Below are 72089 nucleotides of genomic sequence, written 5' to 3'. Positions count from 1 at the left end.
TCATCCCATTCTAGAGCTGGTTGAAGCACAGTCTGCTCTCTAGTGGCTTCTATTCTGCCTTGCTTACCGTGGAGTGCACTAACACCTATCACTGTGCATAGTGTATATAGTGTACATACTGCTGTTCTAAATTGGTGAAGGATAATACAAGTCAAAAGCTTTCTGCTGTGTTTATTTTGCTCCCTTTTCATCCAGGATAACAGGCCATTTGGACTCCTGGGTTGTAATAACCTTCCTTTCTTCTAACAATACCTTATTTCTCCCACTAACTTCAATTCTGTCTTACTCACGTCATTTTCCTTGTACTCAATCTGCCTGACCTGAAATATTACTCATCTCATCACTAACACTTCAGTCTTTCACTCACAGGTACTTAGTCTAGTAAACTCATGTCACTTTACACTTCATCATATATCGTATACTTATACTTTTTTCTCTGACTTGTTTATAATACCAGTTCCCAAATTTCTCTGTATAGTCGCACAATTATTATATATTCCGTCATTCTAGAGAATTTAGGTTACCTACGGCAATTATTCTGTCTGTCTGTTTGTCTGTCTGTCTGTCTGTATCTCTCTCTCTTTCTCTCTCTGCTCTATTTTTCTACCTCTGGTGCATCAACCTCCGCCATAACTCACCTCTCACATCCCACTTTAATTCTATTCCACATAATTTTTAAATTACAAAAAGTATATATGTCCTCCTTTCTGACCATAAATTATCATTTAATATTATGGCGTCTCCTTCTTTAGCTTTAGTTCTTTTAGGTATACTCGATTTAGCAATATTTGTTCCTCTTACTAAAGTCCTCCCACCCCATTTAACATTGTTTTGCTTAGTCTTGGCCTACGTACTCACACGCATGGTTCACACAGGACCTAAGTACTCTCGAGGACGGTGATGGACTCTGTCCAAGGAACTGGGGTTATTTTTCCTTCCTTGGGTCAAATCTGATTACCTCTCATTCCTGATTCCCAAAGTGCTATATAACCAGTACTGGTTTAGCGCTCCTTATGAATAGAAAAAAAAGAGGAAACAAAGTGGATATAAATATTACTGTGATGTCTGGGGAGAATTTCCATACTTCTGTGTATGCAAAAATCACAACAAGAATCCTGTGCACATGACTCAGAAACATACTATCGATTGCATGTCGTTACAACAACGAGTCTAGTCAATTATTCAGTACCTGAAGTCAATTTAACCCAGCTATAAAAAAGCATTATTATATTTTTTATTATTATTATTAGCAAATCACCTGCAGGAGGTTTACAACACATCGCTTGAATTATTACCTGCAAGTATTTTGGTGAGGTAAGTGGGACTTAAGTCACAGTAGGTCACTGAACTGCAACTCCCTCGATTGCCCACTTCCTCATTACTTTCACAAAAAGCTAGACCTAACATTAAATTAATAATTACAATATTAAAACCAGTTACTCTGGTTCATTGTTTTGGACTGTATAGGAATAGGCTTGTTGGGAACAGCAAATATAATTGTTATACATTAATTATTAGTGCCATTAAAAGGGAACTTTTTATTATCACTTACCATATATTACTGGAAGACACTTAATGCTGATGGAACACACCCTAACCTAACCCTTGGCAGCTAGAATTTACGATGGCCAATGCAAAAACTACTGTACATTATGGGCAGGCACTTAGCTAAGGTGTGTGCTTGTGAAGGATTCATTGACGTCTTCTAGTTTCGTCCTCCACACGCAGATCTTGCAGTCCTGCAAATTTCTTGTTCCAATTCTTCAGCAGGAACGTGTCAGCAATTTTCTAAATTACAAGTTGAGGCTGATATACACCAATTTGGCCACGGAAGATACCAAATTATTAGCACCATGCAGACCAGTTTTCACTCACTAAATTCAATATGGCATCTCCCTGGCGTCCTTACTGACTGCTCTTCTACCTCTCTCACTCGAAATTTCTCGAAAGGTCTAAACAGCATCATAGTTTATTACACAATTATTGCATTATTCATTCATTTGTTCTGCATTTAGGAAATTATATAAAAAAATTCCACACTAGTATCTGGTTTCTTATAGAAAATTCTCAGTAGAGAGTGAACCTGGCAGGGCAGACTAAGCAGTCTGCTACTGAGAATGTATTAGGAAACATCACAACGGTTTTACATTATAATTAATATCAAGCAAATGTGGCATGTGAAGAGCATGTTACAATTTATTCAGCATATGTCACACTCCCATATAGGCTGCCTCCCAAGTAGCGAACCGGGTACCCGTCATTAAACCAGTACCTTGATTCATTGACCAATCACAGGTAAGCCCGCCAATGCTGAAACAACGTGGTTCACTTGCGGTAAGTATTGGCAGACTTGCCTACCTGCTGGTTGAGTACGGTACACTCTGGCTTCTGCTTTGCCATCTGTCACCGTCGTGTACACTTACTATTTTATTTAACATATTGTACATAGTGTACATACTTGTATATACCATCTGGTAAAGGAAAATCTACTTAATAGTCTACCGCTGAGTTATATTTGCTCCACATTCCCATTACGACCAGGTCTGACAGGCCACTCTTACCTGCCTTCGTAATAACAAACTATCCAGACGAGTTTCTATCCTTACAGAGTTTAGCGCTTCATTTTATTATTATAATAATAATCTATCCTTACGGAAGAAAGTAAAGAATATGTCACGAAATCAGAGGTTAGGTTAGTGTTTCCTGACGAGGTCATCTATCCGAGGCCTTCCGCTGGCTTACTGGTCCACCCATTTAAAAATTAAGGTTATAACTATAACCACCATAAACCATACCACGGGTGGGGACTGAACCCGTAATCAGAGAGTCATAAAACTCAGACCGACGCGTCTGCAATCGTATCATTACGATTTTGTGAATCATGACTACCACAGGTACGAAATCAGAGAAAATGGAGAATGGGACTATGTTGAAGGAGGACTATACTGTTCCACATTGACTGTCTACGCATTCAAATTCAAAACTCTTCTATAACATACAAGAACACAAGACTGGAGGAGCAGTGCAGTAGGCATGTTGGCCCATACTGGGCAGATCTTTCACAAATCCAACCCACTAACACAATATTTCCCCAACCAACTGTCAATGCTACCCTGTCAATAAGCTTTGATAAATCTATATCTATACCAATTATACCTGGTGTCACGACCATGAACGCTTCATGGGATACAAGTGAGTGGCACTGTAATTCATCAGTGGCACTAGTGGCTGCAGGCTTTGGGCAGAGGTCTGAGCTAAGCTCAGACCTCTGCAACACAGTTGTCCTCATAGATTTGTTAAGTTATACCATGAATTAAAGAAACATCCTGGACTTCACCTTGCGAAAAGACAAAGCCATTGGGATAGTAATTATGGAGAAGGTAAATTATAGTGGAAAAATGAACATGTTATTAGAAGTGTGTGGTGGCCTGCTTCCCAGCTGTCCTCAGTGTTTCAATAAGTTATTCGACAAACTAGATGCATTCGGTCGCTGTGCCATACAAGGAAGGTATTCCATAACCTTGTGTTTCAATGCACGTGATTGGAATAGTGCAGAGTGCGGCATACGTTGATAATATAGAGTTGAATATTTGAAGAGAATCAGAAGAGACACTGTCCAATTATTTCACATAAATCCAACTGTCACATAACTTACACAAGCTAACCTACTTATTGCTTGTTGAACAGTGACAGCAGGTGTAAGGTGACTAACACCCAGGTACCTACTTAATGCTAGGTGAACATGGACAGCAGGTGCAAGGAAATATGCCCAGCAATGCCGAGGATCGAACCCCGGACACTCGGTATGTGTGTTAAGTACATCAGCCTTAAACACTGATAGTTTTACTTGAAGAAAATCTAGTTTTGGTCTTGGCATGTGTAGTTCCCACTGTGACTTTTCTCTTGGTAGAAACTAGGAAAATTTAAATATAGTTATGCGCCGCTTAACGACGGGGAAACGTTATGAGAAATGCTTCGTTAGGCGATACCGTCGTTGTGCAAGTCATGGTGTAGTTACACAAACCTAGATGGTATAGCCTACTACACAAATATACTATATGGACTGTTTTTTTCATCGTAGATATTCTTGTAGGCACAAGGGATGTATGAGGTTGCTGCCGGCGTAACACCCCATACTGTTGTACAGTAAACTTTTGTTATGAGTAGAAAGAGTATAGTCTAGAAGTACTGTATAGTAAATATATAACCCAGTAACATAGTTGTTTATTATCATTATCAGGTATTATGTACATAATTGTTTGTGCTATAATTTTATAAACCTGGCAACGCAGTAGGTTTGTTTACACCACCGCCGTATATGCGGTCCATCGTTGACCGAAACGTCGTTATGCGGCGCAAGACTGTACTGGTTTTCATGCAATAATTTCTGAGTGCTTCTCTGAATGGCTAGACTCTATAAAACTTTAAACTTAATGTTGATGTATTTAAGAATATTGGTCTTGAGATCATAAGAGAATATTTGTTCAGCTTGGCTTCAACGCTGGTTGTCTCAGTGGAAGGTTTGAGTTAGTTTAGGGCTGTGTTTGTCCTAGTTCGCCATTTTATTGAAGAAATTGAGAATTTAATGGCATCTCAGCCTTATATGCCTTTTGCTGTCCTCTTATTTTGTACAATTCCTTGATAATGTGAGAAATCACGAAAGCAATTGGAAATTCACTATTTTTTTCACAACGGTTGTTTTTCATATATAAAAACTTGTGTCAAGATCATATTCACTTCAAATTTTTACCACAAATATTTGAATGCATTAGCAATTTATGCCACGTCAGTGACGTACAAGCAGCCGGGATTATGTAACACCTGGACGCCATCTTGGGAGCACCGTAACTCGTCTAAGTTCTCATAAATCATGTAGAAGAAGGAACACCATTAACGTAACTCTGTTTCTGCGGCACAAGATGGTAATTATAGAAATAAAAATGAAACGCGTGATGGCAAATACGAAAAATATACCACAGAGAAAAGAGTGAAATATATGGTGATTAAATGTATGATTACACACACACACACACACACACACACACACACACACACACACACACACACACACACACACACACACACACAACACAGGTCCTCATTAGAGAGTATTCACTAGTGTGTACCTATATATCGCTGAGTGTGTCAAAAATAGTCACCTGAATGACGCGGCGACACCTGCAGCAGCAGCAGCAGCAGCAGCAGCAGCAGCAGCAGCAGCAGCATGAGCAGCAGCAGCAGCAGCAGCAGCAGCAGCAGCAGCAGCAGCAGCAGCAGCAGCAGCATGAGCAGCAGCAGCAGCAGCAGCAGCAGCAGCAGCAGCAGCAGTTGTCGTCAACACACGTCCATCACTTGTTACCCCGATCACCCCTTCATGGTGGTGTCTTCATGGTGGTGTCTTCATGGTGGTGTCTTCATGGTGGTGTCTTCATGGTGGTGTCTTCATGGTGGTGTCTTCATGGTGGTGTCTTCATGGTGGTGTCTTCATGGTGGTGTCTTCATGGTGGTGTCTTCATGGTGGTGTCTTCATGGTGGTGTCTTCATGGTGGTGTCTTCAATGTGGTGTCTTCATGGTGGTGTCTTCATGGTGGAGTCTTCATGGTGGTGTCTTCATGGTGGTGTCTTCATGGTGGTGTCTTCATGGTGGTGTCTTCATGGTGGTGTCTTCATGGTGGTGTCTTCATGGTGGTGTCTTCATGGTGGTGTCTTCATGGTGGTGTCTTCAATGTGTTGTCTTCATGGTGGTGTCTTCATGGTGGTGTCTTCATGGTGGTGTCTTCATGGTGGTGTCTTCATGGTGGTGTCTTCATGGTGGTGTCTTCATGGTGGTGTCTTCATGGTGGTGTCTTCATGGTGGTGTCTTCATGGTGGTGTCTTCAATGTGTTGTCTTCATGGTGGTGTCTTCATGGTGGTGTCTTCATGGTGGTGTCTTCAATGTGTTGTCTTCATGGTGGTGTCTTCATGGTGGTGTCTTCATGGTGGTGTCTTCATGGTGGTGTCTTGTTACAATGGTACTATAACTATCCTATGCCTCTCTAGGGCCAGGATCATGTCATGTTATTCTACAGGCTCCTCACTGAAGGCTTCCTTGAGGCTCCTCATGAAGGCTTCCTTGAAGCTCCTCACTGAAAGTTTCCTTGAGGCTCCTCACTGAAGGCTTCCTTGAAGCTCGTCACTGAAGGCTTCCTTGAGTCTCCTCACTGAAGGGTTCCCTGAAGCTCCTAACTGAAGGCTTCCTTGAGGCTCCTCACTGAAGGCTTCCTTGAAGCTCCTCACTAAAGGATTACTTGAGGCTCCTCACTGAAGGCTTCCTTGAAGTTCCTCACTGAAGGCTTCCTTGAGGCTCCTCACTGAAGGCTTCCTTGAGGCTCCTCACTGAAGGCTTCTCTGAAGCTTCTAACTGAAGGCTTCCTTGAGGCTCCTCACTGAAGGCTTCCCTGAAGCTCCTAACTGAAGGCTTCCTTGAGGCACCTCACTGAAGGCTTCTCTGAGGCTCCTCACTGAAGGCTTCCCTGAGGCTCTTCACTGAAGGCTTCCCTGAGGCTCCTCACTGTAGGCTTCCCTGAAGCTCCTATCTGAAGGCTTCCTTGAGGCTCCTCACCGAAGGCTTCCCTGAAACTCCTAACTGAAGGCTTCCTTGACGCTCTTCACTGAAGGCTTTCTAAGGCCCCTCACTGAAGGCTTCCCTGAGGCTCCTCACTGAAGGCTTCCTTGAAGCATCAGCACCGAAACTAATGATCTACAGACGCTGATAATAACAATAATAATAATAATAATAATAATAATAATAATAATAATAATAATAATAATAATAATAATAATAATAATAATAATTATAATAATAATAACAATTATTATTATTATTATTAATATTATTATTATTTTTATTATTATTATTATTATTATTATTATTATTTTATTAACACATCGGCCGTCTCCCACCAAGGCAGGGTGGCCCGAAAAAGAAAAACTTTCATCATCATTCACTCCATCACTGTCTTGCCAGACGCATGCTTACACTACAGTTATAAAACTGCAACATTAACACCCCTCCTTCAGAGTGCAGACACTGTACTTCCATCTCCAGGACTCAAGTCCGGGCTGCTGGTTTCCCTGAATCCCTTCATAAATGTTACGTTGCTCACACTCCAACAGCACGTCAAGTCCTAAGAACCATTTGTCTCCATTCGCTCCTGTCTAACACGCTCATGCATGCTTGCTGGAAGTCCAAGCCCTCGCACACAAAGCCTCCTTTACAACTCGCACCTCCATCCAACCTTTCCTAGGTCAACCCCTACCCTGAGTTCCCTTCACTGCAGATTTATGCACTCTCAAAGTAATTTTATTTTGTCCCATCTCTCTACATGTCCGAACCACCTCAACAGCCCTTCCTCAGCCCTCTGGATAATAGTTTCAGCAATCCTGCACCTCCTAATCTCCAAACTATGGATTCTCTGCATTATATTCACACCACACATTGCCCTCAGACATGACATCTCCACTGCCTCCAGCCGTCTTGTAGTTGTAACATTCACCAACCATGTTTCACACCCATATAAGAGCATTGGGATAGCTATACTCTCGTGCATATCCCTCTTTGCTTCCATGGATAAAGTTCTTTGTCTCCACAGACTCCTAAGTGCACCACTCACCCTTTTCCCCTCATCAATTCTATGATTCACCTCATCTTTCATAGTCCCATCCGCTGACACGTCCACTACCAAATATCTGAATACATTCACCTCCTCCATACTCTCTCCCTCCAATCTGATATCCAATCTTTCATCACCTAATCTTTTTGTTATAAGAATATAAGAACGAAGGAACACTGCAGCAGGCCTACTGGCCCATGCGAGGCAGGTCCAAGTCTCCTACCGGCTTAAGCCAATGCACCCAACCTAGTCAGGTCAGGTCACCTTGACTTAAGGGAGGAACACGGCAACCGTCCTGGTAGCACAAGCTATCAGGTCTAACTCACACCCACCCACACCCACTCATGTATTTATCCAACCTATTTTTAAAGCTACACAACGTTCTGGCCTCTATAACTGTACTTGGGAGTTTGTTCCACTCATCCACAACTCTATTACCAAACCAGTACTTTCCTGTATCCTTCCTGAATCTGAATTTTTCTAACTTAAAACCATTGCTGCGAGTCCTGTCTAGGCTAGATATTTTCAGCACACTATTTACATCCCCTTTATTTATTCCTGTCTTCCATTTATACACCTCAGTCATATCCCCCCTAATTCTACGTCTTTCTAGAGAGTGCAGATTCAGGGCCCTTAGTCTATCCTCATAGGGAAGGTTTCTGATACGTGGGATCAACTTTGTCATCCTCCTTTGTACATTTTCCAGAGCATTTATATCCTCATAACCTTACTTTTTCCTATATTCACTTTTATTTTTCTTCTCTTACATACCCTACCAAATTCATCCACCAACCTCTGCAACTTCTCTTCAGAATCTCCAAAGAGCACAGTGTCATCAGCAAAGATCAACTGTGACAACTCCCACTTTGTGTAAGATTATTTTTTAACTCCACATCTCTTACCAAGACCCTCGCAGTCACTGCTCTTACAACTCCATCTATCAATATATTATTGAACAACCACTGTGACATCACACATCCTTGTCTAAGGTCTACTTACCACGGTGACATCACACATCCTTGTCTAAGGTCTACTTTTACTGGGAAATAATCTCTGGGAACAATGTAACTCCTCCTCCTGCACAAAAATACTAAAAAAGTAAAACTTGCGATTTTGGCTTAAATAGCAACGCTCTTCTTGCCGAATAAGGCAAGCGACAATTTGTATATGTAATAATTTTGCAAAAATCATTCTGCACCTAACGAGAAAATTATTCCATTGTGTTTATTTATTATTAAATTATTGTAAACTTATCTAAAATATATTTAGTTGTATTAAGCTAAATTAAATTGGGCTTGTTATAATAAGGTTAGGTAAGTTTTCTAAGGTTCTTTTGATACAACATTGTTAATTTTTGCATTAATATAAATGAAAAAATATATCTTTAAACGTATTAGAGAAAATTTTAGAAAGGACTTAATTTTAATTTGCTAAGTAACCAAAATTTTACCTATTCGACACGACAATTTCTAAATACGCCTGAACGATACCCAAATATTTCTCAAATAAAACATTAAACTGACATATATATACAACTCGGTAATAATAACTAGAACTTTCCGAATTATGGAAGAAAAACCAACATTGAAACTTGTTCAGGTATATGTGGCAGCCGCCGGATCCTATTTTTTAGCAAAAGTTTAGATATTTTAAGCCCGTTAGAAAAGGCATTCCCAAGTTGTCAAAATGGGGAACAAGGTCGTAATTTCATGGGATCCAAACCTTCAAGTAAGGCTCAAAAATGTTTGAAACCAATCCGATGAACAATTCTGAAGCTCTTTCTCGGTAACCAAAGCTAAAATTAATATTGTTTCTTATATATATAAATGTCAGATTTAGAGAATCTAACAGTATATGCATGAACAAGATGCAATCTCAAATATTTTTTACAGAGAATAATATACATAGTAAAAACCAATTAGAAAAAAATACCTGCACAACTCAGTACCAAATCGAGCTTTCATTTATACTAGATGCACCGGGGCCAGGAGCTATGAATCAACCCCTACAACCACATACAGGTAAGCACCAATAACAAGAGGTCGCCTTGGGTTATTTCACGTGTAGGCCTATACATTAACTTCATTAACTGCATTAGTACATTAACACCTACTGTAAACTACCCATAAATAATACCAACGTTAGTTTTAGTAACAAAAGTAATGAGAGTTTGAAGCGTTTATAACGTTATTATTAACTTGTTACTTGCTAAGTTCTTGGTCAGTGTATAATAACCTCTACCTGACTTTATTATTATTATTATTATTATTATTATTATTATTATTATTATTATTATTATTATTAGTAGTAGTAGTAGTAGTAGTAGTAGTAGTAGTGGTAGTAGTAGTAGTAGTAGTAGTGGTAGTAGCAGTAGTAGTAGTAGTAGTAGTAGTAGTAGTAGTAGTAGTAGTGGTAGTAGTAGTAGTAGTAGTAGTAGTAGTAGTAGTGGTAGTAGTAGTAGTAGTAGTAGTGGTAGTAGTAGTAGTAGTAGTAGTGGTGGTAGTAGTATTTAATAATAACAATAATAATAATAATATTTTTATTATTATTCTAGCAAGAATGGAGAAGAACTAGGCAGGAGAGAGCAGTGATAAATATATTGTTGGTACACACGAAGAGAGAGAGAGAGAGAGAGACAGAGAGATAAGAGAGATTAATCAGTGAGTAGTTTTCCTCACCGTGGATGACTCAGCTCCTCAGAAGTGAATTCGCTGGTTGACTCACTGGTCAGAATGATCACCACAGTTTTTGACTTCAATGATAGTTGTTACATTGCAAATATCTGAGCAGCATTGTGGGAAAAATATTTCTATGCCAAATAAACTTTACGGTGAGTGGAAATCTTTAGCTCAGGTACTTTCACACTTCTCAGTGCGTCATCAGGAGCTATGCAATGTTGCAAGACTGCAATTGATGGACTGAAGGGAAGTTTTTCTCAGAGTAGCGCAGCGCAGGTTGACACCAGCCACAGTCTTACGCTGCGCTACTCTGAGAAATTAATTCCCCTTAATGCTTCAGTTGCATCCTTGCAACATTGAATAGCTCCTGATGACGCACTGAGAAGTGTGAAAGTACCTGAGCTAAAGATCCACCCCCCTCGTGTCTTGTCTTGCAATGTTATGATCGCCTGTCAGCGGTTGTTTGCATTGGCTTCATATATACGTTTGATATTCATTTGATGAGTACCGAGAGTTTTTTCTATTTTCCGAGCCTGGCCAATGGGCCAGAGCTTGCCTGGTCAACTAGGCTGTTGCTGTTAGTGACCCTCAGCCCGGCATATCCACCATAGCCTGGTTGACATGGCATCTGGTGAAGATACTTGTCCTGTTTCCTCGTGAAGACTTCTACACTTGCCCAGCAGTGTTTCTGATATCTTCTGGTAAGATGTTGAATACTCTGGGGCTCCGGATGTTTTATATATTTTAGACCTAAGGTAAATTTTATACGTAAATTGTAAGTAATAAAAGTATGTATGCACCGTTATTAAGAAGTGAGATTAACTGAACAATAAAACTCAGGGTGACCCCGTGGCCTAGTTGGCAAATATCTCGTTTCACAAATGGAGTGCCCGGGTTCGATTCCCGGCGGGGTAGAAACATTTCGACGCGTTTCCTTACACGTGTTGTCCTGTTCACCTAGCAGCAAATAGGTACCTGGGTGTTAGTCGACTGGTGTGGGTCGCATCCTGGGGGACAAGATTGAGGACCACAATGGAAATAAGTTAGACAGTCCTCAATGACTCTCTGACTTTCTTGGGTTACCCTGGGTGGATAACCCTCCGGGGTTAAAAATCCGAGCGAAATCTTATCTTATGTCATTCTTGGGAGTGCGGTCATAGGCAACTATGACCGCGAGTACAACCAACTGGGACTACAGTCGTTCACTCGCTCAGGTTATCCGCTGGGGAGCAAGAAATCTGACTGAATCAACACCTTGACGTCGCATATGAACTGCCCAACATGGAGTGTGAAAAACAAGGCATCAAGGCATTTCTTTTTTATCTTATTTACGAAAGTGAAATCTCTACAGATATGAAAAAAATCTGCTTTCGCGGAATCTGTTTATATTTCAGTGACAATGTCTGTAATGCCCACAATCCATGTTATTCGGCTCAGCTTGAAAGAGAACTGCAGTCAGCAATTTTTGCGAATAAGAACGAAGGTAAATACCAGGAGCGTAACTCTGCCCTAATATATAAAGGCGGTCAGTAGTAGTTCTAAGCCACTAAATGGTTCATTTACCTTGCTTAGCCTTATGAGGATTTCGAAGCTGTCGAAATAATTCAGCTGTTCTGTGGCCGCGATCAGGCAAAATATTTTATGCACAACAACGGGGTGAGGCCCTCAGGGCAGCCCTCCCCCCCATCATGGTCTCTGGGCCCTATGTTGGGTCGTCGGATAAATATGCAAATAAAATCATGGAATCTGTTGTGTCCATCATGCACATGTTCACGAAGGTCTTCACACCAGTTTTGAATGTTTCTTTGTTGTCTTCTGAGTATCAGGTCTCATTTGATATCGGTGAAGCACATGATAGTCGACAATATTTGATTGAAGAATTGAGACACTTATGCAACATACAGGAATCTTTATTGAAGACCATTTATCACATCTGTCAGACACTGCATCATCATGGGATCTTGATACAAATAATTCTTCAAAACTTCTCAAACCTTTGGACGAAGACCTACTTAGACTAGTGGATGGTACCACTATGACCCCGCCTCCTCCTGCTTCACCTCACCTGGCTACAGTATATAAGCCACGTCTACGGCCCTATGCTGTACATTCTACAAGATTGATGGATTGAACACATCGACTCCAGGCTGAGGGACTGATTACCTCAAACTCTTCCTCTCCTTATACCTTCCTGCTTTGTATAAGACTGATGAAGCCACTGTGTGGCGAAACGTTTCTTCAGTAAAGATTCCCATATGTTGTATAAGTATCTCAATTCTTCAACTTGACGGTTTTCAAAATCTCACTGGTGACTGTTTTGATGCTAGGGTTGACGCATTGGCTATAGCCTGCACTTGTAGCTTGAGCCTGCTTACTGCTCGTTGTTGGGTGAGACTTTGAGTATGAGGTTTATAGAACAAAAGTTAGAGATAAGATAGATCCCCTTTAAAATAACTCTGAGCATCTCACTGACAAGGAGAATGAAATGTGCTCTATTCTTAATAATTATTTTCTCTCGGTTTTCACTCAGGAAGACACTAACAATATCCCAGTAATTAATTTTTATAGTGCGCCTGATGATGATAAATTATGCAATATCACAGTCACTATCGAATTGGTTATCAAACAGATAGACTGGTTAAAGCAAAATAAATCTCCGGGCCCTGGTGAACTTTTTTCAAGGGTTCTTAAAGAGTGTAAAATGGAACTTTGTGAACCATTGGCTAATATTTTTAATATTTCTCTTCAAACAGGTGTAGTGTCTGATATGTGGAAGATGGCTAATGTAATTCCTATTTTTAAATCAGGGGATAAGTCGTTACCGTCAAATTACCGCCCAATAAGCCTGACCTCAATTGTAGGCAAATTGCTGGAGTCAATTATAGCTGAGATTATAAGAAGCCATCTGGATAAGCATAATCTGATTAATGATACTCAGCATAGATTCACGAGAGGTCGTTCTTGTCTAATTAATTTATTAACTTTCTTCAGTAAAGCTTTTGAGGCTGTTGATCACGATAAAGAATTTGATATTATTTACTTAGATTTTAGTAATGCTTTTGATAGAGTTCCGCACCAAAGAAAGTGGCAGCTCATGGGATTCAGGGAAAAATGCTGTCATGAATCGAGTCATGGCTCACAGACAGGAAGCAGAGAGTGTCCATAAATGGGGTTAAATCCGAGCGGGGATCTGTAACATGTGGCGTTCCACAGGGATCAGTCTTGGGCCCGTTGTTGTTTATAATATATATCAATGATCTTGATGAGGGAATTACTAGTGAAATGAACAAATTCGCCGATGACACAAAGATATGTAGGATAATTGATTCAAACGTAGATATCAGGGAACTTCAGGTGGATTTAGACAAATTCAATACCAGGTCAGAAAAGTGGCAGATGCAGTTCAATGTAGATAAATGCAAGGTTCTGAAGCTCGGGAGAACTTAGCCATACAGATTGCGAAAAGGACTTGGGGGTTATGATAAGCAGCAACCTTAAACCAAGACAGCAGATTTGGAGACACTGATATCTTCAGGCCGTATTTTCTCTCCAGGTGAATTATAGCAGCATCCGGGGTGTCATGGTGTCCTTTGTTGATGACTGATTTTTTTTGCCTATGGATAGTTTAGCTTGACTGATCTGCAAGAAACACTATGCCTCCCCTTGGACGTTGAAGATCATACTTCCTACCAACCATCGCCACATGGTATTTCTGTGGTAGGGATGAGCATTTCTTCATCCATCGTTATCTCACTGGTCAGGCTGGTTTCACTTGCCTCACTGTCCCATGAGTCCAGTGAGGGGTCTCGCAGCTTCTTCGCCAGAACTGCGCCTCACATTTCTAAATAGGAGTCCTCGGTTGAGTCCTGGGAACATCGTGTCTTCTTTCTTTCGGAAGATACTATGTGCTTCTGTGTGTCTGTCTCGTGACTCTGGTTGAGCTAGAGGAGACTGCGCAATGGTGTGGATCTGGTCAAGTTCATGTAGGTTCACCAGGACGTAGATTCAGTTACTTTCATTAAACTTCTACCAACTTCTACACCTCTGGTGGCCTGGTGGTTAACGCTCTCGCCTCACACGGTGAGGGCCTGGGTTCGATTCCCAGCCAGAGTAGAAACATTGGACGTGTTTCTTTCCACCTGTCTATGTTCCCCATCAGTAAAATGGGTACCTGGGTGTTAGTCGACTGGTGTGGGTCGCATCCTGGGACACTGACCTAAGGAGGCCTGGTCACAGACCGGGCCGCGGGGGCGTTGACCCCCGGAATTCTCTCCAGATAAACTCTCTCCAGAATCATTAAGCGTATACATACCCTCTGTGTCCGTGTATTATTTGTCACAGCTTGATAAAGCTTGACAAAGCTCCTGGAGAGCGAAACGTTGCCACAATAAAATGTCACATTAGTTGCACTTGTGTCCTTTTACTTTACATATTGTCGGTAATTCTACCAAGTTTAATACAGATCTAGGAACAGCGTTCCGACACCTCAGTAAGGAACCGTTCAGGACTGTGTACACAGTATGCGTCAGGCCCATACTGGAGTATGTAGCAGTAGTTTGGAACTCACACCTGGTCATGTTCGTCGGGAAATTAGAGAAAGTGCAAAGGTATATAACGAGACTAGTCCTGGAGTTAAGGGGCATGTCCCAAGAGGAGAAGTTAAGGGAATTCGACCTGACGACACTGGAGGACAGGCAGGAGAGAGACGGGACAACTTGATAATGACATGAAGATTGGGGAAGACTAAAGAAGACCGGACACGAAGTACAGTCTAGGGGGCCAGAGACTACAAACCTCACTCAAGGAAAAAGATCTTGGGGTGAGTATAACACCAGGCACATCTCCTGAGGCGCACATCAACCAAATAACTGCTGCAGCATATGGGCGCCTAGCAAACCTCAGAACAGCATTCCGACATCTTAATAAGGAATCATTCAGGACCCTGTACACCGTGTACGTTAGGCCCACATTGGAGTATGCGGCACCAGTTTGGAACCCACACCTAGCCAAGCACGTAAAGAAACTAGAGAAAGTGCAAAGGTTTGCAACAAGACTAGTCCCAGAGCTAAATGGTATGTCCTACGAGGAGAGGTTAAGGGAAATCGACCTGACAGCACTGGAGGACAAGAGAGATAGGGGGGACATGATAACGACATATAAAATACTGAGTGGAATTGACAAGATGGACAGAGACAGAATGTTCCAGAGATGGGACACGGCAACAAGGAGACACAGTTGGAAGTTGAAGACACAGATGAATCACAAGGATGTTAGGAAGTATTTCTTCAGCCACAGAGTAGTCAGTAAGTGGAATAGTTTGGGAAGCGATGTATTGGAGGCAGGATCCATACATAGCTTTAAGCAGAGGTATGGTAAAGCTTATGGAGCGGGAAGAGTGACCCAGTAGCGGCCAATGAAGAGGCGGGGGCAGGAGCTTTGACTCGACCCCAGCAACCACAACTAGGTGAGTACAACTAGGTGAGTACATATCCGGCAAGATAAGAGTGAGTGTGAGTAGGAGGCCAGATCATATACTGCTACTCACTCGCACCAAGTCGGGCGCAAGAGATGCACGGGCATCCCCTGTGCAGTTGTGTGTCACAGTGTATACCAGACTCATCACACCACCACAAGTCAACACTCACCAGTCCCGTCACTTGTTGCTGGTGTGATGATCACTCAGATAAAGCACCATAACAAACTGAAGCAGCAACCACCATGTCGGTCAGGTGCCCGGGAATTATAAGTAAGTTCATTGTTGTTTTTTATTCATTGTTTTAGGAGGAAAAACATTCACAAGCGCATGTTTTAGATAACTCGTTCAGTTGGGCCATTAACACCGGGACGGTGTGATTGTTTATGTTGGTCACGAAGGTTTTACAAAGCTGCCCCACATAATGCTTCAGGTTTTTCCAGCTTCACCATAATAAGCTTGAATATATTTTTTACCATGAATCTTGATTTCGGGGAATTTTTAATCAGGTGGTGTATAATCCTTCGGGTTTAGCGCTTCCCCATAATTATAATAATAATCTCGGTTGAATATGATTCTCTGTATTTTTTTTTTTAACTTTAAGATATATTTCTAGGAATTTTAAAGATTTTTTTCAGTTAAGTATTTTAGGTATTTTAAATAATTTTTGTACTTTATAAATCTTCAAAATTTCTTCCTCTATAACTCCTGGCTACAAATATACAAAACTCTCAAAAACATCGATAAAAAATACAGAAAGTTCAACTCAATCATGACGTGAAGAATAACAGTACACAGAACAACACATACTTGCTGCTTTCCTGTATATTTTGAATTTAAAATCATGGTTCCCCATTAATAATTAAGACATCTAAAAAAGGCAATGCGTTATTTTGTTCTTTCCTTGTGATATATGGCAGTAGTGTGATATATGGTAGTAGTGTGATATATGGTAGTAGTGTGATATATGGCAGTAGTGTGATATATGGTTGTAGTGTGATATATGGCAGTAGTGTGATATATGGTAGTAGTGTGATATATGGTAGTAGTGTGATATATGGTAGTAGTGTGATATATGGTAGTAGTGTGATATATGGTAGTAGTGTGATATATGGTAGTAGTGTGATATATGGTAGTAGTGTGATATATGGTAGTAGTGTGATATATGGTAGTAGTGTGATATATGGCAGTAGTGTGATATACGGCAGTAGTGTGATATATGGTAGTAGTGTGATACATGGCAGTAGTGTGATATATGGTAGTAGTTTGATATATGGCAGTAGTGTGATATATGGCAGTAGTGTGATATATGGTAGTAGTTTGATATATGGCAGTAGTGTGATATATGGTAGTAGTGTGATATATGGTAGTAGTGTGATATATGGTAGTAGTGTGATATATGGTAGTAGTGTGATATATGGTAGTAGTGTGATATATGGTAGTAGTGTGATACATGGCAGTAGTGTGATATATGGTAGTAGTTTGATATATGGCAGTAGTGTGATATATGGTAGTAGTGTGATATATGGTAGTAGTGTGATATATGGTAGTAGTGTGATATATGGTAGTAGTGTGATATATGGTAGTAATGTGATATATGGTAGTAGTGTGATATATGGTAGTAGTGTGATACATTGCAGTAGTGTGATATATGGTAGTAGTTTGATATATGGCAGTAGTGTGATATATGGTAGTAGTGTGATATATGGTAGTAGTGTGATATATGGTAGTAGTGTGATATATGGTAGTAGTGTGATATATGGTAGTAGTTTGATATATGGCAGCAGTGTGATATATGGTAGTAGTGTGATATATGGTAGTAGTGTGATATATGGTAGTAGTTTGATATATGGCAGTAGTTTGATATATTGGAGTAGTGTGATATATGGCAGTAGTGTGATATATGGTAGTAGTTTGATATATGGCAGTAGTTTGATATATTGGAGTAGTGTGATATATGGCAGTAGTGAGATATATGGTAGTAGTGTGATATATTGTAGTAGTGTGATATATGGCAGTAGTGTGATGCATGGTAGTAGTGTGATATATGGTAGTAGTGTGATATATGGTAGTAGTGTGATATATGGTAGTAGTGTGATATATGGTTGTAGTGTGATATATGGCAGTAGTGTGATATATGGTAGTAGTGTGATATATGGTAGTAGTGTGATATATGGTAGTAGTGTGATATATGGCAGTAGTGTGATATATGGCAGTAGTGTGATATATGGTAGTAGTGTGATACATGGCAGTAGTGTGATATATGGTAGTAGTTTGATATATGGCAGTAGTGTGATATATGGTAGTAGTGTGATATATGGTAGTAGTTTGATATATGGCAGTAGTGTGATATATGGTAGTAGTGTGATATATGGTAGTAGTGTGATATATGGTAGTAGTGTGATATATGGTAGTAGTGTGATATATGGTAGTAGTGTGATATATGGTAGTAGTGTGATACATGGCAGTAGTGTGATATATGGTAGTAGTTTGATATATGGCAGTAGTGTGATATATGGTAGTAGTGTGATATATGGTAGTAGTGTGATATATGGTAGTAGTGTGATATATGGTAGTAGTGTGATATATGGTAGTAGTGTGATATATGGTAGTAGTGTGATACATGGCAGTAGTGTGATATATGGTAGTAGTTTGATATATGGCAGTAGTGTGATATATGGTAGTAGTGTGATATATGGTAGTAGTGTGATATATGGTAGTAGTGTGATATATGGTAGTAGTGTGATATATGGTAGTAGTTTGATATATGGCAGTAGTGTGATATATGGTAGTAGTGTGATATATGGTAGTAGTGTGATATATGGTAGTAGTTTGATATATGGCAGTAGTTTGATATATTGGAGTAGTGTGATATATGGCAGTAGTGTGATATATGGTAGTAGTTTGATATATGGCAGTAGTTTGATATATTGGAGTAGTGTGATATATGGCAGTAGTGTGATATATGGTAGTAGTGTGATATATGGTAGTAGTGTGATATATGGCAGTAGTGTGATACATGGTAGTAGTGTGATATATGGTAGTAGTGTGATATATGGTAGTAGTGTGATATATGGTAGTAGTGTGATATATGGTTGTAGTGTGATATATGGCAGTAGTGTGATATATGGTAGTAGTGTGATATATGGTAGTAGTGTGATATATGGTAGTAGTGTGATATATGGTAGTAGTGTGATATATGGTAGTAGTGTGATATATGGTTGTAGTGTGATATATGGTAGTAGTGTGATATATGGTAGTAGTGTGATATATGGTAGTAGTGTGATATATGGTAGTAGTGTGATATATGGTAGTAGTGTGATATATGGTAGTAGTGTGATATATGGTAGTAGTGTGATATATGGCAGTAGTGTGATATATGGTAGTAGTGTGATATATGGCAGTAGTGTGATATATGGTAGTAGTGTGATATATGTTCTCAGTAGTAGTACCAGTTCCTAGTAACCAGTTACCAGTAACCAGTGTACCAGTAGATGACTCACTACCAACCGTCTGTGTGAATCATGACTGTATTCATATTGTTGCTGACCTAGCAGTATTTCAAACACCCCTTCACATATGGGTACTGTGGGCGGTCAGTCTTACGAGAGTGAGCAAGGAGGCAGGTCACGGCTGTTTGGGCGCTCCACACACTATCTGTAATATACGTACTACCAGCCTACATGAGTATTTCTTTACCCTATCCACGTGTTCGAACCCCACATGATAAATGGTGGCAACGGTGTGGGAGCGTGGATTTAAGCTTTTTAAGGGTATTTCAAGACGTTAGAAGATTGTTTGTGAGTAGCCGGCGGGTCAAAAGGTGAACCGTCTCACCCATCTCCAGCTACTCGCTCCCCTCACCACCCTCCAGCTTGCAAGCCTGTTGCAGCCGTTTCAAGCTTCCTGGCTTAGTTCGTGTGCTAATTGCTTCAATCTCTAAGGGGTTGACCCGGATTTTGCAATTAAGCCAGCCAGTAAGCCAGACTGTGGAAGTGAACGCCAGTCAGCCTATCATCCAACCTGTCTCCTGTCATCCACCTGCTCCTTCATGCTGTGTGCATCGTTACCCGTCTTCCAGTCAGCCATTCTCGTGGGTTAAGCCAGTCAACCAACCCAGCTTCTAACCCAGCTGAGAGAAAGAAGTAAGCCACGCAAGTTCCTCTGAAGTATTGTTTCATATATCGCTTTGTGCTCCCAGTTGGATGCCAGTTGGATGCTAAGAGTGGTCTTCACCATCCCTGTGGCATAGTGGCTTATCAAGCCACCTTCGTGGGTAGTGAGTGGAGTGCGCGCCAGAGCGCCAGCGAGAGTCACCACCTCACCCACCGCCACACACTCTCCCTTCACCCACCCACCACCAGCCACCCACCTCATCTACCTGTGGTTGTTTGCACCCTTGTACCGGGTCCTAATACTGTTTTGGCTCACATAATTGGTCAAGAGATTGTAGCTGAGCGCCACCGATAAAGCCAATTATGTGAGTTCACCGAGAAAGCGCATTTCTTCACGACGACAGTGTGTGTGTAGGAAGTGTCGGAGGCGTCAGTCATCACCGCGCAGGACTTCCCCTGCACTCGCCACTCCGTCTACTGCTACAGACTTCTGTGATAATTTTCTGTTTCGAGACATTTTTCTTGCATTTAAAGACATTTGCGTGTGTGAGACATTTATAGTGAATTTCTTGTGTACTCTAAACCTTGTGTTTACAGTGTAGACTCAGTGTTTCTTTGACTCATTATTTTTGCAATATTTTTCAGTGTTATCGCTCATCTCATATTTTTTTTATCTGTGTTTTATGCTACTCTCTGTCTGTAGTAAGTATTATTGTGTAGTGTACCAGTCAGTCACTCCTTGTGAAGTGATTCATTTTTTTATTGTATTCTTTCAGCATTGTATTCTCCAGTATTTGTCACTGTAGTTCATGCAGTGATATTCACCCAGTATACCAAATTATCCATTTATTTCTATGTGTACCTTTTTTTCGTATGCCAGCAGTGTCTCATTCCCTGATTTTTTCGCAGACTGTGTCCCATTATTTTTGCCAGCAAATTTTTGTCGTATCAGTCACAGCAAGATTTCGTTGTAAGAATATACTAAACTAAAATAGTGAATACGTGATTAAGTGTTGTATGCCCTGCCACTTGTAAGTGTTAAACATCTGTTTTGTTCCTTGTTCCATTTTTATTCAAAATTTTTATATTTCTTTGAACAAATTCACTCTTGTTGTAATTTCAATTACTTTTAACGTAAAGTGTTTACTTTACTCTGAGTAAATTGTTTTGCCAATTTACAATTAAGAGTTAAAGTGTTCAATCAGTTTTTTCTTCATATTTTTATTTTATTATTTAACCTGAGTTTTCCCAGTGAGACTTTATTACTGCAGTGAATTATTTTTGTTGCACTTGTTCTGCAGTGAATTAATTTTGTTGCACTTGTTCTGCAGTGAATTATTTTCTTTTATTGATATTTTTATGCATTATTATTCTCAGTTCATTATTGCATCTTGTTTTTCATTTTATTAATTTTCCTGATGTTGTCTTTGCATTATATTTTAATTTTGTTTATGCATTCTTAGAAAATATTCAAATTTCCCAGTTATCTCTCGTTGCATACAATTTAGTGATTTTATTTTCTACTTTTTACATTGATTTAAAATTTTATTAATTAATTTCTTTATTAGCAAGAGTACAGACAGCTCATTTTGCATTTAATTCAGTCTCCGGTAATATTTTTACTTGTAAATTTCAATGTAATTTTTATCTTGGCCAACAGTTCTTTACATTGAGTTGTCCTTCCTCTTGCAGTGTATCTTAGACATTTTTATTACTTCTGCAGAATTAGTTGCATCTCTTTTATTTAAATTTTAGCATTTTGTATCATTTTTATTGTTCATTATTTTTGCCTTATTTGTTCTCGTGCAACTTCTTTGCCATTATGTCTCACATACCGTCAAGTGATACTTTAGTGAATGTCGACACTCAGACCTCTCAGGCTACTGCTGCTGCTGTCATCAGTCCTCACAGTTCCTTAGCGACTGACAGACCGACCCAGATACTGAGATACTATAGTTATACTCGTGATTCCCTTGATGCGTTACCTTTATTCAATGGCCATGTACATAGTCTTGAAGCATGGTTTACTGCCATTCGTTCTCGTGCTAATGCTCTAGTTGAAGGTCCTCCTTCAGAGGAAAGTCTTATCAGACTTGCTAAAGAAGCTCTTCATCGATCCCCTGCTGCTGTTCACGTTGTTGATCTCCTTGATATGCGAGACTTCAGGAATCTTACTAAGTGGTCACAATATGAGGAACTGATTCGTTCTTTCCTTGTACCAGTAAAAACAGCTGATCCATATGTCGTTCTTCGGGAACTTGTGAATGCTACACCCATGAGTAATGAATCATTGAGTGCATTTGCTGTTAGATTAGACAAACTTTTATCATCATTTATCAATGCTGTCCAGTCCTCAGCTTTTGTCACTGACGAGGTTAAACCATTCACAGAACCGCTTGCTAAAATTGCAGCTTTTGGAGCAATCAAAGAACTAATGCCGCTTGCTTCCGTGTGTGCTTATGAGGCTAATCCTCCAACTGTGACGATGGAACCACTTACAGCCTTAAATCATGTACGTTCCTTGTGCCCCCAGGGTACTTTCCCATGTATTAAAAGTAATTTCACACTTATGCCTCAGTCTGCACCACCTCTTGTTTGCGCTACAGAGACAAATAGTGGTCGTCAACCATCGCAGAGATCACCAAGGACCAGTGTACAGAGTCATTATAAACCTCGTAGTATTCATAGTACATTCAGTAACCATAGACAGCGGACTTGTTATAACTGTGGTTTCCGTGGCCATATTGCAATTAATTGTCCTGATAGTTACCCTAAGAGGCGTCGTGCTGATGATGAGTACCAGTCAGATCTTCCCTACTGTACTTATCATAGAATACATGGACATGACACATCTGAGTGCAATGCTCTCTACAACCTTCAGTACTCTAGGTCTTTCCGTGGCCGTTCCAACCGCAGAACCCGTAGAAGAAACAGACGTCGTGGTTCTCAAACTAACCAGAACCAGGCTCATTCTTCCAATTCGGGGGAATTCGAGCGCCCCAGTCAAACCGTCCCATGGTGACAGTAGGTGATAATGAGTACACCATCCCCGTTCACAATTCCTTTGAAGCCTTAAGCAGTCTCGAGAATGACAATCCTGCTGATGATGTTGCTTCACATGTCTCTGACATAGATGATTTTGGGGATGAAGTGGAACAAGTCTTTTCTGATGACAATCCACCTTTTTGTTTGCACATAACTTCCAATGCAACCATAGGCCCTATAGTGCAAGCATCTGTTCATAATGCGCCCGTTCATTTGTTCATGGACTCTGGTGCGCAAGTCAATATTATTAGGTCTAGTTTGTTTAAGGATAAGCAGTTACGACATGTCCTTCTCGTAGAACCGACTCATGTGTCCTCCCTTAGTGGAGTAGCTGGTTCTCGCCTGCGTGTCCGAGGTCGGACTTCCCTCACCTTTTCTATCCAAGGTAGAGACTTCACTGCTTCCTTCCTTGTTGTCGACCAGATTACTTTCCCTGGTGACCTTCTACTGGGCTTTGCTTCCATGCGAGACTTATGCATTGTGCTCGACCCTTATCGATGGCATGCCCAAATTGACGACTTGATCGTTCCATTCTGGGGTTACCAGCTTGGATCAGAAATCTGTCATACTGCTGCAGAGTATGATGTACGCATTAAGTCCTTACAAGCCAATGCATTCTCCAGTAGCGTACCCAAGCGGTCAGGCACTGGTAATTCTGTCACTCCCATCCGTGTTCCAATACCTTCAGACTTGCAGGATAGTGTTCCGTTGCCTCAAGTGTCCGAGGACACTCAGACTGCCTTGAGTGCACAGCCTATCCCTGCAATGACTGCTAGTTCGAGTAGTAGTTTCTCCACAGGGGATGCCTTGTCAGAAAACGTTTACTTGGTACTAGTAATCCCATCTCTTGTTGATGTCACATGCCGTTTGCAGAAAGACGTCTCTGTTGTGGCTAGTGCTCTCACTAGAGTGTCTGTTGTTGTTCCTAATGTTCCAGATGGTGATAACGTCCTAGTTGACAGTGATTCCTGCAAGGTCAAAGGTTTATTTGTTGAACCTTCCTTACATGTTGTAAGAGACAGTAAGATAAATTTACTCCTTGCTAATACTTTGGGTCACAGTGTTCGTCTCAGAGCAAATACCAACCTCGTTGACCTAGTTCACTATCCTTACCCTGTTCAGGTAGAGGATGAGTTGTCACCTGACCAGTGGGTCGGTGCTATTTCTACCAAGGAGACCTCATCCACTTCACTGGATCAATCTGTTCCACCAGTTGAGGAGAAAGACTTAGCTCCCACTGACTTCCCAGATGAAGTCAAGCGTTTGTTGACTCTGTTGAACAAATGTCGTAAAGCCATTGCCATACCAGGTGAGAAGATGGGTATAACGAACTTATTGTCCCATCGTATTCCACTTGAACCTGGTACTAGACCTATCTATATACCTGCGTACAGAATGCCTCATTCACAAGTTGCTGTCGCAGAAGAATTGATCAATCAAATGCTTGATGATGGAGTTATTGCACCTAGCAATTCACCTTGGAATGCACCCTTGATCCTAGTACCTAAGAAGGATGGTACTTGGCGCCCAGTGATTGACTTAGGAAGTTAAATGCGAAAACTATTCCAGATCGCTTCCCACTTCCTGTACTGGGTGATCTTTTACGTAACATCGGAGATAACAAAGTCTTTTCAACCCTGGATTTGTTACAAGGGTTTTGGCAAGTCCCTCTTCACGAGGACAGCCAAGAGCTAACTGCATTCTCCACTCCTACAGGTCATTATCACTTCCTCCGTATGGCATTTGGATTACGATCCTCCCCTATCACGTTCTCAAGGCTCATGACTAATATCTTTAGAGGTCTGATAGGTAATGCACTTATGGTGTACTTAGATGACGTAATCGTCATGTCTAAAGACGGGGATATACACTTGAAAAGACTTGATGTAGTACTTGGTAAGCTTGAAGAAGCCAATTTAAAGATCAAACTGTCTAAATGTCAATTTTTCAGATCAGAAATTAAGTTTCTTGGTCACGTAGTCACTCCTAGAGGGGTTACGATTGACCAAAGTAAAGTAACTGCAGTACTAAATTTTCCAACTCCCAAAACTGCTGATGCCGTAAGATCCTTTGTGGGCTTAGCAGGTTTTTATAGATCTTTCATTGCCAATTTTTCTTCCATAGCTGCTCCTCTAACTGAGTTGCTTAAGAAAGATGCTCCTTTTGTTTGGACCTTCCGTCAAGAAAGAGCATTCCAAACTCTAAAAGAAAAGCTAACATCTGCTCCAATTTTGAAATTTCCAGATTTTTCTAAGCTCTTCTATCTGGCAACTGATGCTAGTTCTATTGGCATAGGTGCCGTACTAGCTCAGAAGACCGATGGCAAGTACAACGCAGTTGCATTTGCTAGCCGAGTCCTTAAAAAGGCTGAATGTAATTATACAGTAACTGAGCAAGAAGCTTTAGCAATAGTATGGTCTTTAAAGCACTTCCGAGACATTATTTATCAGTACTCTGTTCATGTCTTGACAGACCATGCTCCACTGATACCTTTATTCCAGAACAAACAACCTACTGGAAGGTTAGCCAGATGGACCTTGACTATCCAAGAGTTCAATCCCACCTTTGAGCATTTACCTGGCAAGTCAAATGTAGTCGCAGATGCCTTATCGCGACATGTTAGTATAGTAACTGCAGACCCTCCATCTAGTGCTGAAGATGTAAAGAATGCTCAACGAACAGATCCCATGTGGTCTGGTGTGATTCGATTCCTGCTCCAGGAAGATCTTATTCTTACTGTGAAGCCACCAGCACCCATCAGTGACTTTGTCATGAACCAAGAATTACTGTATCGAACAGCCGAGTTGGGTACTCCTAGCAGAAGAGTATACCAGTTAGTAATTCCGCAGTCACTAGTGAATGTAGCCTTACAGCTAGTTCATGATGCACCAGGTGTTGCACACCCTGGTATGGATCGTTCAGTAAAACAAGCCAGATTGAAATACTTTTGGCCTCGTATGGAAACTGATATATCTGAGTATGTTAAGAAATGTAGTGTCTGCATGCAACATAAAGGTAATGCTAATGGCCCTAATCCAATCCAAGTGTATCCAACTACTAGCGAACCGTGGGAAAGAGTTGCGCTAGATTTGTTAACTAATTTCCAATGTTCCCTCCAAGGCAACAAACATCTATGTGTTATGATAGACAATTTCACCAGATATTGTGAGTTAGTTCCTGTTGCAGATAAGACTGCCGAGACAGTAGCTAAAGCGTTTAAAGAACGCATTATCTGCAGGCATACCACCCCTAAGTCCCTAGTAACAGATAATGGAGGTGAATTCTGTAATGAGATTCTTGAAAATTTGTGCACCTTGTACAAGATCTCTAAATCCACCATTGTTCCTCATCATCCTGCCAGCAATGGGTTAGCGGAAAGAACCAATAAAAAAGTACTTGATGTCTTGAGAGCCACTATCAATCCCAACAGTGAAACTTGGGATGAAGTTATACCTGATGTGCAGTGTGCTATAAATTCTGCTTACAATGTTTCTATAGGTGACACTCCACATTATGCATTGTACGGTGTAGATAAACGTTTGCCTTATGAGTTGTTATATTCTAATCCGAAACCAAATTACAACCCTGATGATTTCATAGCAACTCGTACCAGCTTAGCTCAAAGTGTTTTTAGAAGAATCCGTGAAACACTTCATAAATCAACAGCAGAATTTACAAGAGTCTCAAACACTCGAGCAAAGCCATCCAAAATCAAAGTAGGTTCGAGAGTTATGCTGACTAACTTTAACAAAACGTCTGCAATGCCAAAGCTTGATCAAAAGTTTGTTGGTCCTTATCGAGTAGTTGAACATATCACTGGTAATAAGTATAAGGTTCGAGAGATTAGTACTGGTCAGTATAAAGAATCGCATTTAGATCATATGAAGTTAGTATGTGATGATAATGATGTTCCAACCCAGGCTATTGTGACAGACTCTGACAATCCTCCTGATCCTCTGATACTCAGTCAGATGATCAACCTGAATGTCGTTATTCCCTACGTACACGACAGGTATTGAGAAATCCTCAAGTATCATTTGTAACTTCCAATTCAGAATTGCCTCAAATACAGCATGAGTTAGCCAGTGCTACAGAGTTTGATCCTCCCAGAGATGACACCCATTCTGCATATGTCAATCTTACCCTAGCAGAGTTGGGGTTAAATGTAAATAACCTGTATAGATGAATAATTAAAGTATCAACTTATTAGTATTCAAGAAATTTTTTTTTTTGTGTTCACGTCTAGATTTGAGTGCACCGAATCTGCCTTTCTGTTAAACACTTCTTTCTTTGTATATATTCCTTCCTCAGAATCCGTAGAACACGTGAATACAGATCGATAGATCAAATTTTTTTTTTATCACTTCTATTGTGTATCCCAACGTTGAGTTTCATTCAATGAGTTGTGCTATATTATACCTTGTATTGCATTACAGTTTCAGTTACGTCCATTCCAATGTTCTACTTATGTATGTTATAATGTTCAATTGTTGTGTACTTTGACATTGTATAGAATCAGCCCAAGCTGTATACCTGCAATCTCTAGTTTGTATTAGTTGTATGTCGGGACGACATACGTTAGCGTCGCCGAGCTCTCAGTAGAAGTACCAGTTCCTAGTAACCAGTTACCAGTAACCAGTGTACCAGTAGATGACTCACTACCAACCGTCTGCGTGAATCATGACTGTATTCATATTGTTGCTGACCTAGCAGTATTTCAAACACCCCTTCACATATGGGTACTGTGGGCGGTCAGTCTTATGAGAGTGAGCAAGGAGCCAGGTCACGGCTGTTTGGGCGCTCCACACACTATCCGTAATATACGTACTACCAGCCTACGTGAGTATTTCTTTACCCTATCCACGTGTTCGAACCCCACATGATAGTGTGATATATGGTAGTAGTGTGATATATGGTAGTAGTGTGATATATGGTAGTAGTGTGATATATGGCAGTAGTGTGATATATGGCAGTAGTGTGATATATTGTAGTAGTGTGATATATGGTAGTAGTGTGATATATGGTAGTAGTGTGACATATGGCAGTAGTGTGATATATGGTAGTAGTGTGATATATGGGAGTAGTGTGATATATGGTAGTAGTGTGATATATGGCAGTAGTGTGATATATGGCAGTAGTGTGTTATATGGGAGTAGTGTGATATATGGGAGTAGTGTGATATATGGTAGTAGTGTGATATATGGCAGTAGTGTGATATATGGCAGTAGTGTGTTATATGGGAGTAGTGTGATATATGGTAGTAGTGTGATATATGGTAGTAGTGTGATATATGGCAGTAGTGTTATATATGGGAGTAGTGTGATATATGGGAGTAGTGTGATATATGGCAGTAGTGTGATATATGGTAGTAGTGTGATATATGGTAGTAGTGTGATATATGGTAGTAGTGTGATATATGGCAGTAGTGTGATATATGGTAGTAGTGTGATATATGGCAGTAGTGTGATATATGGCAGTAGTGTGATATATGGTAGTAGTGTGATATATAGCAGTAGTGTGATATATGGTAGTAGTGTGATATATGGCAGTAGTGTGATATATGGTAGTAGTGTGATATATGGTAGTAGGGTGATATATGGTAGTAGTGTGATATATGGCAGTAGTGTGATATATGGTAGTAGTGTGATATATGGTAGTAGTGTGATATATGGTAGTAGTGTGATATATGGTAGTAGTGTGATATATGGCAGTAGTGTGATATATGGGAGCAGTGTGATATATGGCAATAGTGTGATATATGGTAGTAGTGTGATATATGGTAGTAGTGTGATATATGGTAGTAGTGTGATATATGGTAGTAGTGTGAAATATGGTAGTAGTGTGATATTTGGTAGTAGTGTGATATATGGTAGTAGTGTGATATATGGTAGTAGTGTGATATATGGCAGTAGTGTGATATATGGTAGTAGTGTGATATATGGTAGTAGTGTGATATATGGTAGTAGTGTGATATATGGTAGTAGTGTGATATATGGTAGTAGTGTGATATATGGTAGTAGTGTGATATATGGGAGTAGTGTGATAACTGGGAGTAGTGTGATATATGGTAGTAGTGTGATATATGGTAGTAGTGTGATATATGGTAGTAGTGTGATATATGTATGGTAGTATTGTGATATATGGTAGTAGTGTGATATATGGTAGTAGTGTGATATATGGTAGTAGTGTGAAATATGGTAGTAGTGTGATACATGGTAGTAGTGTGATATATGGCAGTAGTGTGATATATGGTAGTAGTGTGATATATGGTAGTAGTGTGATATATGGCAGTAGTGTGATATATGGTAGTAGTGTGATATATGGTAGTAGTGTGATATATGTTAGTAGTGTGATATATGGCAGTAGTGTGATTTATGGTAATAGTGTGATATATGGTAGTAGTGTGATATATGGTAGTAGTGTGATATATGGCAGTAGTGTGATATATGGTAGTAGTGTGATATATGGCAGTAGTGCGATATATGGCAGTAGTGTGATATATGGTAGTAGTGTGATATATGGTAGTAGTGTGATATATGGCAGTAGTGTGATATATGGTAGTAGTGTGATATATGGTAGTAGTGTGATATATGGTAGTAGTGTGATATATGGTAGTAGTGTGATATATGGTAGTAGTGTGATATATGGGAGTAGTGTGATAATTGGGAGTAGTGTGATATATGGGAGTAGTGTGATATATGGGAGTAGTGTGATATATGGCAGTAGTGTGATATATGGTAGTAGTGTGATATATGGTAGTAGTGTGATATATGGTAGTAGTGTGATATATGGTAGTAGTGTGATATATGGTAGTAGTGTGATATATGGTAGTAGTGTGATATATGGGAGTAGTGTGATAATTGGGAGTAGTGTGATATATGGTAGTAGTGTGATATATGGTAGTAGTGTGATATATGGTAGTAGTGTGATATATGGTAGTAGTGTGACATATGGTAGTATTGTGATATATGGTAGTAGTGTGATATATGGTAGTAGTGTGATATATGGTAGTAGTGTGAAATATGGTAGTAGTGTGATATATGGTAGTAGTGTGATATATGGCAGTAGTGTGATATATGGTAGTAGTGTGATATATGGTAGTAGTGTGATATATGGCAGTAGTGTGATATATGGTAGTAGTGTGATATACGGTAGTAGGGTGATATATGGTAGTAGTGTGATATATGACAGTAGTGTGATATATGGTAGTAGTGTGATATATGGTAGTAGTGTGATATATGGTAGTAGTGTGATATATGGTAGTAGTGTGATATATGGCAGTAGTGTGATATATGGGAGCAGTGTGATATATGGCAATAGTGTGATATATGGTAGTAGTGTGATATTTGGTAGTAGTGTGATATATGGTAGTAGTGTGATATATGGTAGTAGTGTGAAATATGGTAGTAGTGTGATATTTGGTAGTAGTGTGATATATGGTAGTAGTGTGATATATGGTAGTAGTGTGATATATGGCAGTAGTGTGATATATGGTAGTAGTGTGATATATGGTAGTAGTGTGATATATGGTAGTAGTGTGATATATGGTAGTAGTGTGATATATGGTAGTAGTGTGATATATGGTAGTAGTGTGATATATGGGAGTAGTGTGATAATTGGGAGTAGTGTGATATATGGTAGTAGTGTGATATATGGTAGTAGTGTGATATATGGTAGTAGTGTGATATATGGTAGTAGTGTGATATATGGTAGTATTGTGATATATGGTAGTAGTGTGATATATGGTAGTAGTGTGATATATGGTAGTAGTGTGAAATATGGTAGTAGTGTGATATATGGTAGTAGTGTGATATATGGCAGTAGTGTGATATATGGTAGTAGTGTGATATATGGTAGTAGTGTGATATATGGCAGTAGTGTGATATATGGTAGTAGTGTGATATATGGTAGTAGTGTGATATATGGTAGTAGTGTGAAATATGGTAGTAGTGTGATATTTGGTAGTAGTGTGATATATGGTAGTAGTGTGATATATGGTAGTAGTGTGATATATGGCAGTACTGTGATATATGGTAGTAGTGTGATATATGGTAGTAGTGTGATATATGGTAGTAGTGTGATATATGGTAGTAGTGTGATATATGGTAGTAGTGTGATATATGGTAGTAGTGTGATATATGGGAGAAGTGTGATAATTGGGACTAGTGTGATATATGGTAGTAGTGTGATATATGGTAGTAGTGTGATATATGGTAGTAGTGTGATATATGGTAGTAGTGTGATATATGGTAGTATTGTGATATATGGTAGTAGTGTGATATATGGTAGTAGTGTGATATATGGTAGTAATGTGAAATATGGTAGTAGTGTGATATATGGTAGTAGTGTGATATATGGCAGTAGTGTGATATATGGTAGTAGTGTGATATATGGTAGTAGTGTGATATATGGTAGTAGTGTGATATATGGTAGTAGTGTGATATATGGTAGTAGTGTGATATATGGCAGTAGTGTGATTTATGGTAGTAGTGTGATATATGGTAGTAGTGTGATATATGGTAGTAGTGTGATATATGGCAGTAGTGTGATATATGGTAGTAGTGTGATATATGGCAGTAGTGCAATATATAACAGTAGTGTGATATATGGTAGTAGTGTGATATATGGTAGTAGTGTGATATATGGCAGTAGTGTGATATATGGTAGTAGTGTGATATATGGTAGTAGTGTGATATGTGGTAGTAGTGTGATATATGGTAGTAGTGTGATATATGGTAGTAGTGTGATATATGGGAGTAGTGTGATAATTGGGAGTAGTGTGATATATGGTACTAGTGTGATATATGGTAGTAGTGTGATATATGGTAGTAGTGTGATGTATGGTAGTAGTGTGATATATGGTAGTAGTGTGATATATGGTAGTAGTGTGAAGTATGGTAGTAGTGTGATATATGGTAGTAGTGTGATATATGGCAGTAGTGTGATATATGGTAGTAGTGTGATATATGGTAGTAGTGTGATATATGGTAGTAGTGTGATATATGGTAGTAGTGTGATATATGGTAGTAGTGTGATATATGGCAGTAGTGCGATATATGGCAGTAGTGTGATATATGGCAGTAGTGTGATATATGGCAGTAGTGTGATATATGGTAGTAGTGTGATATATGGTAGTAGCCTGATATATGGTAGTAGTGTGATATATGGTAGTAGTGTGATATATGGTAGTAGTGTGATATATGGCAGTAGTGCGATATATGGCAGTAGTGTGATATATGGTAGTAGTGTGATATATGGTAGTAGCCTGATATATGGTAGTAGTGTGATATATGGTAGTAGTGTGATATATGGTAGTAGTGTGATATATGGCAGTAGTGCGATATATGGCAGTAGTGTGATATATGGCTGTAGTGTGATATATGGTAGTAGTGTGATATATGGTAGTAGTGTGATATATGGTAGTAGCCTGATATATGGTAGTAGTGTGATATATGGTAGTATTGTGATATATGGTAGTAGTGTGATATATGGCAGTAGTGTGATATATGGTAGTAGTGTGATATATGGTAGTAGTGTGATATATGGTAGTAGTGTGATATATGGTAGTAGTGTGATATATGGCAGTAGTGTGATATATGGTAGTAGTGTGATATATGGTAGTAGTGTGATATATGGTAGTAGCCTGATATATGGTAGTAGTGTGATATATGGTAGTAGTATGATATATGGTAGTAGTGTGATATATGGCAGTAGTGTGATATATGGTAGTAGTGTGATATATGGTAGTAGTATATGTGGTAGTAGTATGATATATGGCAGTAGTGTGATATATGGCAGTAGTGTGATATATGGCAGTAGTGTGATATATGGTAGTAGTATGATATGTGGTAGTAGTGTGATATATGGCAGTAGTGTGATATATGGTAGTAGTGTGATATATGGTAGTAGTGTGATATATGGTAGTAGTGTGATATATGGTAGTAGTGTGATATATGATAGTAGTGTGATATATGGTAGTAGTATGATATATGGTAGTAGTGTGATATATGGTAGTAGTGTGATATATGGTAGTAGTGTGATATATGGTAGTAGTGTGATATATGGTAGTAGTGTGATATATGGTAGTAGTGTGATCTATGGTAGTAGTGTGATACATGGTAGTAGTGTGATATATGGTAGTAGTGTGATACATGGTAGTAGTGTGATATATGGTAGTAGTGTGATATATGGTAGTAGTGTGATATATGATAGTAGTGTGATATATGGTAGTAGTATGATATATGGTAGTAGTGTGATATATGGTAGTAGTGTGATATATGGTAGTAGTGTGATATATGGTAGTAGTGTGATATATGGTAGTAGTGTGATACATGGTAGTAGTGTGATATATGGTAGTAGTGTGATATATGGTAGTAGTGTGATATATGGTAGTAGTGTGATATATGGCAGTAGTGTGATATATGGCAGTAGTGTGATATATGGTAGTAGTGTGATATATGGTAGTAGTGTGATATATGGTAGTAGTGTGATATATGGTAGTAGTGTGATATATGGTAGTAGTGTGATATATGGTAGTAGTGTGATATATGGTAGTAGTATGATATGTGGTAGTAGTGTGATATATGGTAGTAGTGTGATATATGGTAGTAGTGTGATATATGGTAGTAGTGTGATTTATGGTAGTAGTATGATATATGGTAGTAGTGTGATATATGGCAGTAGTGTGATATATGGTAGTAGTGTGATATATGGTAGTAGTATGATATGTGGTAGTAGTATGATATATGGCAGTAGTGTGATATATGGCAGTAGTGTGATATATGGCAGTAGTGTGATATATGGTAGTAGTATGATATGTGGTAGTAGTGTGATATATGGCAGTAGTGTGATATATGGTAGTAGTGTGATATATGGTAGTAGTGTGATATATGGTAGTAGTGTGATATATGGTAGTAGTGTGATATATGATAGTAGTGTGATATATGGTAGTAGTATGATATATGGTAGTAGTGTGATATATGGTAGTAGTGTGATATATGGTAGTAGTGTGATATATGGTAGTAGTGTGATATATGGTAGTAGTGTGATATATGGTAGTAGTGTGATACATGGTAGTAGTGTGATATATGGTAGTAGTGTGATACATGGTAGTAGTGTGATATATGGTAGTAGTGTGATATATGGTAGTAGTGTGATATATGATAGTAGTGTGATATATGGTAGTAGTATGATATATGGTAGTAGTGTGATATATGGTAGTAGTGTGATATATGGTAGTAGTGTGATATATGGTAGTAGTGTGATATATGGTAGTAGTGTGATACATGGTAGTAGTGTGATATATGGTAGTAGTGTGATATATGGTAGTAGTGTGATATATGGTAGTAGTGTGATATATGGTAGTAGTGTGATACATGGTAGTAGTGTGATATATGGTAGTAGTGTGATACATGGTATTAGTGTGATATATGGTAGTAGTGTGATATATGGTAGTAGTATGATATATGGTAGTAGTGTGATATATGGCAGTAGTGTGATATATGGTAGTAGTGTGATATATGGTAGTAGTATGATATGTGGTAGTAGTATGATATATGGCAGTAGTGTGATATATGGCAGTAGTGTGATATATGGCAGTAGTGTGATATATGGTAGTAGTATGATATGTGGTAGTAGTGTGATATATGGCAGTAGTGTGATATATGGCAGTAGTGTGATATATGGTAGTAGTGTGATATATGGTAATAGTGTGATATATGGTAGTAGTGTGATATATGATAGTAGTGTGATATATGGTAGTAGTATGATATATGGTAGTAGTGTGATATATGGTAGTAGTGTGATATATGGTAGTAGTGTGATATATGGTAGTAGTGTGATATATGGTAGTAGTGTGATATATGGTAGTAGTGTGATATATGGTAGTAGTGTGATACATGGTAGTAGTGTGATATATGGTAGTAGTGTGATACATGGTAGTAGTGTGATATATGGTAGTAGTGTGATATATGGTAGTAGTGTGATATATGATAGTAGTGTAATATATGGTAGTAGTATGATATATGGTAGTAGTGTGATATATGGTAGTAGTGTGATATATGGTAGTAGTGTGATATATGGTAGTAGTGTGATATATGGTAGTAGTGTGATACATGGTAGTAGTGTGATATATGGTAGTAGTGTGATACATGGTAGTAGTGTGATATATGGTAGTAGTGTGATATATGGTAGTAGTGTGATACATGGTAGTAGTGTGATATATGGTAGTAGTGTGATACATGGTAGTAGTGTGATATATGGTAGTAGTGTGATACATGGTAGTAGTGTGATACATGGTAGTAGTGTGATATATGGTAGTAGTGTGATACATGGTAGTAGTGTGATATATGGTAGTAGTGTGATACATGGTAGTAGTGTGATACATGGTAGTAGTGTGATATATGGTAGTAGTGTGATACATGGTAGTAGTGTGATATATGGTAGTAGTATGATATATGGTAGTAGTGTGATACATGGTAGTAGTGTGATATATGGTAGTAGTGTGATACATGGTAGTAGTGTGATATATGGTAGTAGTGTGATACATGGTAGTAGTGTGATATATGGTAGTAGTGTGATACATGGTAGTAGTGTGATATATGGTAGTAGTGTGATACATGGTAGTAGTGTGATATATGGTAGTAGTGTGATACATGGTAGTAGTGTGATATATGGTAGTAGTGTGATACATGGTAGTAGTGTGATATATGGTAGTAGTGTGATACATGGTAGTAGTGTGATATATGGTAGTAGTGTGATACATGGTAGTAGTGTGATATATGGTAGTAGTGTGATACATGGTAGTAGTGTGATATATGGTAGTAGTGTGATACATGGTAGTAGTGTGATATATGGTAGTAGTGTGATACATGGTAGTAGTGTGATATATGGTAGTAGTGTGATACATGGTAGTAGTGTGATATATGGTAGTAGTGTGATACATGGTAGTAGTGTGATATATGGTAGTAGTGTGATACATGGTAGTAGTGTGATATATGGTAGTAGTGTGATACATGGTAGTAGTGTGATATATGGTAGTAGTGTGATACATGGTAGTAGTGTGATATATGGTAGTAGTGTGATACATGGTAGTAGTGTGATATATGGTAGTAGTGTGATACATGGTAGTAGTGTGATATATGGTAGTAGTGTGATACATGGTAGTAGTGTGATATATGGTAGTAGTGTGATACATGGTAGTAGTGTGATATATGGTAGTAGTGTGATACATGGTAGTAGTGTGATACATGGTAGTAGTGTGATATATGGTAGTAGTGTGATACATGGTAGTAGTGTGATATATGGTAGTAGTGTGATACATGGTAGTAGTGTGATATATGGTAGTAGTATGATATATGGTAGTAGTGTGATACATGGTAGTAGTGTGATATATGGTAGTAGTGTGATACATGGTAGTAGTGTGATATATGGTAGTAGTGTGATACATGGTAGTAGTGTGATATATGGTAGTAGTGTGATACATGGTAGTAGTGTGATATATGGTAGTAGTGTGATACATGGTAGTAGTGTGATATATGGTAGTAGTGTGATACATGGTAGTAGTGTGATACATGGTAGTAGTGTGATATATGGTAGTAGTGTGATACATGGTAGTAGTGTGATATATGGTAGTAGTGTGATATATGGTAGTAGTGTGATATATGGTAGTAGTGTGATATATGGTAGTAGTGTGATATATGGTAGTAGTGTGATATATGGTAGTAGTGTGATATATGGTAGTAGTGTGATATATGGCAGTAGTGTGATATATGGTAGTAGTGTGATATATGGTAGTAGTGTGATATATGGTAGTAGTGTGATACATGGTAGTAGTGTGATATATGGTAGTAGTGTGATACATGGTAGTAGTGTGATATATGGTAGTAGTGTGATATATGGTAGTAGTGTGATATATGGTAGTAGTGTGATATATGGTAGTAGTGTGATATATGGTAGTAGTGTGGGTGTGTGTATACTTAGGTTGCTTCTCGTGTTCCTTGGCAGCATCGCTTTCCATCTGAAGTGGAGAAGTGAGTTTCACCTGGGGGCTCTCCTCTGGGGGCTCTCCTCTGGGGGCTCTCCTCTGGGGGCTCTCCTCTGGGGGCTCTCCTCTGGGGGCTCTCCTCTGGGGGCTCTCCTCTGGGGGCTCTCCTCTGGGGGCTCTCCTCTGGGGGGTTCCTTATCCCCTGGAGGAGTTTGGTCTGGACATTAAATATGTCCAGATTTTTATTTGGGAGATTTTCTTGGCTGCTGAGAAGTGACTGTCAGAAAGGAGACAGGGAAAAGTGCACAGGCAGTTGTGAAGTGCTCAGTCCCCTTGCCTTAATAGAAGGTGTTCAGTCCTTGATAGATGTTCAGTCCTTGATAGATGTTCAGTCCTTGATAGATGTTCAGTTCTTGATAGATGTTCAGTCCTTCAACCTTGATATATTTAAGGCACAGACGCCAGGAGACTTATATACTGGAGACAGGGAAAGACGCCAGGAGACTTATATACTGGAGACAGGGAAAGACGCCAGGAGACTTATATACTGGAGACAGGGAAAGACGCCAGGAGACTTATATACTGGAGACAGGGAAAGACGCCAGGAGACTTATATACTGGAGACAGGGAAAGACGCCAGGAGACTTATATACTGGAGACAGGGAAAGACGCCAGGAGACTTATATACTGGAGACAGGGAAAGACGCCAGGAGACTTATATACTGGAGACAGGGAAAGAGACACCAGTTGAAGATGGCGTGTGAACCGGCGTATGGACCAGTGTATGGACCAGTGTATGGACCAGTGTATGGACCAGTGTATGGATCAGTGTATGGAACAGTGTATTGAACAGTGTATTGAGCAGTGTATTGATCACTGTATGGACCAGTGTATGGATCAGTGTATGAATCAGCGTATGGGCCAGTGTATGGATCAGTGCATGGACCAGTGTATGGATCAGTGTTTGGCCTAGTTTATGGATCAGTGTATGGCCCAGTGTATGGATCAGTGTATGGATCAGTGTATTGATCAGTGTATGGGCCTGTGTATGGATCAGTGTTTGGCATAGTTTATGGATCAGTGTATGGCCCAGTGTATGGATCAGTGTATGGATCAGTGTATGGATCAGTGTATGGACCAGTGTATGGATCAGTGTATGGACCAGTGTATGGATCATTGTATGGCTCAGTGTATGGATCAGTGTATCGATCAGTGTATGGACCAGTGTATGAACCAGTGTATGGATCAGTGTATGGATCAGTGTATGGATCAGTGTATGGATCAGTGTATGGACCAGTGTATGGACCAGTGTATGGATCAGTGTATGGACCAGTGTATGGATCAGTGTATGGATCAGTGTATGGATCAGTGTATGGACCAGTGTATGGATCAGTGTATGGACCAGTGTATGGATCAGTGTATGGATCAGTGTATGGATCAGTGTATGGATCAGTGTATGGACCAGTGTATGGACCAGTGTATGGATCAGTGTATGGATCAGTGTATGGATCAGTGTATGGACCAGTGTATGGATCAGTGTATGGATCAGTGTATGGATCAGTGTATGGATCAGTGTATGGACCAGTGTATGGACCAGTGTATGGATCAGTGTATGGATCAGTGTATGGATCAGTGTATGGATCAGTGTATGGACCAGTGTATGGATCAGTGTATGGATCAGTGTATGGACCAGTGTATGGATCAGTGTATGGATCAGTGTATGGATCAGTGTATGGATCAGTGTATGGATCAGTGTATGGATCAGTGTATGGATCCGTGTATGGATCAGTGTATGGACCAGTGTATGGATCAGTGTATGGACCAGTGTATGGATCAGTGTATGGATCAGTGTATGGACCAGTGTATGGATCAGTGTATGGATCAGTGTATGGATCAGTGTATGGATCAGTGTATGGACCAGTGTATGGATCAGTGTATGGATCAGTGTATGGATCAGTGTATGGACCAGTGTATGGATCAGTGTATGGACCAGTGTATGGATCAGTGTATGGATCAGTGTATGGACCAGTGTATGGATCAGTGTACTGACCAGTGTATGGATCAGTGTATGGATCAGTGTATGGATCAGTGTATGGATCAGTGTATGGACCAGTGTATGGATCAGTGTATGGATCAGTGTATGGATCAGTGTATGAACCAGTGTATGGATCAGTGTATGGACCAGTGTATGGATCATTGTATGGCTCAGTGTATGGATCAGTGTATCGATCAGTGTATGGACCAGTGTATGGACCAGTGTATGGATCAGTGTATGGATCAGTGTATGGATCAGTGTATGGACCAGTGTATGGATCAGTGTATGGATCAATGTATGGACCACTGTATGGATTAGTGTATGGACCAGTGTATGGATCAGTGTATGGATCAGTGTATGGATCAGTGTATGGATCAGTGTATGGATCAGTGTATGGACCAGTGTATGGATCAGTGTATGGATCAGTATATGGATCAGTGTATGGACCAGTGTATGGATCAGTGTATGGACCAGTGTATGGATCAGTGTATGGATCAGTGTATGGATCAGTGTATGGATCAGTGTATGGATCAGTGTATGGATCAGTGTATGGACCAGTGTATGGATCAGTGTATGGACCAGTGTATGGATCAGTGTATGGATCAGTGTATGGATCAGTGTATGGATCAGTGTATGGATCAGTGTATGGATCAGTGTATGGATCAGTGTATGGACCAGTGTATGGATCAGTGTATGGACCAGTGTATGGATCAGTGTATGGATCAGTGTATGGACCAGTGTATGGATCAGTGTATGGATCAGTGTATGGATCAGTGTATGGATCAGTGTATGGATCAGTGTATGGACCAGTGTATGGATCAGTGTATGGATCAGTGTATGGATCAGTGTATGGACCAGTGTATGGACCTGTGTATGGATCAGTGTATGGACCAGTGTATGGATCAGTGTATGGATCAGTGTATGGATCAATGTATGGACCACTGAATGGATCAATATATGGACAAGTGTATGGACCAGTGTATGGACCAGTGTATGGATCAGTGTATGGATCAGTGTATGGATCAGTGTATGGATCAGTGTATGGACCAGTGTATGGATCATTGTATGGCTCAGTGTATGGATCAATGTATGGACCACTGAATGGATCAATATATGGACAAGTGTATGGACCAGTGTATGTACCAGAGTGTGAACCAGTGTATGGATCAGTGTATGGACCAATATATGGATCAGTATGTGAACCAGTGTATGGACCAATATATGGATCAGTATGTGAACCAGTGTATGGACCAATATATGGATCAGTATGTGAACCAGTGTGTGGACCAATATATAGATCAGTATGTGAACCAGTGTATGGACCAATATATGGATCAGTATGTGAACCAGTGTATGGACCAATATATGGATCAGTATGTGAACCAGTGTGTGGACCAATATATGGATCAGTATGTGAACCAGTGTATGGACCAATATATGGATCAGTATGTGAACCAGTGTATGGACCAATATATGGATCAGTATGTGAACCAGTGTGTGGACCAATATATGGTTGTAAATTATTCTGATACGAATTCCTTTACGCTACAACAACAATAACCAAAACAACAGCAACGACGATAACAACATTAACAATAATAATAATAATAATAATAATAATAATAATAATAATAATAATAATAATAATAATAATTATTATTATTATTATTATTATTATTATTATTATTATTATTATTATTATTATTCTCATTTTATTAATCATTATCATTATTTCAATATTATTATTATTATTATTATTATTATTATTATTATTATTATTATTATTATTATTATTATTATTATGTGCATGTTAAGCCTGGTGATCATTGTGCTCTCAGAGTACCGGAGGCTGCATCTCAAGATGGTGATCCTGGCCGGAATCTTCTACATGTTCCTGAGAACTTGTCTCCTACCTCAGGAGACCAACCTGATCACCAGCAGTGTTCCTGCTCTGATCTCTCTCTCCTTCACACACAACACTACCAACCAAACACACACCAACCAAACACACACCAACCACACACACACCAACCACACACACACCACCCACATACACGCCGCCCACATACACGCCGCCCAGGAGCGTTCAACTACACGCCAGGTAAGATCTTGTTTGTACAGTTTAAAATTACCTGTTAAGAACTGTTATCCTGCCTCATATGATGGTGACCTGAATAAATGGCACTGATTGTGTAACCTGATAGTAATTAATAAGACATGATATTAATAATGTGGCAGGAAAGGAATAGTATAACCAGACGGCAGCCACCAGACAGTAATAATGTTTCTCGATATTTATATTGTGACCAAATATTTAACAATCTGGTCACATTATTAAGATTTTAGAGAAAAAATATAGCAAGCAGGAGACGATGACAACACAGCAAGCAGGAGACGATGACAACACAGCAAGCAGGAGACGATGACAACACAGCAAGCAGGAGACGATGACAACACAGCAAGCAGGAGACGATGACAACACAGCAAGCAGGAGACGATGACAACACAGCAAGCAGGAGACGATGACAACACAGCAAGCAGGAGACGATGACAACACAGCAAGCAGGAGACGATGACAACACAGCAAGCAGGAGACGATGACAACACAGCAAGCAGGAGACGATGACAACACAGCAAGCACGAGACGATGACAACACAGCAAGCAGGAGACGATGATAACACAGCAAGCAGGAGACGATGACAACACAGCAAGCAGGAGACGATGACAACACAGCAAGCAGGAGACGATGACAACACAGCAAGCAGGAGACGATGACAACACAGCAAGCAGGAGACGATGACAACACAGCAAGCACGAGACGATGACAACACAGCAAGCAGGAGACGATGATAACACAGCAAGCAGGAGACGATGACAACACAGCAAGCAGGAGACGATGACAACACAGCAAGCAGGAGACGATGATAACACAGCAAGCAGGAGACGATGACAACACAGCAAGCAGGAGACGATGACAACACAGCAAGCAGGAGACGATGACAACATAGCAAGCAGGAGACGATGACAACACAGCAAGCAGGAGACGATGACAACACAGCAAGCAGGAGACGATGACAACACAGCAAGCAGGAGACGATGACAACACAGCAAGCAGGAGACAATGACAACATAGCAAGCAGGAGACGATGACAACACAGCAAGCAGGAGACGATGGCAACACAGCAAGCAGGAGACGATGACAACACAGCAAGCAGGAGACGATGGCAACACAGCAAGCAGGAGACGATGACAACACAGCAAGGAGGAGACGATGACAACACAGCAAGCACGAGACGATGACAACACAGCAAGCAGGAGACGATGACAACACAGCAAGCAGGAGACGATGGCAACACAGCAAGCAGGAGACGATGACAACACAGCAAGCAGGAGACGATGACAACACAGCAAGCAGGAGACGATGGCAACACAGCAAGCAGGAGACGATGACAACACAGCAAGGAGGAGACGATGATAACACAGCAAGCAGGAGACGATGACAACACAGCAAGCAGGAGACGATGACAACACAGCAAGCAGGAGACGATGACAACACAGCAAGCAGGAGACGATGACAACACAGCAAGCAGGAGACGATGACAACACAGCAAGCACGAGACGATGACAACACAGCAAGCAGGAGACGATGATAACACAGCAAGCAGGAGACGATGACAACACAGCAAGCAGGAGACGATGACAACACAGCAAGCAGGAGACGATGACAACACAGCAAGCAGGAGACGATGACAACACAGCAAGCAGGAGACGATGACAACACAGCAAGCAGGAGACGATGACAACACAGCAAGCAGGAGACGATGACAACACAGCAAGCAGGAGACGATGACAACACAGCAAGCACGAGACGATGACAACACAGCAAGCAGGAGACGATGATAACACAGCAAGCAGGAGACGATGACAACACAGCAAGCAGGAGACGATGACAACACAGCAAGCAGGAGACGATGATAACACAGCAAGCAGGAGACGATGACAACACAGCAAGCAGGAGACGATGACAACACAGCAAGCAGGAGACGATGACAACATAGCAAGCAGGAGACGATGACAACACAGCAAGCAGGAGACGATGACAACACAGCAAGCAGGAGACGATGACAACACAGCAAGCAGGAGACGATGACAACACAGCAAGCAGGAGACGATGACAACATAGCAAGCAGGAGACGATGACAACACAGCAAGCAGGAGACGATGGCAACACAGCAAGCAGGAGACGATGACAACACAGCAAGCAGGAGACGATGGCAACACAGCAAGCAGGAGACGATGACAACACAGCAAGGAGGAGACGATGACAACACAGCAAGCACGAGACGATGACAACACAGCAAGCAGGAGACGATGACAACACAGCAAGCAGGAGACGATGGCAACACAGCAAGCAGGAGACGATGACAACACAGCAAGCAGGAGACGATGACAACACAGCAAGCAGGAGACGATGGCAACACAGCAAGCAGGAGACGATGACAACACAGCAAGGAGGAGACGATGATAACACAGCAAGCAGGAGACGATGACAACACAGCAAGCAGGAGACGATGATAACACAGCAAGCAGGAGACGATGGCAACACAGCAAGCAGGAGACGATGACAACACAGCAAGCAGGAGACGATGGCAACACAGCAAGCAGGAGACGATGATAACACAGAAAGCAGGAGACGATAACAACACAGCAAGCAGGACCCGATGACAACACAGCAAGCAGGAGACGATAACAATACAGCAAGCAGGAGACGATGACAACACAGCAAGCAGGAGACGATGACAACACAGCAAGCACGAGACGATGGCAACACAGCAAGCACGAGACGATGACAAAACAGCAAGCAAGAGACGATAACAACACAGCAAGCAGGAGACGATGGCAACACAGCAAGCATGAGACGATGACAACACAGCAAGCAGGAGACGATGACAACACAGCAAGCAGGAGACGATGACAACACAGCAAGCAGGAGACGATGACAACACAGCAAGCAGGAGACGATAACAACACAGCAAGCAGGAGACGATAACAACACAGCAAGCAGGAGACGATAACACAGCAAGCAGGAGACGATAACACAGCAAGCAGGAGACGATAACAACACAGCAAGAAGGAGAAGATCACACAGCAAGCAGGAGACGATAACACAGCAAGCAGGAGACGATGACAACACAGCAAGCAGGAGACGATGACAACACAGCAAGCAGGAGACGATGGCAACACAGCAAGCAGGAGACGATGACAACACAGCAAGGAGGAGACGATGACAACACAGCAAGCAGGAGACGATGACAACACAGCAAGCAGGAGACGATGATAACACAGCAAGCAGGAGACGATGACAACACAGCAAGCAGGAGACGATGACAACACAGCAAGCAGGAGACGATGACAACACAGCAAGCAGGAGACGATGACAACACAGCAAGCAGGAGACGATGATAACACAGCAAGCAGGAGACGATGACAACACAGCAAGCAGGAGACGATGACAACACAGCAAGCAGGAGACGATGACAACACAGCAAGCAGGAGACGATGACAACACAGCAAGCAGGAGACGATGACAACACAGCAAGCAGGAGACGATGACAACACAGCAAGCAGGAGACGATGACAACACAGCAAGCAGGAGACGACGACAACACAGCAAGCAGGAGACGATGACAACACAGCAAGCAGGAGACGATGACAACACAGCAAGCAGGAGACGATGACAACACAGCAAGCAGGAGACGATGATAACACAGAAAGCAGGAGACGATAACAACACAGCAAGCAGGACCCGATGACAACACAGCAAGCAGGAGACGATAACAATACAGCAAGCAGGAGACGATGACAACACAGCAAGCAGGAGACGATGACAACACAGCAAGCACGAGACGATGGCAACACAGCAAGCACGAGACGATGACAAAACAGCAAGCAAGAGACGATAACAACACAGCAAGCAGGAGACGATGGCAACACAGCAAGCATGAGACGATGACAACACAGCAAGCAGGAGACGATGGCAACACAGCAAGCAGGAGACGATGACAACACACCAAGCAGGAGACGATAACATGGTTTAGAAAGACACGTAAACTTATCTCAGAACGTGATAGAGAATCTTCCTTAAGCAGTATTTGCCAATTTCCGCTTTCCTGTCACTTGTGAAGTAGTGAATGATTTACATAGCGTATTTGAGATTCTTATTGATTATGCTGTGTCTGTTATTGATAGTAAGGACAATTTCTCTCCGGTCCTTCGAGATAATGCAAAGCTAAACCCTTAGAATTATTCTTGGCTGTCCTCAAACTAGCAACGACCTTGTTATGATGAAGGAGTTTGGTGTTCTAGTGTGAGTGTTAGGATTATTGAGACTAATAATGGAATGTTAGGAAATATACCACATACTAGCACTATGAATCTTACTAAATGTCTAGACATAGATACACAAACATCAAAATGGGTTGTAAAAGTATGCATTTATATTAAGTTTTATAACCTGCATGAACTGTATCACTGTAAATAACAAGATCATTTCTCCCCTCAATGGAAGATGTGATCATTGAATTAGAAAACGTTTCGGTCCTGGGACCTTGATCACTTCTAACATACAGAGGTATTTGTATTGAATAATGTTCGCCAAGATCGTAGTCCTGGCACGGGTCTCAATCTTGCGATGACCCGTCTCTGGCTCCCGAGGGAGAAAGGTTTCTACAATGATGCGACATATGCTGTTCAAGCACTCTTCTGGTCAGTTCAACTGGTGCATCTCATAAGCGACAACACCGTATGTACTCCTAACTATGGACACTAGCGAGGAGGAGGATATGTCGTTATCACAGGTAACAGCTTGTCTGGTTCGTTGACTCCATGGTACACTAGTGTGGCCGCAGTCATCTCTGGTTCCTCTTCGGGAGGGAATATCACTCCTAGTTGCCTGCGGAGTGTCTCAGTAACTTCGCACTCCAGAAGATAGTGTGTTAGGGGCCGCTGGACAACGTGCTGACAGTACTGGCACATCTCCTCCTCAGCCTTGTCTACCATCATCTTGGCTGTGGGAAAGCCCAAACGAAGCCGATGGATGGCGGTACACTGCGCTCTGGACCAGCTTCTATCATATGGAGGGGGTTCTCCCTGAGTCGCTGCTCGGTACCACTGTTGAGATGGGGTATCACCTAAGACCTCCCCCATAAGTTTCATGGCTCTGGCAGCCACCAGTTTGGTCTGTCGTAGGCTGATTGGGACAGTAATCCCAACATGTGGATAGTCTGTTGCTGCCTTGGCTGCATCATCTGCCGCCTCATTTCCCCGGATGCCAGCATGGCTGGGGATCCAGTTCAATGTCGATCTGTTACCCTGAACTTCTAAGGCTGTCATTATGCTCAGGATCGATGTGATGAGGTGAACATTGTCCTGTGGTTGAGGATGGGAGAGGGCATTGATTGCAGACGTGGAATCAACATGTATGACAGGTCGGAGTCGATGTCGTAGGGCATGTGACAATGCCTGCTGAATCGCCACCAGCTCAGCTTGAAGGATCGTGCAGTGGTCAGGGAGTCGCCAGCCTTGTGTGTGACCATTGTGGTACAGTCCAGCTGCTGCTCTCTTCCTGTCAGGGTCGACAGAACCATCTGTGAAATACACTGCACATGTGCCTCCCTCTGCCAGTGCCATGCTTGTCTCAGCATGATTGCTGAGAGTGTCTTGACTGCAGAGACGCTTAGAGATGGGTAGCTGCATGATGCAAACATCGGCTGGATCTGGGCGCCAGGGAGGTGGTGGATGGTACCCAGCAACAGGAAGGTCACAACTCTTCTCAAGGAGTAGTTGTATAGGCAGCAGCTTCCGCCCAGCAGCACAAAACGAACGAATCCAGGAGTAGTCCGTGAAGAGTGTGGGATCTTGTGCCATGGTTGTCAATATCCGTCTCCTTAGTGGGGTACCTTGCTGCCTGTGCAGAATCGTGGCCACTTTGCAGGCGTTTATGTATCTTACTCTGTCAGCCAAGGAAGGAAGCCGGGCCTCAGATCTGAGACATACTGTGTTGGTCCAGATGGGGGCCCCAAGCATAGTTCTTATCGCCTGATTTTGTACGACCTCCACTCTTTGCCTGCTCTGCGGGAAGAGATGAGCTAACGCCGGTGCACCGTAGTCAATGAGCGAGCGTATAGCTTGTATATAGTACAAGCGAAGTACATCTTTGCTTGCCCCTGCACGGTGCCTCGTCATGGCTCTCATGGCGTTGAGTCTGAGTAGAGCACGTGACCTGACATACTCGGCCTGTTTCTGAAAGGTCAGCTTTTTATCAATGTAGATTCCCAAGTACAGGTAGGAGCCTGTCCACTCAAGTTCTATATCCTGAATACGTAATCTATTCACAGGATCTGGTCCCTTGAACATCATTGCAAGAGATTTCTCGGCCGAGATCTTGAGGCCTAGTTCCTTGCAAGACTGCATAATTAGGTCCAAAGCTCTCTGAGCCTGTCGTTCTAAATTGCCTTTCCCATTCACTACGAGTGCAAGATCATCAGCATAGCTGAGGAGCTGTGTACCACTATGAAAGGGAAGGCTCACAAGTTCCTGCATAAGGATGTTAAACAGGGTAGGACTGAGCACACCTCCTTGTGGCGTACCGTTTTCCAGGGATTTAAAGGAAGAGTAGTGTCCCTGAAAGCTGACACAGGCCTGCCTGCCCCTAAGGTAGGACTCTATCCAGGCCAGGAGGCGTCCTTTGATTCCCTTCCGAGCTAGTATTGCCAGAATTGCTGTGGGGCTGGCTAGCTCAAATGCCTTTTCAAGGTCGAGGTAGACGACAATACTAGGTTTTTTGTTACTGTCAGCAATCTGGCTTAGTAGAGTGGTTATGCACTCTGCTGTACCCACTCCTTTGGTGAAGCCAAATATGTGATGATGAGAGGGTCCAAGTTTCCATAGGAGGCGGTTTAACACCATCCTCTCAGCAGTCTTGGCTAAGCAGCTGGTCAGCGATATGGGTCTCATACTGCCTGGGTCCTTGGGCTTTGGAATTGGTACGATGGTAGCTTTCTTCCAAGCTGCTGGGAGTGTCCTGGCCCTCCACGACTTGTTAATGACGTCTAGTATGGCCTCCCATCCACTCTGCCCAGCCCGTGCAATCATGGAGTATGTAACACCATCGATGCCCGGGGCAGTGTCACCTGTGTTCTTAATGGCACGTCGGAGTTCCAAGTCCGTGAGGTCTTCATCAGTCACATCTTCCGACTCACATGCAGCTTGTATCGTTAGCTGGCGCTGTGGCAGAAGATCCGTCTGTATATTCCGGATGTCCTGTGGGAGCTGAGTGGATGCTCCCCTGGAAGTGAAAAGCTCCACTAGTTTCTCAGCTTCCTGGGATGGGTTCGGGTGTGCTGGTGGCCTCGGCTTGCTCTTGCCATTTGCTATGTTGAGCTTGCCCCATATCTCAGATAAGGTGGTGTGATGCCCGAATGTTGAGCACCACTCCAGCCATTTCTCAGTTTTTACTCTGAGAGAGACTCTGCGGGCATGCTGCACAATGGCTCTCAGAGTATTCCTGTTCTCTGCCGTAGGGTTACGCCTGTATAGCTTCCTAAAAGAGTTGATGCGGTGGTTCTGCTCCCGCACCTCGTCGTTGTAGAACCACCAGTCTCTTTTGTGAGTGCGTCCTGCGGACTTCTTTGGAATTGCGCACTCTGCTGCCTGGATGAGAACAGTGATTAGCTCCTGTTCAGCCGTATCACAGTCTTCAGATAGAGAGTATGTGGACCACCAGTCATGAAGATAATCCTGGAACACCTTCCAGTTGGCCCTCTTTACGTCCCATCTAGGAGGCAGCACAACTGTGGGAGGCCTGTTGATGTTGAAGGTGGTGATCACTGCAAAGTGGTCACTGACAAGGTGAGGATGAGTTTCCCATGTGGCTCCTGCTGCGAGTTGTCTTGACCCGAAGGTAAGGTCGAGGCAGCCACCCAACAGGTGTGTGGGGTCTCCATTGTTTAGCAACTTTACCTCTGGAATATCGTGTAGGAGCATTGCTATGTGTCTGCCAGCAGCATTGGTTGCCGAGTGAGAGTGCAGCATTGGGTGATGTGCGTTGAAATCTCCACCCACAATAATACACTCAGTGCGTGCTAGTGCGAGGAGCTCTGCAATGTCGAGGGTGTGTCTTGGGTTCTTGTAGATGTTATAGATGGTAATGGGCGCCCCAGGTATGTGCACAAGGATGGCCTGTACCTCGACATCCTCCCCACAGTCCACAGGGTTGGCTATAACCTCGTGAGGTATTGTATTGGATACAAATACAGCTGTGCCTCTGCAGTGAACGCCCGGGTCCGTGTGCCGAAAATACCCAGCAAAACCGGGTAGTCTTGGGCACATAGTCGGGACAGTCAGAGTTTCTTGTAGCAAGACGATATCAACCCGATCCCGAATTACTGCCTCCAGCAAGAGGTGCTGTTTGCCCCTCAGGCCCTGAATGTTCCACTGTAGGACCTTGAGGGTGTGATTTGGTACCGAGGTTATTCCATCGATGTTGTTTCCTGAGCTGGAGACTGAGTCCTGCCCGCTCTGAGAACCTGCAAATTCATGGCATCCACTGTCTCCTCTTCGGTCAGAAAGCACACTCTCAGGAGCGTACTGACCATCTGCCGGAATGCGCTCTGTTGTTCCGTGGAGTTGATTGTGTTGCAAATAAGATCTGTGAACACCTTGATGAGTGCTACGAGATCCTCCCTGGTGAGGGCCTGCTTTGGAGTTGGGTTCGAAACAGTGGATATTATCTGGGTTGTTGTGGTCTGTAGGGACTGCTGAGGGTTGGATTTCTTTATTGTATGCACCGTGGTCTGTTGCTGTATACCAGGTTGGGTAGCCGGGATCTGCTGGTGAGGTGCCAGTTGAGTCTGCAAAGCGCCTGTGCCGGGTAAGGAGTGCCTGCGTTGTCGTGCTATGGCCGGTGGGGGCTCGTTTAGTGCCGCCTGCTGATCGCATTGACCAGATGCACCCTGTTGACGCCTCCTGTTCCTCTTGTTTCTGTTTCTTCGTTGAGGTAGGGGTGCAGGAGGTTCTTGACCTTGACGCCTGGTTGAGGCTTCTAGGGTTGGGAATTCCTGGGCATTGACTTGGGTTAGCTGCTGAGAGATCTGCGGTATGGCAGGGTTCTCTGCACCCATCGTTTGCTGAGAGTGATGATCCGTCGTAGCCTGTTGCCGAGTTTTTGGCGTCTTCCAGACTTCTTGAATTCTGGCGAGCCTCTCGGGGCATCGAGGATTCCAGGCATGGTGTTTCTGCCTGCAGTTCGGGCATTGTGGAGTGGGTGGCGATGCATTTTTCAGCTTGGTGATGCATTCCTCGGTAGGGTGGTGCTGGCTGCAGACACCGCAGATTACTCTGTTTGGACAGAGTGCACCCAGGTGTCCATAACGCTGACACTTGAAACAGCGAACTGGTTCTGCTGTGAAGGTCCTGACATCGTACCTGCCCCAAGAACCGAGGTCCAGCTGGGATGGCAGTGGTCCTACATGCTGAATGAGGACCTGTCGGGTTGGTGCATTGCCTGCCGTCTTTGCCTTGAGACGTTGAGCTGACACCACACTGGGGTGAGCTGCTACTGCCTCGATGGGCATCATCAGCGGGTATCGCATCACTACACCCTTGGTGATCTTCTGCCGAGAGTCCAGTTCCTCCAGGGTGAATGAGCGATCTGTCTCCATGACTCTCTTCAAGGTGGTATACATTTCCTTGTTGAGAGGAGTCAATATTGGTTCTCCCCTCAAGTTGAACCATATCTTGAACTTCAGGTTGTGTCGTGATTCCAGGTATGAAACAACCCCATAGTGGGTTCTGTGGTCCCCGTAAGACTTCACCTTGAATTTGCCAGGTCGGTTGAGCTGGTTTGCCTGCTCCTTGGACGGATGGCGCTTCTTCTTGTTGTCCACAGTGTTCCATCCCTCTTGGTTTTCGGGGGGTGGGGTGTTTATTTCCGCACCTGTTTCTATTGTCGCTGGCTCCATGGTTGGGACTGTCAGATCTGCTACAATGTGAGCAGGATCTTCCTCTTCCTCTCGCAACTTCTTCGCTAGAATTTCGCCCCACATTTCCAAATCTGAGTCCTCCGTCGTGTTCATGGAGCATCGTGACCTCTTCTTTTCGGCAGAAGCCATGTGCCTATCTTGTGATAAGGTAGTGAACTCCGTGAACTGAGTGTGTGTCAATGGATTGTCGTAATACGATTGTCTCAACACTGTCCTACTCGGCCTTTTTTGAACAACAATTTTGAACAACATACAGAAGTAGAAAGACATTATATATATAGGCGGAGAGTGAGATGTGACGCACATGACCTGAGGAATGTCATAAGAACATAAGAATGGAGGAACACTGTAGAAGGCCTACTGGCCCATGCGAGGCAGGTCCTTATCAAAACAACCTCTACCTATGATGAGGACGGGTAGACGATGAAATCATGTGACTCCTGTGTTGTTGGGTTGGTGCTGCTTAAGTATCATGTATGCCAATGTTTTTGAAATTTTGTAGTTTCCAGTGTTGCGTTCTATAGTGTCGGTGACGGCGATTAGTGAGGCTTCTAGGCACCGTCGGCGTCTGAGGTCTGGTTCGGTGAGAACGAGTTGTGCCTCGTTCCAGTTCATCAAATGCCCCGTGGAGTCTCTGTGGAGGACACAGGCGTACCTTACATCGTCTCTGTTAGAGGCATTTCGATGTTCGTTCAGGCGGACTGCAAGATCTCTGCCTGTCTCGCCTACATATTTCTTGGGACAGAACCCACAGGGGATAGTGTAGACGCCTGCTGTAGAAGTTAGAGGTGTGGGGCTGCGTTTCGTAGTGAGGTCTTTGATAGATGATGTGTTTATGGTGGAAACGTTGATGTTACTCATAGCAAGTGCCCGGCGAGTATTCGTGGCAACATCGCCACATGGGAGTACAATGAACTGTTTAGGGGGCTGTTCCATGGGAGGTTTGTTGAGGATAGCTTGTGCCTTGAGTCTGCAATCTCGGATGAAGAAAGATGGGAACTGAAGACGTGTAAAGGCTTGTGTTATGTAAGTGCATTCTTCTTCTAGAAAACAAGGGCTGGAGATGCGAAGAGCTCTCAATATCCAGGCCCTTCTCAACAAGATCAATGCAGATGAATGGTTCAGAGAACCGACATGTTGATAAATTAGACACATATGCAACTCTTGGGTATCTTTATTGAGGAAACGTTTCGCCACACAGTGGCTTCATCAGTCCATACGTAGGAGAAATTTGTAGATGAATGGTTCAGAGAACCGACATGTTGATAAATTAGACACATGTGCAACTCTTGGGTATCTTTATTGAGGAAACGTTTCGCCACACAGTGGCTTCATCAGTCCATACATAGGAGAAACTTGAAGAACAGGAGGAGAATGAGGTAATCAGTCCCTCAACCTTGAGTCGATGTGAAAGTTAAGACACATGTGCAACATCTGGATATCTTTATTGTAGACGTTTCGCCATCCAGCGGCTTTATCAATACAGATTCTAGGACATAATAGGAAGAGAGTAGAACTATATACAAAAGATGAGGTAATCAGTCCCTCGGCCTTGGAGTTAGTGTTCACAGCATCGTGGTGGAGGAGAGTCTGGAGCAAAGGCAAGAAGACTGGCGTTTTTATAGGCGTCAGTGGATGGGACGGGCAGCAGACGAGGGCAGTCACTGGTAGGCGGGATTCCCCAGTGGAAGTAGGTCCTTCCCAAAGAGATGGGTTAGTTGCAGCAGCCGTGAAGAAGGTCTTGTAGATGTCCTCTGAACCAAGATTCCATGATGTTGCAGTGTCTGACAAGTTGTGCAAGAAAGGTATAAAATACCTTTCTTGCACAACTTGTCAGACACTGCAACATCATGGAATCTTGGTTCAGAGGACATCTACAAGACCTTCTTCACGGCTGCTGCAACTAACCCATCTCTTTGGGAAGGACCTACTTCCACTGGGGAATCCCGCCTACCAGTGACTGCCCTCGTCTGCTGCCCGTCCCATCCACTGACGCCTATAAAAACGCCAGTCTTCTTGCCTTTGCTCCAGACTCTCCTCCACCACGATGCTGTGAACACTAACTCCAAGGCCGAGGGACTGATTACCTCATCTTTTGTATATAGTTCTACTCTCTTCCTATTATGTCCTAGAATCTGTATTGATAAAGCCACTGGATGGCGAAACGTCTACAATAAAGATATCCAGATGTTGCACATGTGTCTTAACTTTCATATTGTCGGTATTTTATACCTTTCTTGCACAACTTGAGTCGATGTGTTCAGTCCATCAATCTTGAGTAGAATACGGCAGATGAGCGGAGAAGCAGCTTATAAACCGTATGGCAGGAGAGGTGTAGCAGTCATAGGTAGTGTCACATTTGTTCAATGTGGAAGTAGGTTGTGCCCAAGAATTAGGCAAGCGAAGAATTCCTAAGTATTAAGATCCCAACAAGTTGCAGTGTCTGACAGGTTTGTAGATGAATGGTTCAGAGAACCGACATGTTGATAAATTAGACACATGTGCAACTCTTGGGTATCTTTATTGAGGAAACGTTTCGCCACACAGTGGCTTCATCAGTCCATACATAGGAGAAACTTGAAGAACAGGAGGAGAATGAGGTAATCAGTCCCTCAACCTTGAGTCGATGTGTTCAGTCCATCAATCTTGAGTAGAATACGGCAGATGAGCGGAGAAGCAGCTTATAAACCGTATGGCAGGAGAGGTGTAGCAGTCATAGGTAGTGTCACATTTGTTCAATGTGGAAGTAGGTTGTGCCCAAGAATTAGGCAAGCGAAGAATTCCTAAGTATTAAGATCCCAAGAAGTTGCAGTGTCTGACAGGTTTGTAGATGAATGGTTCAGAGAACCGACATGTTGATAACAACTTCTTGGATCTTAATACTTAGGAATTCTTCGCTTGCCTAATTCTTGGGCACAACCTACTTCCACATTGAACAAATGTGACACTACCTATGACTGCTACACCTCTCCTGCCATACGGTTTATAAGCTGCTTCTCCGCTCATCTGCCGTATTCTACTCAAGATTGATGGACTGAACACATCGACTCAAGGTTGAGGGACTGATTACCTCATTCTCCTCCTGTTCTTCAAGTTTCTCCTATGTATGGACTGATGAAGCCACTGTGTGGCGAAACGTTTCCTCAATAAAGATACCCAAGAGTTGCACATGTGTCTAATTTATCAACGTAGGAGAAACTTGAAGAACAGGAGGAGAATGAGGTGATCAGTCCCTCAACCTTGAGTCGATGTGTTCAGTCCATCAATCTATTCAAGATTGATGGACTGAACACATCGACTCAAGGTTGAGGGACTGATCACCTCATTCTCCTGTTCTTCAAGTTTCTCCTACGTATGGACTGATGAAGCCACTGTGTGGCGAAACGTTTCCTCAATAAAGATACCCAAGAGTTGCATATGTCTAATTTATCAAGATCAATGCAGTTGAACCATCAATAAAGTTTACACTTGAACTCGAAAATGATGGCAAACTTCCTTTCCTCGACGTTCTACTGTGCAGATCTCCCGACAGTGACAAACTTCTCTTCAAAGTGTATAGAAAACCTACCAACAAGGACGATCTTATACATTTTTATTCACACCAAGACACCCGCACTAAGAGAGGAGTCCTCATTGGCTTCTTCTTGAGAGCTCTTCGCATCTCCAGCCCTTGTTTTCTAGAAGAAGAATGCACTTACATAACACAAGCCTTTACACGTCTTCAGTTCCCATCTTTCTTCATCCGAGATTGCAGACTCAAGGCACAAGCTATCCTCAACAAACCGCCCATGGAACAGCCCCCTAAACAGTTCATAGTACTCCCATGTGGCGATGTTGCCACGAATACTCGCCGGGCACTTGCTATGAGTAACATCAACGTTTCCACCATAAACACATCATCTATCAAAGACCTCACTACGAAACGCAGCCCCACACCTCTAACTTCTACAACAGGCGTCTACACTATCCCCTGTGGGTTCTGTCCCATGAAATATGTAGGCGAGACAGGCAGAGATCTTGCAGTCCGCCTGAATGAACATCGAAATGCCTCTAACAGAGACGATGTAAGGTACGCCTGTGTCCTCCACAGAGACTCCACGGGGCATTTGATGAACTGGAACGAGGCACAACTCGTTCTCACCGAACCAGACCTCAGACGCCGACGGTGCCTAGAAGCCTCACTAATCGCCGTCACCGACACTATAGAACGCAACACTGGAAACTACAAAATTTCAAAAACATTGGCATACATGATACTTAAGCAGCACCAACCCAACAACACAGGAGTCACATGATTTCATCGTCTACCCGTCCTCATCATAGGTAGAGGTTGTTTTGATAAGGACCTGCCTCGCATGGGCCAGTAGGCCTTCTACAGTGTTCCTCCATTCTTATGTTCTTATGACATTCCTCAGGTCACGTGCGTCACATCTCACTCTCCGCCTATATATATAATGTCTTTCTACCTCTGTATGTTAGAAGTGATCAAGGTCCCAGGACCGAAACGTTTTCTAATAAATATGTTATAGTGTTTCCTTACGTGTCTTTCTAAACCAACTTGTTGGTATTTATTAACAAGGTTTATACCACACTGAGGGATCTCAGGTGTCTCCTGGCAGGGCTGCATCTGGATAGGGAGGTTAGCATGGGGCCCCTGCTAACCTCCCTATGGTGTATAAATATACCTTGCTGGATGAATGTCATTGTAGCCAGCTGGCCCAGTGGTTAACGCACTGGCCTTGAGTTTTACAACACGCCATGGGTTCTAACCCACAACCGTACCCTGATTTATATACAAACCATTCATCACATATACAGTCGTAATATCGATTTCACGAGTCTACACTTGTTGTCAACCTCCATAGATAAGAAATCTAGCATCTGTGTTGAGTTAGACTTAAGAATTAACAAGGGTGCTTGTTTACTGCCGTCCTTATGGCTCTATAGTTAACATGTGATTATTTCTGATTGTATGTCATCATAATAATGACAACTAACTATATAATAATTATACAAACAAGCTCATTGAAGAAGCCAAGTACAGTGCCTCCAAAATTAGAGAAAACGAAATAACTGCACAGTTTATATGGATTCCTTCACACATTGATCTACTCATCCTGATAAAGTTGATCAGAAAGCCAAAGAAAGTATCCAGAATAATAGGAGAGTAATAAATGATAACTGTGAATGTCATAGTAACGTAGAAGCCTGAGTAGATGTCTCACTATGATGACATGACGGCAGATTAGCGTGTTTATTGGGCAACTCGCAGTGTGGACAGACACACTGATAGAGAACAGAAAGGAACAATACCGTGACTGGAACAATACACAAATAACCCACACATAGGAAAGAGAAGCTCACGACGACGTTTCGTTCCGACTTGGATCATTTACAAAGTCACACTGACTGATGTTGTAGCAGCGAGACTTAAGTTTCGTTAAAAGTACTTCTGGCAGTCTGGCAGACACACAGATGATGATCAGAGCAGATGTAAAGTGTGCGGCCAGACCTGTGGTCACTATATGGAGTACTATGTGATAAGTTAACCATCTACTGAGGAATATAGAAACAATAATAACCAACGTGATATGTCAAGGAGTCTTGTTAGGGAAAATAAGATACCAGACATAATAAGCAAATATCGTCCCTCACTTTCCTTGCAACACTTCAGACAACTGTGTGTGTGTGTGTGTGTGTGTGTGTGTGTGTGTGTGTGTGTGTGTGTGTGTGTGTGTGTGTGTGTGTGTGTGTGTGTACTCACCTAGTTGAGGTTGTAGGGGTCGAGTCCTAGCTCCTGGCCCCTCCTCTTCACTGGTCGCTACAGTGTGTGTGTGTGTGTGTGTGTGTGTGTGTGTGTGTGTGTGTGTTTGTGTGTGTGTGTGGTATATTTGTCGTGCCGAATAGGTAAAACTTACGATTTTAGCTAAAATAGCATCGCTCTTCTTGCCGAATAAGACAAGCGAAAAGCTGTGTCTGCAATAATTTCGCAAAAATCATTCTGAACCTAACGAAAAAAATATATTTCATTATGTTTGTTTATTAAAAAATTATTGTAAACTTATCTAAAATATATTTAGTTAGATTATTTTTTTTTCAACAAGTCGGCCGCCTCCCACCGAGGTTGGGTGACCCAAAAAGAAACAAAATCTCTAAAAAGAAAATGCTTTCATCATTTAATTAGGCTAAATATTGCTTGTTATAATAAGGTTAGGTCAGTTTTCTAAGGTTCTTTTGGTACAAAATTGCTAATTTTTACATTAACATAGATGAAAATATATCTTTAAAAGTATAAGAGAAAATTTCAGAAATGACTTAATTTTAAATAAGTTGTTGGTAACTGACTGGTGGCAGCTTGAAGTTAATAAAGTCTTCTACTTAAACATTATACTGGTTATCCCGGCATCAAGTAGGTGATATAATTCTTAGAAGAGATATTCCAGTGTTCACCTTCACCTTATGTTGCTCACTTTAACCTCACGTTGTTCACCTTCACTCCAAGTTGTTCATTTTCATTCCATGTTATTCACCCTCACCTTGTTTACCACCACCCCCAAGTTGTTCATTTTCACCCCACCTTGTTCACCTTCACCTCACCTTCGTCACCTTCACTCCACCTTGTTCATCCTCACCCCATGCTGTTCACCTTTACCCCACCTTGTTCACCTTCACCTCACCTTCGTCACCTTCACTCCACCTTGTTCATCCTCACCCCATGCTGTTCACCTTTACCCCACCTTGTTCACCTTCACCTCACCTTACATCACCTTCACCCCCACCTTACATTACCTTCACCTGACTTCAAGTCTCTTCCCTCAGACATACATACCAGACCATCCCTCCAAGAACCCCGTGGGTCAGCCAGCAGACATACCCAGTCACTACTTCATAGAGGAAGGCGACTTCTGCAGGCGCAGCAGGGAGCTGCAGGTGGTGGGATTCGTGCACTCTGCCATCGACAGGGTGCACAAGAGGCACGAGACTCGTGTCACCTGGGCCAACGCCTCGGCTCTCAACTGGGGCGTGAATCTCGGTGTTGTCTTCATGGTGGGACGAGCCAAGAACCAGGAGGAGGAGAAGATTGTCAAAGAGGAGAGCAGCTTGTATCATGATATTGTGCAGGTGGGAAGTGTTAGTAGTTGTGCAGGTGGTAAGTGTTAGTAGTTGTGCAGGTGGGAAGTGTTAGTAGTTGTGCAGGTGGTAAGTGTTAGTAGTTGTGCAGGTGGGAAGTGTTAGTAGTTGTGCAAGTGGGAAGTGTTAGTAGTTGTGCAGGTGGGAAGTGTTAGTAGTTGTGCAGGTGGGAAATGTTAGTGGTTGTACAGGTGGGAAGTGTTAGTTCTTGTGCAGGTGGGAAGTGTTGATGGTTGTGCAGATGGGAAGTGTTGGTGGTTGTGCAGGTAGGAAGTACAGGTGGTTGTACAGGTGGGAAGTATTGCTGGTTGTGGAGGTCGGAAGTATTGGTGACAGTAAAGGTGGGTTGGTTGAGTTAGTCTTTCTACAGATCTAGTGTTTGCGGTTGCAACATATTCTAAAATCATCATTAGACTCTTGTCAGTACAGTGATACCTCTCATATCCGAACTATATGGGATGAGACCGGTTCGGAAACACGGAGTTTCCGGATACGTGAGGGGGAAAAAATGCGCATCCGTACCGTCATATCACCATCCGTACCGTCATATCACCATCCGTACCGTCATATCACCATCCGTACCGTCATATCACCATCCGTACCGTCACATCACCATCCGTACCGTCATATCACCATCCGTACCGTCATATCACCATCCGTACCGTCATATCACCATCCGTACCGTCATATCACCATCCGTACCGTCATATCACCATCCGTACCGTCATATCACCATCCGTACCGTCATATCACCATCCGTACCGTCATATCACCATCCGTACCGTCATATCACCATCCGTACCGTCATATCACCATCCGTACCGTCATATCACCATCCGTACCGTCATATCACCATCCGTACCGTCACATCACCATCGGCGACGGTGTTGTAGTAGATGAATAGTTCAGAGAACCGACATGTTGTTGAATTAGACACATGTGCAACTCTTGGGTATCTTTATTGAGGAAACGTTTCGCCACACAGTGGCTCCATCAGTCCCATTGATGGACTGACCACATCGACTCAAGGCTGAGGGACTGATTACCTCATTCTCCTCCTGTTCTTCAAGTTTCTCCTTTGTATGGACTGATGAAGCCACTGTGTGGCGAAACGTTTCCTCGATAAAGATACCCAAGAGTTTAGTTGCACATGTGTCTAGTTCAACAACGACGGTGTTGTAGGTTTAAAAATACGAGTACAACGTCGTCTGGCGGTGGGACCAGACACTCTGGGCTCACGTACCACAGGATCATAACTTTTCAAATGGGTTGTGGAGAGTGGGTGCTCGAAATACTCCAAAAGTGTTTCGACACCTGCCCTTACTGCTGAAGCATTGGGTCGTCATCGTCGTAGTCACTTTCGGAATGTTTCGGGTGCAACACTAATTCTGCAGTCTCTGCAGATGCCTTGAAGTCTGATAAGCCAATCTACTTGCTGAAATGTTCTGTAGCTATTTTAAGTTCGGCGCCACGAACCATCATACAGCGATCACGAAGTGTATATATTGGCAGGAGGTGGTAATAGTAGTGGAAGGAAGGTAGTAGTAGTGGAAGGAAGGTAGTAGCAGTGGGAGGAAGGTAGTAGCAGTGGGAGGAAGGTAGTAGCAGTGGGGAGGTAGTAAGAATAGGAGGGACCAGTCAAATACTAAGAAAGAGGAGCACTGCAAGGGAGCTAGGTGCCCACAAGGGAGCTAGGTGCCCACAAGGGAGCTAGGTGCCCACAAGGGAGCTAGGTGCCCACAAGGGAGCTAGGTGCCCACAAGGGAGCTAGGTGCCCACAAGGGAGCTAGGTGCCCACAAGGGAGCTAGGTGCCCACAAGGGAGCTAGGTGCCCACAAGGGAGCTAGGTGCCCACAAGGGAGCTAGGTGCCCACAAGGGAGCTAGGTGCCCACAAGGGAGCTAGGTGCCCACAAGGGAGCTAGGTGCCCACAAGGGAGCTAGGTGCCCACAAGGGAGCTAGGTGCCCACAAGGGAGCTAGGTGCCCACAAGGGAGCTAGGTGCCCACAAGGGAGCTAGGTGCCCACAAGGGAGCTAGGTGCCCACAAGGGAGCTAGGTGCCCACAAGGGAGCTAGGTGCTCACAAGGGAGCTAGGTGCTCACAAGGGAGCTAGGTGCTCACAAGGGAGCTAGGTGCTCACAAGGGAGCTAGGTGCCCACAAGGGAGCTAGGTGCCCACAAGGGAGCTAGGTGCCCACAAGGGAGCTAGGTCTCCACAAGGGAGCTAGGTGCCCACAAGGGAGCTAGGTGCCCACATGGGAGCTAGGTCTCCACAAGGGAGCTAGGTGCCCACAAGGGAGCTAGGTGCCCACATGGGAGCTAGGTGCCCACAAGGGAGCTAGGTGCCCACAAGGGAGCTAGGTGCCCACAAGGGAGCTAGGTGCCCACATGGGAGATAGGTGCCCACAAGGGAGCTAGGTCCCACAAGGGAGCTAGGTGCCCACAAGGGAGCTAGGTGCCCACAAGGGAGCTAGGTGCCCACAAGGGAGCTAGGTGCCCGCAGAGGGTAAGAGCAAGAACACCGAGGGGGTAAACAAATAAATAAATAAATAAAGAAGGAACAAATACACAAGGCAGAAGACAACCCAAAGGAGAAAAAGGAAAGAGTAAAGGGGAAGAGGGAGAAGAATAAGGAGTCAGGTTAAGTCACGGGTGTTCTGAAGTTTGGAACATTTTACAATGTAGTGGGAGAGGAAGGCATCTACAGAGACGAAGCCAGGACTAAGATTCATACAAGGAAAGTTGTCTATTAGGGAGGATTCAACCAGACAGCGACTGTTAAAGTTGGAAGTAGGGAAGACAGTTTTAGCAGAAGACCAGTCAGTAGGATGGCTGTGATCTCTGACGTGACAGAAAAGAGCATTGTTAGTGTCGTTAAACCTAACATTACTTTTGTACTACCTCCCCACTACTACATCCTTCCACTTCCACTACTACCACTACTACTACCAGGGCCAGATTAAGAAGTCTCCGGGCCCTAGGCTATTTCCTTTGAGTTACGGGTAAGCGAAGCGACCCCTTCCAGCTTGGGGGGGGGGGTCGGTGTGAGCCTGTTTAAGGTCTAATTAAATACATTCTGGCTATTTAGATTAAATTTAATAGGGAAAGTACATCAAGACAACCAAAACCATTTACCAACAGCCATTATAACTATCTTGTTAAATCATGCATTTTAAAGAGAATAAACTCAAGACAGCATAGTATTACTAGATTAGGCTATTAAAGTAGTGACATCATGTACCTATTATATTCAGCATAACCACTACAGCACTGTTATTCCCTTTATAAATCACTGACCATTATTGTTATCATTGCATCATGCATAAGACTATCAAATCATATAAACTCAAGAAAGTAAAGAATTGTTTATATTCACAGGCACTTCTTAAATTAACTTTTTTCTGGATTTCATATTGGCAAAATCATCAATTATATTCTGAAAATCAATATTTCTTGTTAGATCAGACTCAATGGTCAACAAGGCTAGGTTACACAATTTGTCTTGGCTCATTGTTGAACGAAGCTGGTTTTTCACTCTTTTCAAAACAGAAAATGAACGTTCTCCTTCACAGTTAGTAGCTGGAAGTGTTAGGTAAAGGCGATACACTATGTCAACATTAGGGAAGGTTTCTGAGATACCTGCATTTCTTAAATGTTTCAAAGCAGCTGAGGGTGCACATTTTTCAGATGGAGCTTTAATCTGATTCATATACCCAGAAAAATGAACTATTTCTTCAACAAATGTGTCCTGAACATCTGCTGAAAGGTGTTGTTGCAACTTTAATGCAGCTTCTCTCAATTCTGCATCTGGCATAGTAGTAATTTTGAACAGAAATCCAAACTTGTCATTGAGATTCTGGTAGATTTCTTTTCTTTTCACCAATTCTGTAATCAGTGAATCCAGAATGACGAAGTATGTAGCTGTCTTACATTTCTGCCTTGGTAGCAACACAGTTTCATTGTCTGGCTCTTCAAAATTGCGTTTCCTCTTCCTTGACCGCTGATGATCAGCCCGGTAACTGTAGTCTTTCACCAGCAGTTTAGCTTTCTCTTCAAACATTTCAAAAGCTTCATTATTGCGAAGTGAGCTTACAAATTCCACTAAGCCTGCATAGAGGTTAGCACAAGTAGCCATTTCAATTTCAATTTTCTGAAGTGTCTTGTTCGTGGCATTTAACCGTTCCAGTATAGTCCCAAAGCACACAGAGTAAGGCCAATTCAAAATCTTCCAATTTTGATGCTAAGCTGGCTGCTTCGCTTCTTGTAGTTGCTGTCTGGTCTTCATCCTCTGCTATTTGGATCAAAGCAGAACGTATTTCAGCAAAGCTGTCTTTCAAAGCATGTGTTGCATCATGCTGCGCTGACCACCTTGTTGTTGATAATGATTTGATGACATCTCCATGAATGGTTGACTTGAGTATACTCCACCGATGCGTTGAAGCAGAGAAAAAATTAAAGAGTGTTTGTAAAAGTCCAAAAAATGAAACTGCAGCGACACAACACTCCGCAGCACATGACCCAACAAGATTAAGAGAATGTGCTGAGCAGGGCACATATTCAGCTTGACCCAACCAACGATTTTCTAATGTGGCTTATGTGTTTCTGGGGAAATATGTAGTAAATTAATTGATGTTCTACATCACTTCCGTCGCAACTTGAAAACTAAGCATTTGCGACGGAAGTGATGTAGAACATCAATCAATTGAGATCTGTTATTGAAATGATAAAGACTTAAAGACAGGACAAAGTGCTTTTAAAACCTACAAACGGAAGTCAGTTTGCATTTTTAGGTTTTTCTTTATAGTATTTTTACCAAAAATGCGTCTTTACTGGTCCATGCGTCTTTATTGGTCAAGTAACCCTATCAGGTACCTCCCTTAACATTTAGAGGCGAAAACAAACATTTATCCATACACATCAATGTCTATCAACAACACTTCAGTTAATTTGTCACAGTACAAGTCTAGATAACGTGTAATTACTACAGAAAATTGGAGAGGAATCTCCCATACTCACCCATTAGCGGGAAAACACAGCTGTTCTGATGTAAACAAAGGCGTGTTGAGTGTTGCCATCTATGGCTAGGTTTATTTATTTTTATTTTATTTTATTTCATTATTTATTTTTGTTTTGATTAATTTTTAAAAATCAATTTTACTCTCCAAACACTTGAACTTTTTAGGTAGGGACCCCTTTGCACTTGCACCATGTGCATAGTCTTGGATGAGCCCCTGAACCCCTTGGACCGTGGGGCCCCCAAATGCGCGGGGCCCTAGGCAAATGCCTAGTTTGCCTATGCGGTAATCTGGCCCTGACTACTACTACTACTACTACCACTTCCTGCCTATATATACCCTTCCTGCTCTCCTTTTCGTTAGTGTGACTTTGTTAATGGTCCAAGTCGGACTGACACGTTGTTGTAGGTACCACTTCATCACACACTTACCGAGTTCCAAACTTTGGTTCGCCATCATTTTTCTTTCGGCATTTTTTTCGGTTTTTGAGATGGCAGAAAACTTTCCTGTGTATGCAACAATCTTATCATGAACCATCTTGATATCACAGAGAGTCGACTTTTCGTGGAGGGGGGGTGTCGATGAACGCGGCTCCTGGTGGCCAACCGGTGCACTAAAGTGCTCACCAAGTTTGATTCAGCCTTCTGCCGTATTCGAACGTCTGTTCGGAAGTTTCGGTAATAATTTTAGAATTTAGAATTTTGCCCTTTCCCATGGCCTCTTTGGATATTGGCGAGGTTCGGATAATGGCATCCCGGATATGCGAGGTAACACTGTAGTATTAGATATGTTATCAAAATCAAGCCTTTATATATATATATATATATATATATATATATATATATATATATATATATATATATATATATATATATATATATATATATATATATATATATATATATATATATATATATATATATATATATGTCGTGCCGAACAGGCAGAACTTGCGATCTTGGCTTAAATGGCAACGCTCATCTTGCCATATAGGTCAAGTGCAAATTTGTGTATGGAATAATTTCGCCAAAATCATTCTGAACCTAACGAAAAAAATATATTTCACTGTGTTTGTTTAGTATTAAATTATTGTAAACAAATCTAAAATATATTTAGTTGGGTTAGGCTAAAATAAATTCTTCTTGTTATAATAAGGTTAGGTAAGTTTTCTAAGTTCCTTTTGGTGCAAAATTATAAATTTTTGCATCAACAATAATGAAAAAAATATATCTTTAAACGTGTAAGAGAAAATTTTAGAAAGAACTTAATTTTAAATGAGTTCATGCTAATTGACCAGTTTTACATATTCGGCACGACATATATATATATATATATATATATATATATATATATATATATATATATATATATATATATATATATATATATATATATATATATATATATATATATATATATATATATATATATATATATATATATATATATATATATATATATATATATATATATATATACATATATATATATATATATATATATAGCCAGGGATGGGGAGTAAATCTTTAACTCAAGTACTTTCACACTTCTCAATGCATCATCAGGAGCTGTGCAATGTTACAAAGGAGCAACCAAAGCAGGGAGAGAGGTTTCAGAGTAGCGTAGGTGTCACCGTCCATGGTTACTCTTAGACTGGGTTAGTGGTCGGTGCCAACCTCACCCTACCATCATCCCTCTACTACCCATATGGGGTAGGAGGGTTTCTGAGATGTCAAGTAGGAAATTAAAAAATATAAAAAGCCAGCCCTAAGCTTTTTCTAATCGTTTATAACAGGTCATATGGTTTGAGAAAATAAGTTTCTCATTAGATACTATAGACTATTAAATTGTGTGACCTTTTCAAATAATGAAAGAAAGAAATACAATGTGTTCTTTGTCTGTTTAATGTCCTGCTCTGGGGTACTCGAATGTTCTTCCTGAATATTGTCCACTATTTTCTCAGTGTCGGTTAATATGCCATACATGGGGAACTCCTATGGCTATCCGATAATATTCTACTAATACCCATTAACCTCTCCTTACGTTATCTCGTTATCTTGTGTGCTTTTCACCGTATGGTACATTAACAGCTACAGGTGTTATATAACCATCACAACTGAAGTGGTTTGAAGTTTTGGTGCGTAGACACTGGTCGGGCATCACCAATCCATCAACCACTTGGCATAATGAACAATCCTGTAATTTTGTATAGCATTGTTGTTTAAGATTGTGTACAATGGACTCTACTAAATAGTTATCGAGCTCTTATAACGCATAATTTGAGTTGTGTACTGTATTCCTTTCATGTTTCAAGAGGGAAGATTCAATTATGTTTCTTTCCCTGACAGAACTGTTTGGTACTATAATCTGGGCAGCATCCCACCCCGGAGGGTGATTACACGCATTAACGTGGTTAAAGATACCGTTCGACTCCTGTCCTGTCCTGACTGAGTATTTATGCTGGGCAATTCTGGCTTCCAGAAATTTACCTGTTTGACCGATATATGAGAGAGGACACTGAGTACACGGGACCTTGTAAACCCCACCAATTTGATTATATTTATAAGGAACTCAAAAGAGTCAGACAAAACGCCGAACGCAATCATAATAGGAAGCTAAATAATCTCATAGCACAGAGTGGTTGGACCATACATGCGAATCCAGAGTTTGTTATGAACCTCTCTAGCAAGGAATTAAGGAGTGATCAACAGGCAGCACTAGGGTTTGCACCCTCAACTAATGGGGTCCACCTCTGGTGTAAATTGTGGGACCCATAGTCTTGGAGAAGTGGATACAAAGGCTTCAAGGAAGAATATTTGGATTTCTTCCTGAAGCCGCTTGAATAATCCACTTCCCCTACCGCCCCATCTTTTCATTTTTTACCAATAGATATATTTTATTACATAATATGATACTAAAGATTTAAGAGATACATTGTTGATATAAAGATGGCATATGCAGTATGTTGAGAGGGCTCATGGAGATATGATGGTTGTATTAAGCACAAGTTGTTGGGTGGTAACACTTATATTAGCAGAGTGTGAGAGGGGAGCCCAGCCTAGCCTGTCCTGTTGCCTTTAAGATCTACTGGTGAACTGAGGAAGAGGCAGTGCGTCTCATGCTCACGTGCAGCATCACGTGACGTCACACATGCTATCCACTGGGCCTTGCAAAAGGGTCATCTATGTAAAACATATAGATGGTACTAACTATGATACTCAGATAATATATACATATACAGGGGATCAGCAACTATGCTGACAGCTCGATCATGTTTTGTATGTCGTCTTGACATACAATTATGCTATAGTCTGAACAGGCAGGTGGCTTTGGGCTGATTCTGTACAATAGCAAAGACATATGTAACTTAGAACTAATGGATGGTATCATAATGCATTACAAATTACAAGAACAAATCATAGTATAATAAAAGATGGAACTGATCAATTGATCTGTATTCATGCACTCTACAGATTCTGAGGAAGAATATATATATTTACAAAGGTGAAAGTAATTAACAGTAAAGGCAGACCAGGCGCGCACAGATCATTACTGCTAATTCTCAGAATTCGGAGAGAACGTGAACACACACATAAAAAAATATTTCTGGAAACTGATTAGCTGATAATAAAACATACAGTTGACAAGTTCATTCAACTTGATCATCTAGTTATACAGGCTATGTACATTTAAACCCAACTCTGCAAGGGTAAGATTTACATATGCAGAATGGTTATTGTCTCTGGGAGGATCGAATTCTTTCGCAATGACTAACACATGCCTTGATTGAGGGAGATCTGAACAAGTATCTACAAAAGATACTTGGGGGTTTCTCATTACTTGTTGTGTACGTAAAGAATACCAACATTCAGGTTGATCATCTACTGAGTATTAGAGGTAGAGGGTACAGAGTCAGGAGGATTGTCAGCATCTGTCACATTTGTCTGGGTAGAAATATCATCCTCGACATCGCATACTAACTTCATGTGATCTAAATGCGATTCTTTATACTGACCAGTACTAATTTCTCTAACTTTATACTTATTGCCATTGATATGTTCAACTACTCGATAAGGGCCAACAAACTTTTGATCGAGCTTAGGCATTGCGGATGTTTGGTTGAAGTTAGTCAGCATTACTCTCGAACCCACTTTAACTTTGGTCAGTTTAGCACGGCTATTAGTTACTCTTGTAAATTCTGCTGTTGACTTACGAAGCGTCTCACAGATTCTTCTAAAAACACTTTGAGCTAAGCTGGTGCGAGTTGCTATGAAATCATCAGGGTTATAATTGGGTTTAGGTGCAGAATGTAATAACTCATAAGGCAAATGCTTGTCTATACCATACAGCGCATAATGTAGATTGTCACCTATCAAAGCATTGTGAGCAGAATTTATGGCACATTGAACATCAGGTATAACTTTATCCCAGGTTTCACTGTTGGGATTGATAGTGGCTCTCGAGACATCAAGTACTCTCTTATTGGTTCGTTCAGCTAACCCATTGCTGGCAGGATGATGAGGAACAATGGTGGATTTAGAGATCTTGTACAAGGTACACAAATTTTCAGGGACTTAGGGGTGGTATGCCTACATATTACACGCTCCTTGAAAGCTTTAGCTACAGTCTCGGCAGTCTTATCTGCAATAGGAACTAACTCACAATATCTGGTGAAATGATCTACCATTACACACAGATGTTTGTTGCCCTGGAGGGAACATTTTAAATCACTTAACAGATCTATGGCAACTCTTTCCCATGGTTCACTCAAGGTGGGATACACCTGGATAGGATTTGGGCCATTGACATTTCCTTTATGTTGCATACAGACTCAGAAATATCAGTTGCCATACGTGGCCAAAAGTATTTCATTCTGGCTTGTTTCACAGAACGATCCATACCAGGGTGTACAACACCTGGTGCATCGTGAACTAGCTGTAGAGCTACGTTCACTAGTGACTGTGGAATTACTAACTGTGGAGTACCCAACTCGGCTGTTCGATACAGTAATTCTTGACTAATTACAAAGTCACTAATGGATGCTGGTGGCTTCATAGTCAGAATATGATCTTCCTGGAGCAGGAATCGAATCACACTAGACCACATGGGATCTGTTCTTTACGTCCTCGGCAGTAAATGGAGGGTCTGCAGTTACTATACTAACATGTTGCGATAAAGCATCTGTGACTACATTTGACTTGCCAGGTAAGTGTGATGTGAATTTTATGTTAAGAATTTAGAAAGTAGGAACCAGAAGAAAGTGTAGGGTTATCAATGGTATAATTCAGAGGGTTGACAATGGATTGTTAAGGTACTTTGGGCATTTAGAGAGGATTTAGGTAGGATTGAACTCTTGGATAGTCAAGGTTCATCTGGCTAACCTTCCTGTAGGTTGCTTGTTTTGGAATAAAGGTATCAGTGGAGCATGGTCTGTCAAGATATGAACAGAGTACTGATAAATAATGTCTCAGAAGTGCTTTAAAGACCATACTATTGCTAAAGCTTCTTGCTCAGTTACTGTATAATTACGTTCAGTCTTCGTAAGGGCTCGGCTAGCAAATGCAACTGCGTTGTACTTGCCATCAGTCTTCTGAGCTAGTATGGCACCTATGCCAATAGAACTAGCATCAGTTGTCAGATAGAAGGGCTTAGAAAAATCTGGAAATTTCAAAAGTGGAGCAGATGTTAGCTTTTCTTTTAGTGTTTGGAATGCTCTTTCTTGACGGAAGGTCCAAACAAAAGGAGCATCTTTCTTAAGCAACTCAGTTAGAGGAGCTGCTATGGAAGGAAAATTGGCAATGAAAGATCTATAAAAACCTGCTAAGCCTACAAAGGATCTTACGGCATCAGCAGTTTTAGGATATGGAAAATTTAGTACTGCAGTTACTTTACTTTGGTCAGTCGTAACCCCTCTAGGAGTGACCAAGAAACTTAATTTCTGATCTGAAAAAATTGACATTTAGACAGTTTGATCTTTAAATTGGCTTCTTCAAGCTTACCAAGTACTACATCAAGTCTTTTCAAGTGTGTATCCACGTCTTTAGACATGACGATTACGTCATCTAAGTACACCATAAGTGCATTACCTATGAGACCTCTAAAGATATTAGTCATGAGCCTTAAGAATGTAATAAAGTAAGATCATAACCCAAAGGCCATATGGAGGAAGTGATAATGATCCATAGGAGTGGAGAATGCAGTTAGCTCTTGGCTGTCCTCGTGAAGAGGGACTTGCCAAAATCCTTGTAACAAGTCCAGGGTCGAAAAGACTTCGTTATCTCCGATGTTACGTAAAAGATTACCAAGTACAGGAAGTGGGAAGCGATCTGGAATAGTTTTCGCATTTACCTTCCTAAAGTCAATCACTGGGCGCCAAGTACCATCCTTCTTAGGTACTAAGATCAAGGGTGCATTCCAAGGTGAATTGCTAGGTGCAATAACTCCATCATCGAGCATTTGATTGATCAATTCATCTATGACAGCAACTTGGGAATGAGGCATTCTGTACACAGGTATATAGATAGGTCTAGTACCAGGTTCAAATGGGATACGATGGGACATTAAGTTCATTATACCCATCTTCTCACCTGGTAAGGCAATGGCTTTACGACGTTTGTTCAACAGAGTCAACAAACGCTTGACCCTGTCTGGGAAGTCAGTGGGAGCTAAGTCTTTCTCAACTGGTGGAATGGATTGATCCAGTGAAGTGGATGAGGTCTCCCCGGTAGAAATAGCACCGACCCACTGGTCAGGTGACAACTCATCCTCTACCTGAACAGGGTAAGGATAATGAACAAGGTCAACAAGATTGGTATTTGCTCTGAGACGAACACTGACCAGAAGTATTAGAAAGGAATAAATGGATCTTACTGTCTCTTACAACATGTAAGGGTGGCTCAACAAATAAACCCTTGACTTTGCAGGAATCACTGTCAATGAGGAAATGGTATGGTGATACCGACAAGATGTGGAAAAAGACACTTATGTACAGTTCAGGACATTTATTAAAGGAAACGTTTCGCCACGAGTGGCTTCTTCAGTCCTAATACAGAGAAAACTAAGAAAACATATATATATATATATATATATATATATATATATATATATATATATATATATATATATATATATATATATATATATATATATATATATATATATATATAGTGGCAGGAGTCAGGTGAGGTGACACGTGGGTAGAGGTGTTGATGGTGTTGAGAATGCCCCGTACGTCAAGATTTTTGGGTACAATGACCAAAATATCATCTACGTACCGCATCCATGTAACTGAACGAGGGCTGTTACTGAGGATCCTTCTTGATTCCAGGTCCTCCATATAAAAAAGCTCTTGCGTCTCATCCCTACCAACCCCAAATCAGCAAGACTTTGTGGTTTACCAAAGACCCACAAACCAAATGTGCCTATGAGACCCATTACATCTGGAATCGGCAGCGCCCCTCACAGTCTAGCAGGAGTTTTGGCGAAATATTTGTCAAAGCTCCTGGGTATAATCAGTCAGGCTCATCTAAAGCATTCGGGTGACCTCCTTAACCGTATCAGGGATCTCGACATGAGTGATAAGAAGCTTGCAAGTTTTGACGTGACTGCTTTATTCACCAATGTCCCAGTTGATCAAGCCATTGATCTTCTTCGCAGGGTGATTAAAGATGATACAGAGTTACCTGTACCCCGCCAAGATTTTGTGAGCCTTGTCGAACTTTGTGTTCGTTATAACTGTTTTAGATTTGAGGACAAGAAGTACAAACAACTCTTCGGACTAGCCATGGGATCCCCCCTTAGTGCAGTTCTTGCCAATTTGTATATGGAGGACCTGGAATCAAGAAGGATCCTCAGTAACAGCCCTCGTTCAGTTACATGGATGCGGTATGTAGATGATATTTTGGTCATTGTACCCAAAAATCTTGACGTACGGGGCATCCTCAACACCATCAACACTCTGGAACCTACTATTAAATTTACTCTAGAGGAGGAGAAGGACAACCAGTTACCTTTTCTCGACGTTCTCTTACGCACAGGGGAAAACAAACTTTCTTTTAAAGTCTACCGGAAGCCTACCTACAAGAACGATCTTCTACATTTCTTCTCTCACCATGACACAAGAACTAAAAGAGGGGTAGTTATTGGCTTCTTTCTGAGAGCCTACAGAATTTCCAGTCCGCAGTTCCTCGAAGAAGAATGTACATACATCACCAACTCTTTTAGTTCACTACACTTTCCCCTACACTTCATACGTGACTGCAGGAAACGTGCGACACGTATCCTCAGCAAGACCAACACCAATCAAATTGAAGAAAAGCCTCCAAGTTACATCGTTTTACCGGTCAGCAACGTTGCCACTAATGTTTCAAACATGTTTGACAGAAAACTGGCTAAAATATCTACCAGCTCTTCAACTACTATTAGGAACCTGATACAAAAACCCAAGCATGATTCTGGCACAAGTGCAGGAATCTACACTATACCATGTGGGGGGTGTGACAAAGTATATGTAGGGGAAACAGCCAGAACTCTGGACATTAGGATAGCAGAACACAGAAATGCTTGCAGAAATGATGACCGCAAAAACGCGTGTGTTCAACATAGAGACGATGTTGGACACCTCATGAAATTCAATGAAGCTAAACTAGTTATTAAAGAAGACGACTTAAGACGGAGAAAATGCATTGAAGCTGCACTAATTTCTGTCAGTAACACTATAAAGCAAAAATCCGGTAGTTACAGTATTTCAAAATTACTAAGCAAGAGGATATTACCCATCCTGGGAACTGGTGTTACTTATGCCAGCAGGTCCCTCTCTAGCCTCACCTCCTTAGTTCCATTACTACTACTACTATTACTACTACTACTACCACCACTACCCACGTGTCACCTCACCTGACTCCTGCCACTATATATATA

General features: G+C 41.8%; 1 protein-coding gene across 1 annotated transcript; it reads left to right on the top strand.

Annotated features, from left to right (window-relative positions):
• The first annotated feature begins 15871 nt into the window (after window positions 1-15871).
• Window positions 15872-66716, top strand: LOC128703250 (uncharacterized). Its single transcript, XM_070080309.1, has 4 exons — window positions 15872-16077; window positions 40822-41084; window positions 57845-58147; window positions 64736-66716. The coding sequence occupies exons 1-4, from the start codon at window positions 16050-16052 to the stop codon at window positions 64820-64822; spliced, it is 681 nt and encodes a 226-aa protein (XP_069936410.1). The 5' UTR covers window positions 15872-16049; the 3' UTR covers window positions 64823-66716.
• Window positions 66717-72089: the final 5373 nt, after the last annotated feature.

Source organism: Cherax quadricarinatus, unplaced genomic scaffold (assembly GCF_038502225.1).
Source record: "Cherax quadricarinatus isolate ZL_2023a unplaced genomic scaffold, ASM3850222v1 Contig307, whole genome shotgun sequence".
In the NCBI taxonomy this organism is placed as follows: Eukaryota; Metazoa; Arthropoda; class Malacostraca; order Decapoda; family Parastacidae; genus Cherax; species Cherax quadricarinatus.
This window is presented reverse-complemented; position numbering and strand designations above follow the sequence as displayed.

Excerpts from the sequence above, each read along its gene's own strand:
- LOC128703250 (XM_070080309.1), top strand. The coding sequence starts at position 16,050 with ATGTCGGTCAGGTGCCCGGGAATTATAA. Across the intron at positions 41,085-57,844 it reads AGCGTTCAACTACACGCCAG|ACATACATACCAGACCATCC; the intron begins GTAAGATCTTGT and ends CTCTTCCCTCAG. Across the intron at positions 58,148-64,735 it reads TGTATCATGATATTGTGCAG|GAGCTGTGCAATGTTACAAA; the intron begins GTGGGAAGTGTT and ends ATGCATCATCAG.